Raw genomic sequence first — 53,555 nt, 5'->3', positions numbered from 1 at the left:
CGCTGAAGCGCTGAGTGCAGGAGAATTTTCCCACGCTGTCAGTGACGTACATGAGGTGAGCCGAGTTCATTGTCGGCTCATCTGGATGCCGTCACAGTCAGATACTGAGGAGCGCAAGCATGCCTGCGCTTCTCAGTGTCTGCGGGATGACAGGCTGGATGGCAGCATTCTGCAGGTCCAGCCTGTCATCTCGATGTAGCAGAGCTGAAGCTGTCCTGGGAACCATGGAAAGGAAAGGATGAGGTTGCTTTATTATTTTTCTTTTATTGCAGGAGATCGTTGGCTTCAGCTGGAATGGGCGTGATGGTAAGTATGGTTTAATTTAGAACAATAAAGAATTGTGTCTTTATTTCAATTAAAGGACTTTATTCTGGGTGTTTGTGTTTTTTTTTTAACTTTGACTATGGGGTTAGTAATGGGGGTGTCTTATAGACGCCTCTCCATTACTAACCTGGGCTTGATGTCAGCTGGCATTATAAGCTGACATCAACCCCAACCCTATTACCCCCTGCCACCGCACCAGGGCAGCATGGAAGAGCGAGGCTAAGTGCCAGAATTGGCGCATCCTATGGATGCGCCATTTCTGGGGCGGCTGACGGCTGGTGTTTCTAGTCTGGGAGGGGGCCAATATTCATGGCTCCCTTCCTGGGCAATTAATATCAGCCTCCAGCTGTCTGCCTAGCCTTTGCTAGCTATTGAATTAGGGGGGACCAAACGTCATTTTTTTGGGGGGGGTCCTCCATTTTAATAGCTAGTAAAGGCTAGGTATTCAGCTGGGGGCTGATATTAGTAGCCTGGGAAGCTCCGTGGGTATTACCCCCTTCCCAGGCTTCAAACATCTGCCCCAGCCGTCTGCTTAACCTCCGCTAGAGACTAAAATTACGGGGAACCCCACGCCAATTTTTTTTAATAATAAATCCTTTATTTTAATACTAAATGACAAGTACAGTAACCAACAATATCACTGTACTTATTATATATGTGACTGACATGTTTCTATCTATCTAATCTATGTGTGAAGCTCTATTCTGTCTGTTATAAATTGTCGGGTACAGATGCTGAATTGCCGGCCGGCTTTTTTAAAGAGACGGTGCATGAAAACACTATTATTTTTTTTAATAAATCCTTTGCAGTAAATGACAAGTACAGTAAGCAACACTGTCACAGTACTTCATATATATGTGACTGACATGTTTCTATCTATCTAATCTATGTGTGAAGCTCTATTCTGTCTGTTATAAATTGTCGGGTACCGCTGCTGAATTGCCGGCCGGCTTTTTTAAAGAGACGGTGCACGAAAACACTATTATATTTTTTAATAAATCCTTTACACTAAATGACAAGTACAGTAAGCAACACTGTCACTGTACTTCATATATATGTGACTGACATGTTTCTATCTATCTAATCTATGTGTGATGCTCTATTCCTTCATGTCTAAATTGTCGGGTACCGGTGTATGCCGCTGCTGAATTGCCGGCCGGCTTTTTTAAAGAAAGCGTCTTCTGAGCAGTTTGTCAGCTTTTGGACACCTTTGAAGGTGTTTTCCATGTGTTCCTATGTGTTTTTGTTTGCCTGCCATTGGTTTTAACGGTGTTCGACGGTGTTCTAAGGTGTTCGACGAACAGTTCCTCGAACATCCCAGTGTTCGACGAACCGAACCGAACCCGAACACTACGGGGGTGGCTCAACACTACTCTTAATGTGATCCCAAGCAGACTTGATTATCTTGAGAATAGGGCTCAGTGGAGGGCATATTATCACTTCAAGGACTTTTGCACATTTGATTCACATTGCATGAATTCTATGGAAATCAATTTTCCTGGCCAAATTGAAGCGAACTGCCCAGTTAGAATTTCGACACATTTGCAGAGCAATAATTGTGCGCTCAAACATTTTCAGAGTATTTTTACTAATGAATGGAGATGATAAATATCTTCAGGACCTTCATAAATGTATGGACTATCCTGTGAATATGCCGTGAATTCATCAAATTAGAATACACTTTTAAAGTTGTGTGTTGACTGCGTCTGATATTGCAACCAATAATTGGTGGCGTATAAAAATTGTAGCATTTTTTTCTCATAGTTTCTGAAATTTCCTCCCACGTTTCTTCAAAATGTGATTGTGAGGGCATGTGAGTGACCTGAGTTATGAAGAGTTTAGGAGAAAAAATTGATGGTGCTAGTGTGATAAACGTGACTGTTTTTTTATCAATTCTGTAACATATGATAAGTAAACATTTTGGTGTAGCAGTCATTGGAAAATCAGATCAGACAGAGCTTACATTTCTAGAAACACTACAAGTCAGGTAAAAACAAGCTGAACATGCAGAAGTCTGAGTGAAATTTAGTAGAATGCAGATACGCAAGTGGAAGATTTGAAAAATGTCTTTAAATCATTGGTGCTGGCAAAATTGGGGCTAAGGAAACAATACTATTTTTTAAGGTGGTTTGAGTAACAATTTTTTCAAGGTTGCACTTTGCCTTGATAGTTTCGGAAAGAAAGAAGTGGCAAGGAACATAAGAGTGGTCATCCCAAGTAATTAGGCCAAGGGGCCAGCATCAGATCAGGAATCAAAACATAGTCCATCAACGTAACAATGGTTACGCTATGGTAAGATAGTGGAACAGAAATTGCTACCTTGAGTGATGTTGTCTGCTGACTCTAAAATATCAGGGATTGTCTAAGAGTTGGACGGTCTGCCAGTTTTCAGATTGAAGACTTGTGGTTGCCCTTCTTTGGATTTAGTCTTGAAAATATGTTGACCTTTGACAATGAGTTTCTCTTTTTCCTCTTCCCTTCAAGTGTTTCACTGATAGACACAGAATAGGATGTTCAGCCAAATGAAAGATTTGGCCTGGCAGGTCCTATAGCTGTGTCTTCCTATAGTTTGATCTCCTACTTGGTGCTTTAGTATTGCTACTGTTGATGATTTGACATTTTAGATGAACTTATAGTTTTTTGAGTACTTCACAGGTTGTTTTTTTTTCATTATAACTTGAAGAGTGAGTTCTTGGAGATGATGGACATTGACCTTGAAGAAGAATGTCCAAAAACTTTTCTCCCCATCCACAGGCACTTACGTCCAGGGTCAACAGCACTTCTGGATCAGGATTCCAAAAAACACCTCTGCTTAGGTTAATTGGTTTTATCCAGCAATTTAAGGATTATTTCACTAGATATGGAATAATAATTTGTTCCAGGTTGAAGAACTTGAGTTTTAAAGGATTCAAGTAGAAAGGATACCAAGTTACTGATGGAATACAGAATGTAGGAGGATGAACATGGATTTTCTGGTGGAACGAACATCTTTTCTCCCTACTAGAGATTCGTTTCTCTCTTTTCTGTGGGAAGGAAGCAGATATTTTTAAGTTTAGGATCAATCTTATATTTTGAGGAAACGATTCACTCCTTCTAATATCTTTTTTTGAGGAAAAAGGAACAATTTGCTGTTAGAACAAAAGTACATCTCGATAAGGAATGATTGCATTAACCGGAAGTTTCAAAAACACCACTACTTCCACCATAAACTTTGTGAACAGTATTGGTGGTGATGGTATCTCAAATGGCAAGTGTATGCATACTAATGAATTGTCTGCCCATCTTGAAGAATGGCAAATACCAAGAATTTTTGAGTGAAATTTTTCTAATGTGTACAGGAACCCTTAAGCACTAACAGGTGACATCTGGGAAGGGAGCAATTACTTTTTTTTCATATCATTGTAATAATTTCAACTGTCATAAATACAGATTTAACCATTTCAATATTCTGAGGGTAAAACAAAAATTCTGCCAAAAACAATATGGGTGTTTTGGTGATTTACGTTATGGTCACTGTTGTGGGCAAAAGTCTCCTGTTAAATAACCAAATTAGGAAATCAAGATTTTCCATAGGAAATGAGGTTTAAGATGTGCCCTGAATATTCTGCATAATGGCTTTTCCAGTTTGTTTGGTATATTGTGTTGGTTTTAGTTTTGTGTTGCTTTCAAAGGTTCAGCTTTTCAAGTTTGTGGTGTCAGAGACAAAACAAAACGGGATGCCATTGTCCAAAACAGAAACTTTCAGATTTTATAGTTTTGGGTAGTTTTAGGCATGGAAGAATACTAAGCTGAGAGGAACATTGGAGAAACTAGTGACATTATCTTAGTGAATAAAAAATTGCATAATAAAAAATATAACTTTCAACTGTGAAAAACATTATAAAAATGTTATATTGAAAATAAATTAATGAGGTTGTCCAAAACCTAACGGAATTTAATATGATAATCTAATATAAAAAATTTACTTTTCTGAAAAACTTCAGTTAAAAAGTTTCTACTATGTTTTTTTTTTCCCATCTGATGACGTTTTGTTTGATTCTCCCATCATGCACTGGGGAATGTCAAACGAGATGTCATCAGGGGGTTGGCCTTGCAGTCACTGCTGCAGCTGCTGTCCCCACAACAAATGCAGCCTTAGTAATGTCAAAGTAAGTGTGCTCAAAAAACATGGCAATGGGTATCCAAACTGCTTGTTTAATAACGTGGCTCTAGCAGATATTTTTGCTTTTTAATGCCTTTACCCCCGAAGTTGGTTTGCACGTTAATGACCGGGCCAATTTTTACAATTCTGACCACTGTCACTTTATGAGGTAATAACTCTGGAACGCTTCAAAGGATCCCATTGATTCTGAGTTTGTTTTTTCGTGACATATTGTACTTCATGATAGTGGTAAAAAATGTTCGATATGACTTGCGTTTATTTGTGAAAAAATCAGAAATTTGGCAAAAAAAATTAGCAGTTTTCAAAATTTTAATTTTTATGCCCTTAAATCAGAGAGATATGTCACAAAAATAGTTAATACATAACATTTCCCACATGTCTACTTTACAACAGCACAATTTTGGAACCAAATTTTTTTGCTTAGGAAGTTATAAGGCTTAAAAGTTGACCAGCAATTTCTCATTTTTCCAACAAAATTTACAGAACCATTTTTTAGGGACCACATCGCATTTGAAGTGACTTTGAGGGACCTTCATGATAGAAAATACCCAAATGTGACACTATTCTAAAAACTGCATCCCTCAAGGTGCTCAAAACCACATTCAAGAAGTTTATTAACCCTTCAGGTGCTTCACAGGAATTTTTGGAATGTGGAAGAAAAAAATGAACATTTATTTTTTTTCACAAAAATGTTATTTTAGACCAAATTTTTTTTATTTTTGCAATGGTAACAGGAAAAAATGGACCCCAAAATTTGTTGTGCAATTTCTCCTGAGTAAGCCGATACCCCATATGTGGGAGAAAACCACTGTTTGGGGGCACGGCAGGGTTCGCAAGGGAAGGAGCGCCATTTGACTTTTTGAATGTAAAATTTGCTTGAATAATTAGCGGATGCCATGTTGCGTTTGGGGAGCCTCTGATGTGCCTGAACAGTGACACTGTATTGGAAACTAGACCCCTCAGGGAACTTATCTAGATGTATAGTGAGCACCTTGAACCCCAGGTGCTTCACAGAAGTTTATAACATTCAGCAGTAAAAATAAAATTTTCATATTTTTCCCCAAAAAATGTTTTTGCATTTTCATAATGGCAATGTGGCGCCCCTGAGGGTTCGATCGCCACAGGGGTACTGCATCTCTTTAATGAGGTGTGGTATCTCTCCTTCGAGGTAAGGATGGTGTAACTGTCAGGACCCCACCTCTGCAACCAACACTACACCTCTCCCACCTGAGGGGGGCTTATAGGCACCAGGGTGCTGCCCCAGCCAGGATAAGAGGAGATGGGGGGGAACCAAAAGATACGGGGAACCTGGTAGTAGGTGAGGAATTTAATATGATAATCTAATTAATATAAAAAATTTGCTTTTCTGAAAAGCTTCAGTTAAAAAGTTTCTACTATGTTTTTTTTTCTTTTTCCCATCTGATGATGTTTTGTTTGATTCTCCCATCATGCACTGGGGAATGTCAAACGAGATGTCATCAGGGGGTTGGCCTTGCAGTCACTGCTGCAGCTGCTGTCCCCACAACAAATGCAGCCTTAGTAATGTCAAAGTAAGTGTGCTCAAAAAACATGGCAATGGGTATCCAAACTGCTTGTTTAATAACGTGGCTCTAGCAGATATTTTTGCTTTTTAATCCCTTTACCCCCGAAGTTGGTTTGCACGTTAATGACAGGGCCAATTTTTACAATTCTGACCACTGTCACTTTATGAGGTAATAACTCTGGAACGCTTCAAAGGATCCCATTGATTCTGAGATTGTTTTTTCGTGACATATTGTACTTCATGATAGTGGTAAAAAATGTTCGATATGACTTGCGTTTATTTGTGAAATAATCAGAAATTTGGCAAAAAAATTTAGCAGTTTTCAAAATTTTAATTTTTATGCCCTTAAATCAGAGAGATATGTCACAAAAATAGTTAATACATAACATTTCCCACATGTCTACTTTACAACAGCACAATTTTGGAACCAAATTTTTTTGCTTAGGAAGTTATAAGGCTTAAAAGTTGACCAGCAATTTCTCATTTTTCCAACAAAATTTACAGAACCATTTTTTAGGGACCACATTGCATTTGAAGTGACTTTGAGGGACCTTCATGATAGAAAATACCCAAATGTGACAATATTCTTAAAACTGCATCCCTCAAGGTGCTCAAAACCACATTCAAGAAGTTTATTAACCCTTCAGGTGCTTCACAGGAATTTTTGGAATGTGGAAGAAAAAAATGAACATTTATTTTTTTTCACAAAAATGTTATTTTAGACCAAATTTTTTTTATTTTTGCAATGGTAACAGGAAAAAATGGACCCCAAAATTTGTTGTGCAATTTTTCCTGAGTAAGCCGATACCCCATATGTGGGAGAAAACCACTGTTTGGGGGCACGGCAGGGTTCGCAAGGGAAGGAGCGCCATTTGACTTTTTGAATGTAAAATTTGCTTGAATAATTAGCGGATGCCATGTTGCGTTTGGGGAGCCTCTGATGTGCCTGAACAGTGACACTGTATTGGAAACTAGACCCCTCAGGGAACTTATCTAGATGTATAGTGAGCACCTTGAACCCCAGGTGCTTCACAGAAGTTTATAACATTCAGCAGTAAAAATAAAATTTTCATATTTTTCCCCAAAAAATGTTTTTGCATTTTCATAATGGCAATGTGGCGCCCCTGAGGGTTCGATCGCCACAGGGGTACTGCATCTCTTTAATGAGGTGTGGTATCTCTCCTTCGAGGTAAGGATGGTGTAACTGTCAGGACCCCACCTCTGCAACCAACACTACACCTCTCCCACCTAAGGGGGGCTTATAGGCACCAGGGTGCTGCCCCAGCCGGGATAAGAGGAGATGGGGGGGAACCAAAAGATACGGGGAACCTGGTAGTAGGTGAGGGTGGAGGATGCACATTTAGGTTACACAACAAAAATTCATATTTAATAAACAGCCATCTTGGGATTATGGTCTTTGATTGTGATCTTCATCACTGAACGTGGCTTTCTGTGTGAACCTGCAGTTGTTGGGGACACGGTCCTCGTGCTCTGGCTTTGAGGCGAGTAGCGGGCTATAGTTAATGGCTGTCTCTACCCGGTCAAGGTCCCTACCCAAGATGGCCTGGAGTGGAGCGGAGGAGTAAAGCTCCGCAGGCAAAAGGATCCCAGGGGGATGCAGACGGAGCGGTATACGCCACCTGTTCTCACTATTCTGGCCTAGCCAGAGGGACTCCTGCTGCAAAAGGGGTACCGGCCACCGATATCTGACTCTGTCACTTTAAGTCTTAGTCGGAGAAGCCCGGAGGCTCAGTGGATCCCACCGGGTAACGGACGGAGCGGAGTTGCCACCTGTACCCTTGTTCTGTGCATAGTCCAGAGGGAGACCCAGCCTTAGTACACGTACCACACACGGACAGGAGAGGACCTAGTGGGAAAAGTCTAGGAACACTCTGGTGCGGCGTCCTGACCAAAGCACCTGAACTACTCGGAGGTTGTCGACCCCTGGTCCTGGTGGCCGCAGCGCTCCGTGAGGAGCAGGGAGAAGCCTTGCGGCTGTACATTCTACCGTGAGTAAAGCTTGGAAGAATAGCCCTATGGCCTCCGGTTTCTTATTGCAACGCGGCACCGCACGACACCGCACCACAGCTCCCACTACAATTCCCATCTTCCTGTCTCCTCTGCCCTGAGGCCCTGTTCCGCCTGTGGGGAGTAGTACCATCTGCTGCTGCTACTACATCCCGCCTCAGAGGACTGAACGCAGCATTGGTGGAGGATCACCAGAAACCACAGATGGCGTAGTCTTTAACACCACTCGAATCACTGTCACCATCCCTCCTAGCCCTTAACTTTTTAATGTGACAACCCTGGGCAAGGACCGGGCCTAGCCCGCGACTACATCCACCCTGCACAGTGGCCCGGCTTCCGAGTACCCCAACTCTCAGAGTGGGCTAGAGAGTGGGGGAGGGGAAAGAGAGGCGTCCCCTAGTCCCACCGACTCGGACGCATTATTATCATCCATCTCTCTCTCTCCTCCACCCGGGCGTCACACAACTTGGCGTAGTCGGCAGGATTGCGTGGCCGCAGCAACGGAAGAGGATTGCCCATTGCTACCGGGTACTGCGCGCCTTTATACCTCAGACTGTCGTTTTCCACTTAAATGTCCGGAGGGGGGCCTGTCAGCCTACTGCCCTGGAGGCACCCCGAAAAGAGGAGGGAACGAGGAAAACCACTAGGTGCGGCCATAACAGTCCAAGACTCACCATACTCAGGAGCAGTCATTGACGCTGCTGAGGTAAGTCTACCGGAGCCTTCCGAACCCGGCCCAGGTCCTACTCCCGTCGGAGAGGAGGGAGGCATGATCCTGACCCCGGGGGAAGCAGAATTCCTTCGTAGGGAAACCCCGGAGCTTGCCCGATGGGTAGCTGAGGCCCAGCATGCGGCGTCCGCCGCGTGGCGGAGAGAGATGCTGCAGAGGATCCGGGCCCGCCGCCAAGGAGCAGCAACTCAGGCGGAAGAAGCAACGGAAGTTGCGTGCAGCCCAGGATCAGGTAAGAGTGATACCCCCGTCCCGGCTGCTGAGCCCACCGTGCCCCTCCTGGATCTGATGACGGAGTACCTGCTACCTGGCGTGGTAACTTGGGAGCAAGTCTTTGCCCCGGAGCTGGAAGCCTCCACCATCGCCGGAGGTCTGCATTGCCTCCCATCTCCCGTCTTGGAGGAACCTGTGCCTGCTATGGAATCCACCGACCCCAACCCGGACTGGTCCGCACTCCCCGAGGACCTGCAGCAACCCCTGCTGTCACCGCTACCCGCACCTCCAGTCACCTTGCCGGCGGCTGAGGAGTTGACCTGGGACAACCGGGGGGGGGACCTGATGGGCTTCCCCCGGGAGACACGGGCTGAAGCGCGGAGGAGGAGCGAACTGTGTAGGCAGCAAATCCTCCAGCTTGACCGGGAGCAACGGCAGAGGAAGGTTCGCTGAGAGCGCCATTAAGTGCGCACCAAGGCCGCAAAATCCAAGGCCCGCCATTAGGAGGCAGCCTGTCCAAGCCCCCGGGAGGAAGGGTAGATTGTCCGCTTCCACCAGGAGGCGGGATCGGGCTTCATTAGGAGTTCCCAGTTTGAGCACGACGTCTTTGTCAGCCGGCGGGACGTCGAGCCGCGACTAAGGAAGGGACACCCTGGCGGGAATTTCTTCCCAGGTGACTTTGTTTCGTACACCCGCCACCACGGGGTGCGGGGGTGGTACGCCCTGGATGTGCACAAAGTGTCCAGGAGTGACGCCCCCTTGCGCTCGACAGTGGAGGACCGGTCAGCCTCCATTGGGAGGAATGAACCTTTTCCCCGGTGGGGATCTATGGAGTAAGGGCCCCGGCGGCTGTAACCTTTTCAGTTAAACTGTTTATGTTTTGATAATGTTTTTCTCCCGGTTTAAAGGGACAATTGTCCCTGCGGACTAGCAGTAGACAGACTCTTTTACTTCTTGTAAATAGTTTGCATCTATTTAGGTGCTCCCTATTGGTTTTATACGAAACCGCTTTACTTCTACCTCAGACCTCAGAAGAAAAACCTGTCTGGCGTGGCTCTCCTGGATGTCCAACTCGGGATCTTCATGCAATGCAGCCACCCCAGGGCCTACGTTGAGGGTTTGGGACAGGTCCCTCTTGCTTCTGAAACTGACTCTTTCATACTGCACTTTAATTAGTCTGTCTATATGCATTATGTCTCTGTGATGTTTTTATACTTGTGTATATTTTTGTACTATTTAAAGTTTGCTTCGTTTAACAAAAAGTGCCTCGCATAATGGGAAGATTGTTGAATTGTTATGCCAAAAATATAAAAAGTCTGTACCAGGTTTTGCTCTCATTGCAGCCCGCTGACGTGCTGTGTTTCTCCAGGAGGGAATGTGGCGCCCCTGAGTGTTCGATCGCCACAGGGGTACTGCATCTCTTTAATGAGGTGTGGTATCTCTTCTTCAAGGTAAGGATGGTGTAATGGTCAGGACCCCACCTCTGCATCCAACACTACACCTCTCCCACCTGAGGGGGGCTTATAGGCACCAGGGTACTGCCCCAGCCGGGATAAGAGGAGATGGGGGGAACCAAAAGATAGGGGGACCTGGTAGTAGGTGAGGGTGGAGGACGCACATTTAGGTTACACAACAAAAATTCATATTTAATAAACAGCCATCTTGGGCTTATGGTCTTTAATTGTGATCTTCATCACTGAACGTGGCTTTCTGTGTGAACCTGCTGTTGATGGGGACACGGTCCTAGTGCTCTGGCCTTGAGGCGATGAGCGGGCTAGAGTTAACGGCTGTCTCTACCCAGTCAAGGTCCCTACCCAAGAAGGCCTGGAGCGGAGCGGAGAAGTAAAGCTCCGCAGGGAAAAGGATCCCAGGGGGATGCAGACGGAGCAGTATACACCACCTGTTCTCACTATTCTGGCCTAGCCAGAGGGACTCCTGCTGCAAAAGGGGTACCGGCCACCGTTATCTGACTCTGTCACTTTAAGTCTTAGTCGGAGAAGCCCGGAGGCTCAGTGGATCCCACCGGGTAACGGACGGAGCGGAGTTGCCACCTGTACCCTTGTTCTGTGCATAGTCCAGAGGGAGACCCGGCCTTAGTACACATACCACACACGGACAGGAGAGGACCTAGTGGGAAAAGTCTAGGAACACTCTGGTGCGGGGTCCTGACCAAAGCACCTGAACTACTCGGAGGTTGTCGACCCCCGATCCTGGTGGCCGCAGCGTGCCGTGAGCAGCAGGGAGAAGCCTTGCGGCTGTACATTCTACCGTGAGTAAAGCTTGGAAGAATAGCCCTATGGCCTCCGGTTTCTTATTGCAACGCGGCACCGCACGACACCGCACCACAGCTCCCACTACAATTCCCATCCTCCTGTCTCCTCTGCCCTGAGGCCCTGCTCTGCCTGTGGGGAGTAGTACCATCTGCTGCTGCCACGGGCGTCACAGTAACAAGAGAAATTGCACAATGCAGTTTGTTGTGCAATTTCTCCTGAGTATGCCAAAACCCCATATGTGGGGAAAAAACACAGTTTGGGCGCACGGCAATGTTCAGAATGGAAGGAGCACTGTGCGACTTTTTGAATGCAAAATTGGTTGGAATCGAGAGCCGACGCCATGTTGTGTTTGGAGAGCCCCTGATGCACCGAAACAGTGGAACCCCCCCCCAAGTGACCCCATTTTGGAAACTAGACCCCTCAACGATTTTATCAAAGGGAATGTGAACATTTTGAACCCAGAGGTACGACACAGAATTTGATAACAATAGGTCGTCATTTTGAATAAGTTATCATTAGTTTTGAGCGCAAGTGCTCGCTACTTGAGTTTGCGGCGGGTACTCGGGTATTCACCAAGTATCGCAGGTGATCGAGTGACATGCTCGAGTCCCCGCCCTGCATGTTTCACAGTTGGTAGAAACCCAAAATAACATGCACGGATTGCCCGTGCATGGCAGGCAATCCCCGCATGCTTTCTGGCTGTATAACAGCCACAAAGCATATGGGGCGGAGACTCGAGCATGTCACTCGAGCACCCCTGATACTCGGTGCATAACCGAGCACCCGATGCAAACTCAAGTAGCGAGCACTTGCGCTCAACACTAGTTGCCATATTGTCGTCATTTGCTGACAATTTTTTTTTTCCTTTGAAAAAATCCCAACATCAACACAACCCTAACCCCAACCCTAATACAACCCACTCTAGCACAATCCTAACCCCAACTGTAATACAAACATAGCCCTAGCACAACCCTAACCCTAGCACAACCCTAACCCTAGCACAACCCTAACCCTATCACATCCCTAACCCTAGCACAACCCTAACCCTAGCACAATCCAAACCCTAGCACAACCCTTACCCTAACACAACTCTAACACAACCCTAACCCAACCCTAACACTAGCAGAACCCTAACCCTAGCACAACCCTAAACCTAGAGTTTATTTTTTACGTCGTTCCTCGTGCGTTATAAGTGATTAGACGACTTTATTCCTCGGGTCGGTGCGATTACAGTGATACCAGATTTATATCGGGTTTTTCTGTTTGGCTGCTGTCACACACTAAAAGACACCTTTTTTGCAAAAAAAAATTTTTTCGCAGCACTATATTTTGAGAGCTATCATTTTTCCATATTTCTGCCGACAGAGTCATATGAGGGCTTATTTTTTGTGGGACGAGTTGACATTTTTAAAAAACAGAAATTTACCATGTGGTAAAGGTGATAAGGCAGCTTTATTCTTTGTGTCAGTATGATTACAGCGATCCCACATTCATATATTTTTTTTAATGTTTTGTCACTTTTGCACAATAAAATTTTATAGAAAGTTGAATTATTTTTGGATCGATTAATTCTGAGATGTATACGTTTTTTATTTTTCTACTGATGGAGCTGTATGGCAGCTTTTTTTTTTTACGGGACAAGATGACGTTTTCAGTTATACCATTTTTATTTATATTTGACTTAAAACAAAAAAAAAAAAAAAAACTTGTTCTACCAAAAACCAAAATGGGTAATGTATGATGTTCTCTTGTTAAATGCACAACTTTTTAAATCAAGATTTTCCAGGTGAAAGTTGAGAATGTGCAGTGAATATTCCACACAGTCGTTTTTCCAGTCTGCATTGTGTGTTGTGTTTGCTTAAGTTTCATCCCATTATGAAAGGCTCATTGTCTTTCATTCAACTTTCAAGTTTATTTTTTCGGACACAAAACAAGACTAGACGGGCTGTTATTATCCACAAGAAAAATGTTTTCATTTAGATGTTCTTGGGAGTTTTAGACACTCAGCATTGAACTTTTGGAGAACTAAAGACAATGTAAAAAAATGCTCAATAAATTAGATGGGAGTTAAAAACCATTTTAACAACAGTCTCTGCTTTCCTTTTTTCCTGCGCTTCTGGTGGCAGCTTGACTTCGGCGCACGTTCTGACATATCATACATCAAGGCTAAGCCGCCGCCGAAAGCACTTGGGTAGTGTGAAGACAAAACTTCCAGAGTGGGTGCCTTAAGAAGGTAGCTGGGGGCTGGCACTGAGCTGTGCCGATAGGGACTGGTGAAGGGCTAGTTCAGTATGATTTTTTTGTTGTTTTTATTGACTTCCTGACACATTGGCTCATTATGCTTTGGCAACAGGAGACCTCAGCGCATAATAAATTGCTTTTTTAATGGCAGTAGGGGCTCACTCAAATATGGCCAAAAAGCACTGGAGTCAGAAATGGACACTGCACTTTCTGCGTATAAAAGGTATGAGTCCTGATCCTTGCAGATCAGAGTTTCTTCTGCAATGGTCTCCATTGTTGGAGCCAGTGGCGTAACCTGAAAGTCATGTGCCCCAATGGAAAAACACCAACGGGGCCTCCAGCTATTGCAAGCCTTTAATAGTAATGGTCTTTTCATGTGGCCCGAAGGGACATTTTTAGACCCTCTAGGTTCCAGGGCCTGGGTGCAATTGCAACCCCTGCACCTATTCTAGTTGTGCACCAGGTTGGAGCTGTTTCCTCACTCCTGATCTCATGGTTACACCTGCTATGCCGGCACCCTCCTGCCTGCAGAAAAAGTATAATCCTCGAAATGCAACTTGAGCTGCTTCACAATGAGTCAATTTGGCAAGTGTCCTCAATTTTTTTGTTATTAAATTATTTGTTGAATAAATTTCAAACATGTCACAAGAGGTGAGAGAATTTATTCTTGTAAAATTTAATTGTACTCAAATTTTGTGAAAATATGCATGCCGGAGAATACAGATTTTTTGCAATTATCTACATGTGAATTCAGCAAAATGTTGTCCAGTTGCGGTCACCATTTTACTGAACAGTAGAGGGCTGACAAAAAGTTGGAAAGAAAAAGGCAGCTGAGGGTCTGTTGAAGACCACCGTGCTTGTCATTACAGAACGCCCTTGAAACCCAACCTGTGGTATCGCTGTAAATGGCACAAGCGATCCGACAATCACAGGTGTAAGTCCCCTTAAGGGCTCTAACAAGTACAGTGAAAAGTAAAAAAATACATTTTAAAAAATCTAAAAAAAAAAGTTCAAATCAACAACTTTTACCCAATAAAATAAAGATAATAAAACATTTAAAAAAGAAATACACATACAGTACAGACCAAAAGTTTGGACACACCTTCTCATTTAAAGATTTTTCTGTATGTTCTTGACTATGAAAATTGTACATTCACACTGAAGGCATCAAAACTATGAATAGACACATGTGGAATTATATACGTAACAAAAAAAGTGTGAAACACCTGAAAATATGTCTTATATTCTAGGTTCTTCAAAGTAGCCACCTTTTGCTTTGATGACTGCATTGCACACTCTTGGCATTATCTTGATGAGCTTCAAGAGGTAGTCACCGGAAAAGGTTTTCACTTCACAGGTGTGCCCTGTCAGGTTTAATAAGTGGGATTTCTTGTTTTATAAATGGGGTTGGGACCATCAGTTGTGTTGTGCAGAAGTCAGGTGGATACACAGCTGATAGTCCTACTGAATAGACTGTTAGAATTTGTATTATTGCAAGAAAAAAGCAGCTAAGTAAAGAAAAACGAGTGGCCATCATTACTTTAAGAAATGAAGGTCAGTCAGTCCGAAAAATTGGGCAAACTTTGAAAGTGTCCCCAAGTGCAGTTGCAAAAACCATCAAGCGCTACAAAGAAACTGGCTCACATGAGGACCGCCCCAGGAAAGGAAGACCAAGAGTCACCTCTGCTTCTGAGGATAAGTTTATCCGAGTCACCAGCCTCAGAAATCACAGGTTAACAGCAGCTCAGATTAGAGACCAGGTCAATGCCACACAGAGTTCTAGCAGCAGACACATCTCTACAACAACTGTTAAGAGGAGACTTTGTGCAGCAGGCCTTTATGGTAAAATAGCTGCTAGGAAACCACTGCTAAGGACAGGCAACAAGCAGAAGAGACTTGTTTGGGCTAAAGAACACAAGGAATGGACATTAGACCAGTAGAAATCTGTGCTTTGGTCTGATGAGTCCAAATTTGAGATCTTTGGTTCCAACCACCGTGTCTTTGTGCGACGCAGAAAAGGTGAACGGATGGACTCTACATGCCTGGTTCCCACCGTGAATCATGGAGGAGGAGGTGTGATGGTGTGGGGGTGCTTTGCTGGTGACACTGTTGGGGATTTATTCAAGACTGAAGGCATACTGAACCAGTGTGGCTACCACAGCATCTTGCAGCGGCATGCTATTCCATCCGGTTTGCGTTTAGTTGGACCATCATTTATTTTTCAACACGACAATGACCCCAAACACACCTCCAGGCTGTGTAAGGGCTATTTGACCAAGTAGGAGAGTGATGGGGTGCTACGCCAGATGACCGGGCCTCCACAGTCACCAGACCTGAACCCAATCGAGATGGTTTGGGGTGAGCTGGACCGCACAGTGAAGGCAAAAGGGCCAACAAGTGCTAAGAATCTCTGGGAACTCCTTCAAGATTGTTGGAAGACCATTTCCAGTGACTACCTCTTGAAGCTCATCAAGAGAATGCCAAGAATGTGCAAAGGAGTCATCAAAGCAAAAGGTGGCTACTTTGAAGAACCTAGGAAATAAGACATATTTTCAGTTGTTTCACACTTTTTTATTAAGTATATAATTCTACATGTGTTAATTCATAGTTTTGATGCCTTCAGTGTGAATGTACAATTTTCATAGTTATGAAAATACAGAAAAATCTTTAAATGAGAAGGTGTGTCCAAACTTTTGGTCTGTACTGTATGTGGTATCGCCACATCCAAAAAAGTCCGATCTATCAAAATATAAAAATAATTAACCCGATTGGTAAACACTGTAAACAGAAAAAATTAAAGAACGCCAAAATTCAGTTTTTTATGAAGCTGCAATATTCGAAAAAAATGCTGTAACAGGCGATCAAAATGTCAAATCTATCCCAAAATGGTATCAATAAAAACTTAATCTCACCCTGCAAAAAAATAAGCCATCACATTGCTCCATTGACTGAGAAATAAAAACTTTATGGGTCTCGGAAAATGACGACACAACACCCCAACCCCCCCCCCCCCATATTTTTTTCTGCATACTTTTTTTTTTTACCACTAAAATATTGAAAAACCTGGGCATGTTTGGTATCACTGTAATTGTACCTATGAGTAGAATCATATATCTTGATCATTTTTAACAGACAATGTACGTCGTTAAAACTATTTCCTGAAAACTATGTCAGAATTGTGTTTTTTTCACAATTTCACAGCACTTACATTTTTTTCCCGTTTTCCAGTACATTATGTGGTAAAATCAATGTGTTATTCAAAATTACAACTCGTCCTGCAAAAGACAAGCCGTCATATGGCTATGTGGACGGGAAAATAAAAAAGTTATGGGTCTGGGAAGATGGGGAGGAAAAAACTAAAACTGGCCACATCCAGAAGGGGTTAAACCTATATTATATACATTGTATATTTTAATTTGTAATTATCAAACTCTTTTTAGATTAGTTATTTTTTAGATATAATAAAAATAAAATAACATTTAGAAACAAAATGAAACCTTAAATTCACTGAGATATCAAAGCCTACAGAAGTGAGAAACTAAAATGTTAATGTCCTAATTGTGTGATAAATAAGAGCGATAATGAAGTTTCTGCCACCGGATTTGCAAGTTTTTGACTCCACCTTCTACTTTGGGCTATAAAAAGGGACGGAAGTGATGAGAAGTTCATTGTACTCGGCTCAGTTGTAGGTGATCTGGACTTTGGCTTCTTTGAGTTAGAATTGCAAGAAGAATTGTCTTTCTTACTAAACTCTCTATTAAGTAATGCATGTTACACGTTTTACAAATTGTCTAATTTCTAAAAAATCTGATGTGCCTTATATTTTGAGAATTTTTATCATTATTCAAATTAACTTGCATTTTTACCTTTTTTAGGAATAGAACCATGGCGGCCATAAACATATTCATGTGTCTCTTTTTAGTAAGCAATTATTGCCTCCTAACTGTATCACAGGTGAGTACCTTGATTTTTTTGAAATATCATAGGAAATTGAAAGCAATTTTATTTTAATTTTTTTTTAAAGATTTAATGAATTGTAATTTTTAAGAAATATAGAATTTAAGAAAATTAAATCCTTTAGATTTAGTAAATAAAAATGCTATAACTCTTTAATTGAAAAGTTTTATTATAGCAAATTAGTTAAAAAACTGGTTTATAAATGGGACAAAGGAAAATACATCAGTAGTATGAATATACATGTATATATGAAGAGGCAATGCTTAAAGAGGTATTTTCATAGGATAGGGAACAGCTCTTCAATCGTTGGGCTCCGACCGACATGGCCGTTATGATCCTGAGAACTGGGTCGCTGAAGAGCCCCGTATTATTGGGCAGCAATAGTCAATCATGAGCACTGTTGCTCCTCTCACTTTCATTGGATGCTGATGATTCATGGTGGTATCAAATGTCCTGTAATAGGTGAAATGTTAGGGCACTAGAGTAGTGCAAATAGACTAAAAGAACGCAATCACCTCAAAAAGATTTGCGGGAATCCACTAAAACCAAGTCTTATCCTGTTGGGTGAATTCAAAAACATACATTTTTTAATTATATGTTTTATATACAGTAAGTGATGCTTCTAAAATGTTTTAAATAATAATAATGTTTTTTTTGCTTTCAGGCTCAGTCTCCAGTGGCTCAAGGTAAGATAGTCAAAATCTACAAATTTTTTAAATTTAGTTTTCAAGTGTAGAGATTGTAAAAATATATATAGAGTATATAGAATATAATGAATTGACATCAGTTATTGTATTTTCATAAGTTGATAATTTGTCTCTTTTTTAACACATTGTATTTCATTTCTTACTTTCGGTAGGATATGACTGCTCTAATATATGGGAAAGGAATCATACCGCTACCAGTGGAATATACATGATCAAACCGAGAAATGCCCAATTTGGTTTTCAGGTGAGACGGTAAAAATAATCCTGGCTGTTTTTTCAAGGTTAAAATGAGAAGGACTTTTACTCTTAAAATTTCAGCGCCTATATCCAATGATATTTTTATTTTCATTATTATTTTAATTTAAATTTTTTCTAAAAATTTTTTTTTTAAGGGATGAGCCCAAAATGACATTATTTTCATTTAAAATCTACTACAGACCTTTGGATCCCGCCCCAATTGCTATGAGCAAAGGTGTCCAAAATGACCATTTTGGTCTGGACGACAGGAGTAGTTTTCATCGTCTTTCTACATAGAGATGAAATAGAGCATTTTTAAGAGGATCTGTCACCATGTCAAAAGTAGGCAGCTTTTGTGCTTTTGTTCTTTTTTTAATCCCTCTGCCCCCATACTATTCATGATTTTTTTTATATTTAATCCACATTATTGATCAAGAGATAAGAGCAAATTTCTTTAGTGCACCTCCATCTCCAAGACTTGTCTCATGCTGCACCAGTTCTCTGGAATGCACTACCCCAGATGATCTGACTGATTCCTAGCCCCCACGTTTTTAAGCGTGCTTTAAAAACCCATCTCTTTAGACAAATCTATCACCTGAACTCTGTAACCCAACTCTCCCCCCTTCCCTCCTTCTAAATATTATTCAGAATCTGCTCCCTCCTATTCATCTGTCTCCACACCCTCCATGCACATGATAACTGCACTTGATTATTGCACTTGAACATACGGGCTGATGACCGGATCATGCAGCTTTATATGAACATCCCTATTCATTATAATGGCTGGACCTGAAATAACAAGCACTTCTCACCTATTGTGTCCCACTATTTCCTTGTAGATTGTAAGCAGCGAGCAGGTGTGGGCATGGATCCCCTGGGGCGTCTATTTATGAAGCTTTGTCCCCTTGGTAAAGACCCTAAAAATTACCACTAAATAAAAAGACCAAATCTCTGGATATGTTTGGCAGATTTTTTTTTAAACAAAAAGCTGAATACTCGGCGTAAAATTGGAATAAAATAGGAGAAAAATTTGGCCCTTTTGACCTGGTGACAGATCCTCTGTAAACAGCTTCTTGTACTCATTCAGCATAATGGCCTGGTTTTCTATGGAGTGGAGTGCATGCTCCTCCGGCTCTTAGTCTAAGAACATGGTTGGGGGACAAATTTGGAAATTTTCCATCCTAGAGTTAGACCCCACCTTGGAGTATGGTAAAATGGTGACCGTCAATGGGCCACAAACTTAGAAATCTTCAGTAAACGTACAATTTTCTATGTATCGTTAAGGTAGAAATAATTTGAAATGTCATTTTTGATTCATTATTCTAAGATTTACATTTATGATCTTTATTCTCCCCGTTTAGGTTTACTGTGAAATGTCTGGAAGTGGCGGCTGGACTCTTATCCAAAACCACAATGGAGAAGATCATTTAGACTTTTATGCAACATGGATAGAGTATGAGAACGGATTCGGAAGACTTCAAGGTAAAGTGGGCATCAGAATGGAGGAAAACGTTAACAACTATATGGGAATCACTTAAAGGGTTTTCATGGAGAGACAAAAGGGTTTCATGAATTTTGTATTTAGGATTATTTATGGGAATAAAATTTATTTTTTTATAAGTGGAAAAAGTTGATCTTTTACTAGAAACAGCCCTTTAGTGGAGATTTTCTGCTGTTGCCGGTTACTTATTGTATCACTACTGTTTACAATTTCTTTCCTCTATGTAATTGACTTTTTTTCTTCTTAAAGGTGAACATTGGCTTGGACTCAAGAACATGTATGCCCTGACCCATCAGACACAAAGACCCTGCAAACTGCACATCAGCCTGGGGGACTTTGATGGGAATGAAGCCTACGCAGAATACAGATCCTTTAGCATAGGAGAGGCTAACAAATTCTATGAATTGTCAGCAGCAAATTATTCGGGTACAGCAGGTGAGCGGATCCAGAACAAATCCATAAAAAGTGTCAAAACCATAAAAAAATTGTTAAAGAAAGACGTAGAACATTTTCTCTATTTTCCATTGTAGGAGATGCTTTCCTTGGATTTCCAGACATTCCCGGGAGCAACCAGCATGGCAGCTATTTCAGCACTTGGGATAATTACCATGACAAGTGTCACCCATTATGTGGTAGCAGTGACATAAAGTATAGGAGCTGCAGTGACCAATATGGTGCAGGCTGGTGGTTTAACGCCTGCGGATTGGCAAATCTGAACGGCGTTTGGCACGCGGCACCAGATTACCAACACTGGAGCACTTCTGTGTCGTGGCCATCGTGGAGATTTACAGATTCCTTGAAATTCAGTAAAATGTTTCTGATTCACTATTAGAGGAATTGTAATATTTAGCTGAATAGAATAATTTATTTGAGTCCTTAAAATCATTTCTACTGTAAATGTTCTCGTATTATTGCATTACTTTTTACTTGTAATATTTCTGCCTAATGTATTAAAGCTATCTAGAATATATTCTAGTAATGTGTCTTATTATAGTAGAAATGTGGGGTACACGCAAACACTGACAAGCCATGAGGTCTTATTAATGAAAACTAACAGTAAAATAGCCCTTGTTACCTAAAGCAACCAATCAGATGCCAGCTTTTATTTTGCAAGAGCAATTTAGGGAATACAAATTGTGCTCTGATTGGTTACTAGAAGATACTTTGGTATATAAGGCCCAAAGTATTCTCCTTTAGAACTGTTCATTTCCCTCCTTTTTGGCTGGCACAGAATCGGATAAGTATTCTGCTTTGAGCCTCCATCTTAAATTAGCCAGACATGAAACTAAGTGCATAGGCTTGCAGCCCGTGAATCTCCTAAATGTAAAGCTTATGTAAAAGGGTAATGGATGTACCTATAACATGACCATATGCGGCACATAATAATATGTTGTACATGGCCTCTAGAGTTCTCCCTTCTTCTGCGGTTTCAACTGTCCTATCGGTTCATGTTGGTTGTCGATCACCAGGACACCACATGTATAATGACAGGTAAGGTTATGTTTACATCAAGCCTACTGTCAGTGGCTTTGTGTGACGTTATGTTTGAAGTTATAGAAAATGGGATTTGGGCGAATACACTCATGAGGCCATTGACTGTAATGATGCAGACAGAGTCACTGTGCGCTCTGCTTGACATAATTTGTGGTCATATATACCTATTGAAGGCCACCTCCAAGATGTGGTCAACTGAGTCTTGGAGCCTTTTTCAGACAGGCGCATACATCCAAAAATTATGTCCAACACTGTGACTCTGTCTGCATCATTATAGTCAATGGCACCATCAGTGCACATGCCCGAGTCTCCTTATTCAGACATAAAGCCCTGATGGATCCACTGACCCTAGGCTGAAATGCGATATGAACATAACCTAACATTTACATTTATGTTAAAGCATCCTTAAGAAGAACCTTGGTAGCATCTGGGCATAGCTGCCTCAGCACTTATTCTCGGTCACTTGTACACACGGTTTTGGAAGTAACTCTGCAGGGAGGTTGTTCCAAACATCATGGAGAACCAGCCATAAATCTTCTGTGTATGAGGCTTGTGCAGATCCTTCTGTCTCTTAATGTGATCCCAAGCAGACTTGATTATCTTGAGAATAGGGCTCAGTGGAGGACATATTATCACTTCAAGGACTTTTGCACATTTGATTCACATTGCATGAATTCTATGGAAATCAATTTTCCTGGCCAAATTGAAGCGAACTGCCCAGTTAGAATTTTGACACTTTTGCAGAGCAATAATTGCGCGCTCAAACATTTTCAGAGTATTTTTACTAATGAATGGAGATGATAAATACATTCAGGACCTTCATAAATGTATGGACTATCCTGTGAATATGCCATGAATTCATGAAATTAAAATACACTTTTAAAGTTGTGTGTTGAATGCGTCTGATATTGCAACCAATAATTGGTGGCGTATAAAAATTGTAGCATCTTTTTCACATAGTTTCTGAAATTTCCTCCAACGTTTCTTCAAAATGTGATTGTGAGGGCATGTGAGTGACCTGAGTGATGAAGACTTTAGGAGAAAAAATTGATGGTGCTAGTGTGATAAACTTGACTGTTTTTTTATCAATTCTGCAACATATGATAAGTAAACATTTTGGTGTAGCAGTCATTGGAAAATCAGATCAGACAGAGCTTACATTTCTAGAAACACTACAAGTCAAGTAAAAACAAGCTGAACATGCAGAAGTCTGAGTGAAATTTAGTAGAATGCAGATATGCAAGTGGAAGATTTGAAAAATGTCTTTAAATCATTGGTGCTGGCAAAATTGGAGGCTTAGGAAACAATACTAATTTTTAAGGTGGTTTGAGTAACAATTTTTTCAAGGTTGCACATCCCCTTGATAGTTTCAGAAAGAAAGAAGTGGCAAGGAACATAAGAGTGGTCATCCCAAGTAATTAGGCCAAGGGGCCAGGAACAGATCAGGAATCAAAACATAGTCCATCAACGTAACAATGGTTGCGCTATGGTAAGATAGTGGAACAGAAATTGCTACCTTGAGTGATGTTGTCTGCTGACTCTAAAATATCAGGGATTGTCTAAGAGTTGGAAGGTCTACCAGTTTTCAGATTGAAGACTTGTGGTTGCCCTTCTTTGGATTTTGTCTAGAAAATATGTTGATCTTTGACAATGAGTTTCTCTATTTCCTCTTCCCTTCAAGTGATTCACTGATAGACACAGAATAGGATGTTCAGCCAAATAAAACATTTGGCCTGGCAGGTCCTATAGCTGTGTCTTCCTATGGTTTGATCTCCTACTTGGTGCTTAGACATGCTACTGTTGCTGATTTGACATTTTAGATGAACTTATAGTTTTTTGAGTACTTCACTGGTTGTTTTTTTTCATTATAACTTGAAGAGTGAGTTCTTGCAGATAATGGACATTGACCTTGAAGAAGAATGTCCAAAAACTTTTCTCCCCATCCACAGGCACTTACGTCCAGGGTCAACAGCACTTCTGGATCAGGATTCCAAAAACACCTCTGCTTAGGTTAATTGGTTTTATTCAGTAATTTAAGGATTCGTTCACTAGATATGGAATAATAATTTGTTCCAAGTTGATGAACTTGAGTTTTAAAGAATTCAAGTAGAAAGGATTCCAAGTTACTGATGGAATACAGAATGTAGGAGGATGAACATGGATTTTCTGGTGGAAAGAACATCTTTTCTCCCTACTAGAGATTCGTTTCTCTCTTTTCTGTGGGAAGGAAGCAGATATTTTTAAGTTTAGGATCAATCTTATATTTTGAGGAAATGATTCAGTCCTTCTAATATCTTTTTTTTTAGGGAAATGGAAAAATTTGCTGTTAGAACAAAAGTAAATCTCGATAAGGAATGATTGCATTAACCGGAAGTTTCAAAGACACCACTACTTCCACCATAAACTTTGTGAACAGTATTGGTGGTGATGGTATCTCAAATGGCAAGTGTATGCATACTAATGAATTGTCTGCCCATCTTGAAGAATGGCAAATACCAAGAATTTTTGAGTGAAATTTTTCTAATGTGTACGGGAACCCTTAAGCACTAACAGGTGACATCTGGGAAGGGAGCAATTACTTTTTTTTCATATCATTGTAATAATTTCAACTGTCATAAATATAGATTTAACCATTTCAATATTCTGAGGGTAAAACAAAAATTCTGCCAAAAACAATATGGGTGTTTTGGTGATTTACGTTATGGTCACTGTTGTGGGCAAAAGTCTCCTGTTAAATAACCAAATTAGGAAATCAAGATTTTCCATAGGAAATGAGGTTTAAGATGTGCCCTGAATATTCTGCATAATGGCTTTTCCAGTTTGTTTGGTATATTGTGTTGGTTTTAGTTTTGTGTTGCTTTCAAAGGTTCAGCTTTTCCAGTTTGTGGTGTCAGAGACAAAACAAAACGGGATGCCATTGTCCAAAACAGAAACTTTCAGATTTTATAGTTTTGGGTAGTTTTAGGCATGGAAGAATACTAAGCTGAGAGGAACATTGGAGAAACTAGTGACATTATCTTAGTGAATAAAAAATTGCATAATAAAAAATATAACTTTCAACTGTGAAAAACATTATAAAAATGTTACATTGAAAATAAATTAATGAGGTTGTCCAAAACCTAACGGAATTTAATATGATAATCTAATTAATATAAAAAATTTGCTTTTCTGAAAAGCTTCAGTTAAAAAGTTTCTACTATGTTTTTTTTTCTTTTTCCCATCTGATGATGTTTTGTTTGATTCTCCCATCATGCACTGGGGACTGTCAAACGAGATGTCATCAGGGGGTTGGCCTTGCAGTCACTGCTGCAGCTGCTGTCCCCACAACAAATGCAGCCTTAGTAATGTCAAAGTAAGTGTGCTCAAAAAACATGGCAATGGGTATCCAAACTGCTTGTTTAATAACGTGTCTCTAGCAGATATTTTTGCTTTTTAATCCCTTTACCCCCGAAGTTGGTTTGCACGTTAATGACAGGGCCAATTTTTACAATTCTGACCACTGTCACTTTATGAGGTAATAACTCTGGAACGCTTCAAAGGATCCCATTGATTCTGAGATTGTTTTTTCGTGACATATTGTACTTCATGATAGTGGTAAAAAATGTTCGCTATGACTTGCGTTTATTTGTGAAAAAATCAGAAATTTGGCAAAAAAATTTAGCAGTTTTCAAAATTTTAATTTTTATGCCCTTAAATCAGAGAGATATGTCACAAAAATAGTTAATACATAACATTTCCCACATGTCTACTTTACAACAGCACAATTTTGGAACCAAATTTTTTTGCTTAGGAAGTTATAAGGCTTAAAAGTTGACCAGCAATTTCTCATTTTTCCAACAAAATTTACAGAACCATTTTTTAGGGACCACATCGCATTTGAAGTGACTTTGAGGGACCTTCATGATAGAAAATACCCAAATGTGACACTATTCTAAAAACTGCATCCCTCACGGTGCTCAAAACCACATTCAAGAAGTTTATTAACCCTTCAGGTGCTTCACAGGAATTTTTGGAATGTGGAAGAAAAAAATGAACATTTATTTTTTTTCACAAAAATGTTATTTTAGACCAAATTTTTTTTATTTTTGCAATGGTAACAGGAAAAAATGGACCCCAAATTTGTTGTGCAATTTCTCCTGAGTAAGCCGATACCCCATATGTGGGAGAAAACCACTGTTTGGGGGCACGGCAGGGTTCGCAAGGGAAGGAGCGCCATTTGACTTTTTGAATGTAAAATTTGCTTGAATAATTAGCGGATGCCATGTTGCGTTTGGGGAGCCTCTGATGTGCCTGAACAGTGACACTGTATTGGAAACTAGACCCCTCAGGGAACTTATCTAGATGTATAGTGAGCACCTTGAACCCCAGGTGCTTCACAGAAGTTTATAACATTCAGCAGTAAAAATAAAATTTTCATATTTTTCCCCAAAAAATGTTTTTGCATTTTCATAATGGCAATGTGGCGCCCCTGAGGGTTCGATCGCCACAGGGGTACTGCATCTCTTTAATGAGGTGTGGTATCTCTCCTTCGAGGTAAGGATGGTGTAACTGTCAGGACCCCACCTCTGCAATCAACACTACACCTCTCCCACCTGAGGGGGGCTTATAGGCACCAGGGTGCTGCCCCAGCCGGGATAAGAGGAGATGGGGGGGAACCAAAAGATACGGGGAACCTGGTAGTAGGTGAGGGTGGAGGATGCACATTTAGGTTACATAACAAAAATTCATATTTAATAAACAGCCATCTTGGGATTATGGTCTTTGATTGTGATCTTCATCACTGAACGTGGCTTTCTGTGTGAACCTGCAGTTGTTGGGGACACGGTCCTCGTGCTCTGGCTTTGAGGCGAGTAGCGGGCTATAGTTAATGGCTGTCTCTACCCGGTCAAGGTCCCTACCCAAGATGGCCTGGAGTGGAGCGGAGGAGTAAAGCTCCGCAGGCAAAAGGATCCCAGGGGGATGCAGACGGAGCAGTATACGCCACCTGTTCTCACTATTCTGGCCTAGCCAGAGGGACTCCTGCTGCAAAAGGGGTACCGGCCACCGATATCTGACTCTGTCACTTTAAGTCTTAGTCGGAGAAGCCCGGAGGCTCAGTGGATCCCACCGGGTAACGGACGGAGCGGAGTTGCCACCTGTACCCTTGTTCTGTGCATAGTCCAGAGGGAGACCCAGCCTTTGTACACGTACCACACACGGACAGGAGAGGACCTAGTGGGAAAAGTCTAGGAACACTCTGGTGCGGGGTCCTGACCAAAGCACCTGAACTACTCGGAGGTTGTCGACCCCTGGTCCTGGTGGCCGCAGCGCGCCGTGAGGAGCAGGGAGAAGCCTTGCGGCTGTACATTCTACCGTGAGTAAAGCTTGGAAGAATAGCCCTATGGCCTCCGGTTTCTTATTGCAACGCGGCACCGCACGACACCGCACCACAGCTCCCACTACAATTCCCATCTTCCTGTCTCCTCTGCCCTGAGGCCCTGTTCCGCCTGTGGGGAGTAGTACCATCTGCTGCTGCTACTACATCCCGCCTCAGAGGACTGAACGCAGCATTGGTGGAGGATCACCAGAAACCACAGATGGCGTAGTCTTTAACACCACTCGAATCACTGTCACCGTCCCTCCTAGCCCTTAACTTTTTAATGTGACAACCCTGGGCAAGGACCGGGCCTAGCCCGCGACTACATCCACCCTGCACAGTGGCCCGGCTTCCGAGTACCCCAACTCTCAGGGTGGGCTAGCGAGTGGGGGAGGGGAAGGAGAGGCGTCCCCTAGTCCCACCGACTCGGATGCATTATTATCATCCATCTCTCTCTCTCCTCCACCCGGGCGTCACACAACTTGGCGTAGTCGGCAGGATTGCGTGCCCGCAGCAACGGAAGAGGATTGCCCATTGCTACCGGGTACTGCGCGCCTTTATACCTCAGACTGTCGTTTTCCACTTAAATGTCCGGAGTGGGGCCTGTCAGCCTACCGCCCTGGAGCCACCCCGAAAAGAGGAGGGAACGAGGAAAACCACTAGGTGCGGCCATAACAGTCCAAGACTCACCATACTCAGGAGCAGTCATTGACGCTGCTGAGGTAAGTCTACCGGAGCCTTCCGAACCCGGCCCAGGTCCTACTCCCGTCGGAGAGGAGGGAGGCATGATCCTGACCCCGGGGGAAGCAGAATTCCTTCGTAGGGAAACCCCGGAGCTTGCCCGATGGGTAGCTGAGGCCCAGCATGCGGCGTCTGCCGCGTGGCGGAGAGAGATGCTGCAGAGGATCCGGGCCCGCCGCCAAGGAGCAGCAACTCAGGCGGAAGAAGCAACGGAAGATGCGTGCAGCCCAGGATCAGGTAAGAGTGATACCCCCGTCCCGGCTGCTGAGCCCACCGTGCCCCTCCTGGATCTGATGACGGAGTACCTGCTACCTGGCGTGGTAACTTGGGAGCAAGTCTTTGCCCCAGAGCTGGAAGCCTCCGCCATCGCCGGAGGTCTGCATTGCCTCCCGTCTCCCGTCTTGGAGGAACCTGTGCCTGCTATGGAATCCACCGACCCCAACCCGGACTGGTCCGCACTCCCCGAGGACCTGCAGCAACCCCTGCTGTCACCGCTACCCGCACCTCCAGTCACCTTGCCGGCGGCTGAGGAGTTGACCTGGGACAACCAGGGGGGGGACCTGATGGGCTTCCCCCGGGAGACACGGGCTGAAGCACGGAGGAGGAGCGAACTGTGTAGGCAGCAAATCCTCCAGCTTGACCGGGAGCAACGGCAGAGGAAGGTTCGCTGAGAGCGCCATTAAGTGCGCACCAAGGCCGCAAAATCCAAGGCCCGCCAGGAGGAGGCAGCCTGTCCAAGCCCCCCGGAGGAAGGGTAGATTGTCCGCTTCCACCAGGAGGCGGGATGGGGCTACATTAGGAGTTCCCAGTTTGAGCACGACGTCTTTGTCAGCCGGCGGGACGTCGAGCCGCGACTAAAGAAGGGACACCCTGGCGGGAATTTCTTCCCAGGTGACTTTGTTTCGTACACCCGCCACCACGGGGTGCGGGGGTGGTACGCCCTGGATGTGCACAAAGTGTCCAGGAGTGACGCCACCTTGTGCTCGACAGTGGAGGACCGGTCAGCCTCCATTGGGAGGAATGAACCTTTTCCCCGGTGGGGACCTATGGAGTAAGGGCCCCGGCGGCTGTAACCTTTTCAGTTAAACTGTTTATGTTTTGATAATGTTTTTCTCCCGGTTTAAAGGGACAATTGTCCCTGCGGACTGGCAGTAGACAGACTCTTTTACTTCTTGTAAATAGTTTGCATCTATTTAGGTGCTCCCTATTGGTTTTATACGAAACCGCTTTACTTCTACCTCAGACCTCAGAAGAAAAACCTGTCTGGCGTGGCTCTCCTGGATGTCCAACTCGGGATCTTCATGCCCTGCAGCCACCCCAGGGCCTACGTTGAGGGTTTGGGACAGGTCCCTCTTGCTTCTGAAACTGACTCTTTCATACTGCACTTTAATTAGTCTGTCTATATGCATTATGTCTCTGTGATGTTTTTATACTTGTGTATATTTTTGTACTATTTAAAGTTTGCATCGTTTAAGAAAAAGTGCCTCGCATAATGGGAAGATTGTTGAATTGTTACGCCAAAAATATAAAAAGTCTGTACCAGGTTTTGCTCTCATTGCAGCCCGCGGACGTGCTGTGTTTCTCCAGGGGGGAATGTGGCGCCCCTGAGGGTTCGATCGCCACAGGGGTACTGCATCTCTTTAATGAGGTGTGGTATCTCTTCTTCAAGGTAAGGATGGTGTAACGGTCAGGACCCCACCTCTGCATCCAACACTACACCTCTCCCACCTGAGGGGGGCTTATAGGCACCAGGGTACTGCCCCAGCCGGGATAAGAGGAGATGGGGGGAACCAAAAGATAGGGGGACCTGGTAGTAGGTGAGGGTGGAGGACGCACATTTAGGTTACACAACAAAAATTCATATTTAATAAACAGCCATCTTGGGCTTATGGTCTTTAATTGTGATCTTCATCACTGAACGTGGCTTTCTGTGTGAACCTGCTGTTGATGGGGACACGGTCCTAGTGCTCTGGCCTTGAGGCGATGAGCGGGCTAGAGTTAACGGCTGTCTCTACCCAGTCAAGGTCCCTACCCAAGAAGGCCTGGAGCGGAGCGGAGAAGTAAAGCTCCGCAGGCAAAAGGATCCCAGGGGGATGCAGACGGAGCGGTATACACCACCTGTCCTCACTATTCTGGCCTAGCCAGAGGGACTCCTGCTGCAAAAGGGGTACCGGCCACCGTTATCTGACTCTGTCACTTTAAGTCTTAGTCGGAGAAGCCCGGAGGCTCAGTGGATCCCACCGGGTAACGGACGGAGCGGAGTTGCCACCTGTACCCTTGTTCTGTGCATAGTCCAGAGGGAGACCTGGCCTTAGTACACGTACCACACACGGACAGGAGAGGACCTAGTGGGAAAAGTCTAGGAACACTCTGGTGCGGGGTCCTGACCAAAGCACCTGAACTACTCGGAGGTTGTCGACCCCCGATCCTGGTGGCCGCAGCGTGCCGTGAGCAGCAGGGAGAAGCCTTGCAGCTGTACATTCTACCGTGAGTAAAGCTTGGAAGAATAGCCCTATGGCCTCCGGTTTCTTATTGCAATGCGGCACCGCACGACACCGCACCACAGCTCCCACTACAATTCCCATCCTCCTGTCTCCTCTGCCCTGAGGCCCTGCTCTGCCTGTGGGGCGTAGTACCATCTGCTGCTGCCACGGGCGTCACAGTAACAAGAGAAATTGCACAATGCAGTTTGTTGTGCAATTTCTCCTGAGTATGCCAAAACCCCATATGTGGGGAAAAAACACAGTTTGGGCGCATGGCAATGTTCAGAATGGAAGGAGCACTGTGCGACTTTTTGAATGCAAAATTGGTTGGAATCGAGAGCCGACGCCATGTTGTGTTTGGAGAGCCCCTGATGCACCGAAACAGTGGAACCCCCCCCCCCCAAGTGACCCCATTTTGGAAACTAGACCCCTCAAGGATTTTATCAAAGGGTATGGTGAACATTTTGAACCCAGAGGTACGACACAGAATTTGCAATAGGTCGTCATTTTGAATAAGTTATCATTAGTTTTGAGCGCAAGTGCTCGCTACTTGAGTTTGCGGCGGGTACTCGGGTATTCACCAAGTATCGCAGGTGATCGAGTGACATGCTCGAGTCCCCGCCCTGCATGTTTCACAGTTGGTAGACACCCAAAATAACATGGCAGGCAATCCCCGCATGCTTTTTGGCTGTATAACAGCCACAAAGCATATGGGGCGGAGACTCGAGCATGTCACTCGAGCACCCCTGATACTCGGTGCATAACCGAGCACCCGATGCAAACTCAAGTAGCGAGCACTTGCGCTCAACACTAGTTGCCATATTGTCGTCATTTGCTGACAATTTTTTTTTTCCTTTGAAAAAATCCCAACATCAACACAACCCTAACCCCAACCCTAATACAACCCACTCTAGCACAATCCTAACCCCAACTGTAATACAAACATAGCCCTAGCACAACCCTAACCCTAGCACAACCCTAACCCTATCACATCCCTAACCCTAGCACAACCCTAACCCTAGCACAATCCAAACCCTAGCACAACCCTTACCCTAACACAACTCTAACACAACCCTAACCCAACCCTAACACTAGCAGAACCCTAACCCTAGCACAACCCTAAACCTAGAGTTTATTTTTTACGTCGTTCCTCGTGCGTTATAAGTGATTAGACGACTTTATTCCTCGGGTCGGTGCGATTACAGTGATACCAGATTTATATCGGGTTTTTCTGTTTGGCTGCTGTCACACACTAAAAGACACCTTTTTTGCAAAAAAAAAAATTTTCGCATCACTATATTTTGAGAGCTATCATTTTTCCATATTTCTGCCGACAGAGTCATATGAGGGCTTATTTTTTGTGGGACGAGTTGACATTTTTAAAAAACAGAAATTTGCCATGTGGCTTTATTCTTTGTGTCAGTATGATTACAGCGATACCACATTCATATATATTTTTTTAATGTTTTTTCACTTTTACACAATAAAATTTTATAGAAAGTAGAATTATTATTGGATCGCTTAATTCTGAGATGTATGTGTTTTTTATTTTTCTACTGATGGAGCTGTATGGCAGCTTTTTTTTTTGCGGGACAAGATGACGTTTTCAGTTATACCATTTTTATTTATATTTGACTTAAAACAAAACAAAAAAAAAAACTTGTTCTACCAAAAACCAAAATGGGTATATGGATTGTATAGTTTGATAAGTAATGTATGATGTTCTCTTGTTAAATGCACAACTTTTTAAATCAAGATTTTCCAGGTGAAAGTTGAGAATGTGCAGTGAATATTCCACACAGTTGTTTTTCCAGTCTGCATTGTGTGTTGTGTTTGCTTTAGTTTCATCCCATTATGAAAGGCTCATTGTCTTTCATTCAACTTTCAAGTTTATTTTTTCGGACACAAAACAAGACTAGACGGGCTGTTATTATCCACAAGAAAAATGTTTTCATTTAGATGTTCTTGGGAGTTTTAGACACTCAACATTGAACTTTTGGAGAACTAAAGACAATGTAAAAAAATGCTAAATAAATTAGATGGGAGTTAAAAACCATTTTAACAACAGTCTCTGCTTTCCTTTTTTCCTGCGCTTCTGGTGGCAGCTTGACTTCAGCGCACGTTCTGACATATCATACATCAAGGCTAAGCCGCTGCCGAAAGCACTTGGGTAGTGTGAAGACAAAACTTCCAGAGTGGGTGCCTTAAGAAGGTAGCTGGGGGCTGGCACTGAGCTGTGCCGATAGGGACTGGTGAAGGGCTAGTTCAGTATGATTTTTTTGTTGTTTTTATTGACTTCCTGACACATTGGCTCATTATGCTTTGGCAACAGGAGACCTCAGCGCATAATAAATTGCTTTTTTAATGGCAGTAGGGGCTCACTCAAATATGGCCAAAAAGCACTGGAGTCAGAAATGGACACTGCACTTTCTGCGTATAAAAGGTATGAGTCCTGATCCTTGCAGATCAGAGTTTCTTCTGCAATGGTCTCCATTGTTGGAGCCAGTGGCGTAACCTGAAAGTCATGTGCCCCAATGGAAAAACACCAACGGGGCCTCCAGCTATTGCAAGCCTTTAATAGTAATGGTCTTTTCATGTGGCCCGAAGGGACATTTTTATACCCTCTAGGTTCCAGGGCCTGGGTGCAATTGCAACCCCTGCACCTATTCAAGTTGTGCACCAGGTTGGAGCTGTTTCCTCACTCCTGATCTCATGGTTACACCTGCTATGCCGGCACCCTCCTGCCTGCAGAAAAAGTATAATCCTCGAAATGCAACTTGAGCTGCTTCACAATGAGTCAATTTGGCAAGTGTCCTCAATTTTTTTGTTATTAAATTATTTGTTGAATAAATTTCAAACATGTCACAAGAGGTGAGAGAATTTATTCTTGTAAAATTTAATTGTACTCAAATTTTGTGAAAATATGCATGCCGGAGAATACAGATATTTTGCAATTATCTACATGTGAATTCAGCAAAATGTTGTCCAGTTGCGGTCACCATTTTACTGAACAGTAGAGGGCTGACAAAAAGTTGGAAAGAAAAAGGCAGCTGAGGGTCTGTTGAAGACCACCGTGCTTGTCATTACAGAACGCCCTTGAAACCCAACCTGAGGTATCGCTGTAAATGGCACAAGCGATCCGACAATCGCAGGTGTAAGTCCCCTTAAGGGCTCTAACAAGTACAGTGAAAAGTAAAAAAATACATTTTAAAAAATCTAAAAAAAAAAGTTCAAATCAACAACTTTTACCCAATAAAATAAAGATAATAAAACATTTAAAAAAGAAATACACATACAGTACAGACCAAAAGTTTGGACACACCTTCTCATTTAAAGATTTTTCTGTATTTTCTTGACTATGAAAATTGTACATTCACACTGAAGGCATCAAAACTATGAATAAACACATGTGGAATTATATACGTAACAAAAAAGTTGTGAAACAACTGAAAATATGTCTTATATTCTAGGTTCTTCAAAGTAGCCACCTTTTGCTTTCATGACTGCATTGCACACTCTCGGCATTATCTTGATGAGCTTCAAGAGGTAGTCACCGGAAAAGGTTTTCACTTCACAGGTGTGCCCTGTCAGGTTTAATAAATGGGATTTCTTGTTTTATAAATGGGGTTGGGACCATCAGTTGTGTTGTGCAGAAGTCTGGTGGATACACAGCTGATAGTCCTACTGAATAGACTGTTAGAATTTGTATTATAGCAAGAAAAAAGCAGCTAAGTAAAGAAAAACGAGTGGCCATCATTACTTTAAGAAATGAAGGTCAGTCAGTCCGAAAAATTGGGCAAACTTTGAAAGTGTCCCCAAGTGCAGTTGCAAAAACCATCAAGCGCTACAAAGAAACTGGCTCACATGAGGACCGCCCCAGGAAAGGAAGACCAAGAGTCACCTCTGCTTCTGAGGATAAGTTTATCCGAGTCACCAGCCTCAGAAATCACAGGTTAACAGCAGCTCAGATTAGAGGCCAGGTCAATGCCACACAGAGTTCTAGCAGCAGACACATCTCTACAACAACTGTTAAGAGGAGACTTTGTGCAGCAGGCCTTTATGGTAAAATAGCTGCTAGGAAACCACTGCTAAGGACAGGCAACAAGCAGAAGAGACTTGTTTGGGCTAAAGAACACAAGGAATGGACATTAGACCAGTAGAAATCTGTGCTTTGGTCTGATGAGTCCAAATTTGAGATCTTTGGTTCCAACCACCGTGTCTTTGTGCGACGCAGAAAAGGTGAACGGATGGACTCTACATGCCTGGTTCCCACCGTGAAGCATGGAGGAGGAGGTGTGATGGTGTGGGGGTGCTTTGCTGGTGACACTGTTGGGGATTTATTCAAGACTGAAGGCATACTGAACCAGTATGGCTACCACAGCATCTTGCAGCAGCATGCTATTCCATCCGGTTTGCGTTTAGTTGGACCATCATTTATTTTTCAACAGGACAATGACCCCAAACACACCTCCAGGCTGTGTAAGGGCTATTTGACCAAGTAGGAGAGTGATGGGGTGCTACGCCAGATGACCGGGCCTCCACAGTCACCAGACCTGAACCCAATCGAGATGGTTTGGGGTGAGCTGGACCGCACAGTGAAGGCAAAAGGGCCAACAAGTGCTAAGCATCTCTGGGAACTCCTTCAAGATTGTTGGAAAACCATTTCCAGTGACTACCTCTTGAAGCTCATCAAGAGAATGGCAAGAATGTGCAAAGCAGTCATCAAAGCAAAAGGTGGCTACTTTGAAGAACCTAGGATATAAGACATATTTTCAGTTGTTTCACACTTTTTTATTAAGTATATAATTCCAGATGTGTTAATTCATAGTTTTGATGCCTTCAGTGTGAATGTACGATTTTCATAGTTATGAAAATACAGAAAAATCTTTAAATAAGAAGGTGTGTCCAAACTTTTGGTCTGTACTGTATGTGGTATCGCCACATCCAAAAAAGTCCGATCTATCAAAATATAAAAATAATTAACCCGATTGGTAAACACTGTAAACAGAAAAAATTAAAGAACGCCAAAATTAAGTTTTTTATGAAGCTGCAATATTCGAAAAAATGCTGTAACAGGCGATCAAAATGTCAAATCTATCCCAAAATGGTATCAATAAAAACTTAATCTCACCCTGCAAAAAAATAAGCCATCACATTGCTCCATTGACTGAGAAATAAAAACTTTATGGGTCTCGGAAAATGACGACACAACACCCCAACCCCCCCCCCCCATATTTTTTTCTGCATACTTCTTTTTTTTTTTTTTACCACTAAAATATTGAAAAACCTGGGCATGTTTGGTATCACTGTAATTGTACCTATGAGTAGAATCATATATCTTGATCATTTTTAACAGACAATGTACGTCGTTAAAACTATTTCCTGAAAACTATGTCAGAATTGTGTTTTTTTCACAATTTCACAGCACTTACATTTTTTTCCCGTTTTCCAGTACATTATGTGGTAAAATCAATGTGTTATTCAAAATTACAACTCGTCCTGCAAAAGACAAGCCGTCATATGGCTATGTGGACGGGAAAATTAAAAAGTTATGGGTCTGGGAAGATGGGGAGGAAAAAACTAAAACTGGCCACATCCAGAAGGGGTTAAACCTATATTATATACATTGTATATTTTAATTTGTAATTATCAAACTCTTTTTAGATTAGTTATTTTTTAGATATAATAAAAATAAAATAACATTTAGAAACAAAATGAAACCTTAAATTCACTGAGATATCAAAGCCTACAGAAGTGAGAAACTAAAATGTTAATGTCCTAATTGTGTGATAAATAAGAGCGATAATGAAGTTTCTGCCACCGGATTGGCAAGTTTTTGACTCCACCTTCTACTTTGGGCTATAAAAAGGGACGGAAGTGATGAGAAGTTCATTGTACTCGGCTCAGTCGTAGGTGATCTGGACTTTGGCTTCTTTGAGTTAGAATTGCAAGTAGAATTGTCTTTCTTACTAAACTCTCTATTAAGTAATGCATGTTACACTTTTTACAAATTGTCTAATTTCTAAAAAATCTGATGTGCCTTATATTTTGAGAATTTTTATCATTATTCAAATTAACTTGCATTTTTACCTTTTTTAGGAATAGAACCATGGCGGCCATAAACATATTCATGTGTCTCTTTTTAGTAAGCAATTATTGCCTCCTAACTGTATCACAGGTGAGTACCTTGATTTTTTTGAAATATCATAGGAAATTGAAAGCAATTTTATTTTAATTTTTTTTTAAAGATTTAATGAATTGTAATTTTTAAGAAATATAGAATTTAAGAAAATTAAATCCTTTAGATTTAGTAAATAAAAATGCTATAACTCTTTAATTGAAAAGTTTTATTATAGCAAATTAGTTAAAAAACTGGTTTATAAATGGGACAAAGGAAAATACATCAGTAGTATGAATATACATGTATATATGAAGAGGCAATGCTTAAAGAGGTATTTTCATAGGATAGGGAACAGCTCTTCAATCGTTGGGCTCCGACCGACATGGCCGTTATGATCCTGAGAACTGGGTCGCTGAAGAGCCCCGTATTATTGGGCAGCAATAGTCAATCATGAGCACTGTTGCTCTTCTCACTTTCATTGGATGCTGATGATTCATGGTGGTATCAAATGTCCTGTAATAGGTGAAATGTTAGGGCACTAGAGTAGTGCAAATAGACTAAAAGAACGCAATCACCTCAAAAAGATTTGCGGGAATCCACTAAAACCAAGTCTTATCCTGTTGGGTGAATTCAAAAACATACATTTTTTAATTATATTTTTTATATACAGTAAGTGATGCTTCTAAAATGTTTTAAATAATAATAATGTTTTTTTTGCTTTCAGCCTCAGTCTCCAGTGGCTCAAGGTAAGATAGTCAAAATCTACAAATTTTTTAAATTTAGTTTTCAAGTGTAGAGATTGTAAAAATATATATATACAGTATATAGAATATAATGAATTGACATCAGTTATTGTATTTTCATAAGTTGATAATTTGTCTCTTTTTTAACACATTGTATTTCATTTCTTACTTTCGGTAGGATATGACTGCTCTAATATATGGGAAAGGAATCATACCGCTACCAGTGGAATATACATGATCAAACCGAGAAATGCCCAATTTGGTTTTCAGGTGAGACGGTAAAAATAATCCTGGCTGTTTTTTCAAGGTTAAAATGAGAAGGACTTTTACTCTTAAAATTTCAGCGCCTATATCCAATGATATTTTTATTTTCATTATTATTTTAATTTAAATTTTTTCTAAAAATTTTTTTTTTAAGGGATGAGCCCAAAATGACATTATTTTCATTTACAATCTACTACAGACCTTTGGATCCCGCCCCAATTGCTATGAGCAAAGGTGTCCAAAATGACCATTTTGGTCTGGACGACAGGAGTAGTTTTCATCGTCTTTCTACATAGAGATGAAATAGAGCATTTTTAAGAGGATCTGTCACCATGTCAAAAGTAGGCATCTTTTGTGCTTTTGTTCTTTTTTTAATCCCTCTGCCCCCATACTATTCATGATTTTTTTTAGATTTAATCCACATTATTGATCAAGAGATAAGAGCAAATTTCTTTAGTGCACCTCCATCTCCAAGACTTGTCTCATGCTGCACCAGTTCTCTGGAATGCACTACCCCAGATGATCTGACTGATTCCTAGCCCCCACGTTTTTAAGCGTGCTTTAAAAACCCATCTCTTTAGACAAATCTATCACCTGAACTCTGTAACCCAACTCTCCCCCCTTCCCTCCTTCTAAATATTATTCAGAATCTGCTCCCTCCTATTCATCTGTCTCCACACCCTCCATGCACATGATAACTGCACTTGATTATTGCACTTGAACATACGGGCTGATGACCGGATCATGCAGCTTTATATGAACATCCCTATTCATTATAATGGCTGGACCTGAAATAACAAGCACTTCTCACCTATTGTGTCCCACTATTTCCTTGTAGATTGTAAGCAGCGAGCAGGTGTGGGCATGGATCCCCTGGGGCGTCTATTTATGAAGCTTTGTCCCCTTGGTAAAGACCCTAAAAATTACCACTAAATAAAAAGACCAAATCTCTGGATATGTTTGGCAGATTTTTTTTTAAACAAAAAGCTGAATACTCGGCGTAAAATTGGAATAAAATAGGAGAAAAATTTGGCCCTTTTGACCTGGTGACAGATCCTCTGTAAACAGCTTCTTGTACTCATTCAGCATAATGGCCTGGTTTTCTATGGAGTGGAGTGCATGCTCCTCCGGCTCTTAGTCTAAGAACATGGTTGGGGGACAAATTTGGAAATTTTCCATCCTAGAGTTAGACCCCACCTTGGAGTATGGTAAAATGGTGACCGTCAATGGGCCACAAACTTAGAAATCTTCAGTAAACGTACAATTTTCTATGTATCGTTAAGGTAGAAATAATTTGAAATGTCATTTTTGATTCATTATTCTAAGATTTACATTTATGATCTTTATTCTCCCCGTTTAGGTTTACTGTGAAATGTCTGGAAGTGGCGGCTGGACTCTTATCCAAAACCACAATGGAGAAGATCATTTAGACTTTTATGCAACATGGATAGAGTATGAGAACGGATTCGGAAGACTTCAAGGTAAAGTGGGCATCAGAATGGAGGAAAACGTTAACAACTATATGGGAATCACTTAAAGGGTTTTCATGCAGAGACAAAAGGGTTTCATCAATTTTGTATTTAGGATTATTTATGGGCATAAAATTTATTTTTTTATAAGTGGAAAAAGTTGATCTTTTACTAGAAACAGCCCTTTAGTGGAGATTTTCTGCTGTTGCCAGTTACTTATTGTATCACTACTGTTTACAATTTCTTTCCTCTATGTAATTGACTTTTTTTCTTCTTAAAGGTGAACATTGGCTTGGACTCAAGAACATGTATGCCCTGACCCACCAGACACAAAGACGCTGCAAACTGCACATCAGTCTGGGGGACTTTGATGGGAATGAAGCCTACGCAGAATACAGATCCTTTAGCATAGGAGAGGCTAACAAATTCTATAAATTGTCAGCAGCAAATTATTCGGGTACAGCAGGTGAGCGGATTCAGAACAAATCCATAAAAAGTGCAAAACCATAAAAAAAATTGTTAAAGAAAGACGTAGAACATTTTCTCTATTTTCCATTGTAGGTGATGCTTTCCTTGGATTTCCAGACATTCCCGGGAGCAACCAGCATGGCAGCTATTTCAGCACTTGGGATAATTACCATGACAAGTGTCACCCATTATGTGGTAGTAGTGACATAAAGTATAGGAGCTGCAGTGACCAATATGGTGCAGGCTGGTGGTTTAACGCCTGCGGATTGGCAAATCTGAACGGCGTTTGGCACGCGGCACCAGATTACCAACACTGGAGCACTTCTGTGTCGTGGCCATCGTGGAGATTTACAGATTCCTTGAAATTCAGTAAAATGTTTCTGATTCACTATTAGAGGAATTGTAATATTTAGCTGAATAGAATAATTTATTTGAGTCCTTAAAATTGTTTCTACTGTAAATGTTCTCTTATTATTGCATTACTTTTTACTTGTAATGTTTCTGCCTAATGTATTAAAGCAATCTAGAATATATTCTAGTAATGTGTCTTATTATAGTAGAAATGTGGGGTACACGCAAACACTGACAAGCCATGAGGTCTTATTAATGAAAACTAACAGTAAAATAGCCCTTGTTACCTAAAGCAACCAATCAGATGCCAGCTTTTATTTTGCAAGAGCAATTTAGGGAATACAAATTGTGCTCTGATTGGTTACTAGAAGATACTTTGGTATATAAGGCCCAAAGTATTCTCCTTTAGAACTGTTCATTTCCCTCCTTTTTGGCTGGCACAGAATCGGACAAGTATTCTGCTTTGAGCCTCCATCTTAAATTAGCCAGACATGAAACTAAGTGCATAGGCTTGCAGCCCGTGAATCTCCTAAATGTAAAGCTTATGTAAAAGGGTAATGGATGTACCTATAACATGACCATATGCGGCACATAATAATATGTTGTACATGGCCTCTAGAGTTCTCCCTTCTTCTGCGGTTTCAACTGTCCTATCGGTTCATGTTGGTTGTCGATCACCAGGCCACCACATGTATAATGACAGGTAAGGTTATGTTCACATCAAGCCTACTGTCAGTGGCTTTGTGTGACGTTATGTTTGAAGCTATAGAAAATGGGATTTGGGCGAATACACTCATGAGGCCATTGACTGTAATGATGCAGACGGAGTCACTGTGCGATCTGCTTGACATAATTTGTGGTCATATATACCTATTGAAGGCCACCTCCAAGATGTGGTCAACTGAGTCTTGGAGCCTTTTTCAGACAGGCGCATACATCCAAAAATTATGTCCAACACTGTGACTCTGTCTGCATCATTATAGTCAATGGCACCATCAGTGCACATGCCCGAGTCTCCTTATTCAGACATAAAGCCCTGATGGATCCACTGACCCTAGGCTGAAATGCGATATGAACATAACCTAACATTTACATTTATGTTAAAGCATCCTTAAGAAGAACCTTGGTAGCATCTGGGCATAGCTGCCTCAGCACTTATTCTCGGTCACTTGTACACACGGTTTTGGAAGTAACTCTGCAGGGAGGTTGTTCCAAACATCATGGAGAACCAGCCATAGATCTTCTGTGTATGAGGCTTGTGCAGATCCTTCTGTCTCTTAATGTGATCCCAAGCAGACTTGATTATCTTGAGAATAGGGCTCAGTGGAGGACATATTATCACTTCAAGGACTTTTGCACATTTGATTCACATTGCATGAATTCTATGGAAATCAATTTTCCTGGCCAAATTGAAGCGAACTGCCCAGTTAGAATTTTGACACTTTTGCAGAGCAATAATTGTGCGCTCTAACATTTTCAGAGTATTTTTACTAATGAATGGAGATGATAAATATCTTCAGGACCTTCATAAATGTATGGACTATCCTGTGAATATGCCATGAATTCATGAAATTAAAATACACTTTTAAAGTTGTGTGTTGAATGCGTCTGATATTGCAACCAACAATTGGTGGCGTATAAAAATTGTAGCATCTTTTTCACATAGTTTCTGAAATTTCCTCCCACGTTTCTTCAAAATGTGATTGTGAGGGCATGTGAGTGACCTGAGTGATGAAGACTTTAGGAGAAAAAATTGATGGTGCTAGTGTGATAAACTTGACTGTTTTTTTATCAATTCTGTAACATATGATAAGTAAACATTTTGGTGTAGCAGTCATTGGAAAATCAGATCAGACAGAGCTTACATTTCTAGAAACACTACAAGTCAAGTAAAAACAAGCTGAACATGCAGAAGTCTGAGTGAAATTTAGTAGAATGCAGATATGCAAGTGGAAGATTTGAAAAATGTCTTTAAATCATTGGTGCTGGCAAAATTGGAGGCTTAGGAAACAATACAAATTTTTAAGGTGGTTTGAGTAACAATTTTTTCAAGGTTGCACATCCCCTTGATAGTTTCAGAAAGAAAGAAGTGGCAAGGAACAGAAGAGTGGTCATCCCAAGTAATTAGGCCAAGGGGCCAGGAACATATCAGGAATCAAAACATAGTCCATCAACGTAACAATGGTTGCGCTATGGTAAGATAGTGGAACAGAAATTGCTACCTTGAGTGATGTTGTCTGCTGACTCTAAAATATCAGGGATTGTCTAAGAGTTGGAAGGTCTGCCAGTTTTCAGATTGAAGACTTGTGGTTGCCCTTCTTTGGATTTTGTCTTGAAAATATGTTGATCTTTGACAATGAGTTTCTCTATTTCCTCTTCCCTTCAAGTGATTCACTGATAGACATATAATAGGATGTTCAGCCAAATTAAAGATTTGGCCTGGCAGGTCCTATAGCTGTGTCTTCCTATGGTTTGATCTCCTACTTGGTGCTTTAGAATTGCTACTGTTGCTGATTTGACATTTTAGATGAACTTATAGTTTTTTGAGTACTTCACAGGTTGTTTTTTTTTTCATTATAACTTGAAGAGTGAGTTCTTGGAGATAATGGACATTGACCTTGAAGAAGAATGTCCAAAAACTTTTCTCCCCATCCACAGGCACTTACGTCCAGGGTCAACAGCACTTCTGGATCAGGATTCCAAAAAACACCTCTGCTTAGGTTAATTGGTTTTATCCAGCAATTTAAGGATTCGTTCACTAGATATGGAATAATAATTTGTTCCAGGTTGAAGAACTTGAGTTTTAAAGGATTCAAGTAGAAAGGATACCAAGTTACTGATGGAATACAGAATGTAGGAGGATGAACATGGATTTTCTGGTGGAACGAACATCTTTTCTCCCTACTAGAGATTCGTTTCTCTCTTTTCTGTGGGAAGAAAGCAGATATTTTTAAGTTTAGGATCAATCTTATATTTTGAGGAAACGATTCAGTCCTTCTAATATCTTTTTTTGAGGAAAAAGGAACAATTTGCTGTTAGAACAAAATAAATTTACCATGTGGTAAAGGTGATAAGGCAGCTCTATTCTTTGTGTCAGTATGATTACAGCGATACCACATTCATATAAAAATTTTTTATGTCTTGTCACTTTTACCCAATAAAAACTATTTTATAGAAAAGAGAATTATTTTTGGATCGCTTAATTCTGAGATGTATACGTTTTTTATTTTTCTACTGATGGAGCTGTATGGTAGCTTTTTTTTTGCGGGACAAGATGACATTTTCAGTTAAACCATTTTTATTTATATTTGACTTTTTGATTGTGTTTTTACTTCTTTTTTGGCAATATGATGAAAAACATAGGTTTTTTTGCCATGCTTTTTATTGTATTTTTTTAAGGAGTTCAATGTAGGGGTTAAATAGTGTGACAGTTTTGTAGCTTGGGTCATTATGGACACGGTGATACCAAATATGTGTATTTTTTTTTTACTTTTACGTAGACATACCTATTTATTGGTTTAACTTTTTATTTTTTATTTTATGATTTGTTTTAAAATATTTTTACAATTTTTTAAACTTTTTCTTTATTTTGTCCCTCTATGGGACTTCAACTTTTGCTGCTCTAATCGCTGGTATAATATATAATTATACCTGTCAGTGCTGCACTGACAGAAGCCTCTAAGACCATGCTCCTGTAGCTGGCGGACTCAGAGGTCGTCATGATGACCTCGGGTTGCCATGTCAACTATCGGGCCCTCGCGATGACGTCGTGGGGCACAGATCGATTTGGAGACGGAGTCTTCTCCCAGCCTTCTAAATGCTGCGATCGCTATCAATCTCAGCATTTAGGGGGTTAAATGGCCCATACACCGCTTCAGGCCTTGACAGCCGGAGCTCGGCTATAACTTATGCCGAGCTCCTAGTGGTGATCGTGGGTGCAATTTACGTCATGGTGATCATGCAGGCACAGGAGCAGCAGCACATGATCACCATGACGTAAATATACATAATTTTGTGGGAAATCCCTTCCTGACCATGATGTAACCTTACTAGTGAAGAGCGAGCACTAAACTGCTCGGGTGCTCAATGCTCGGGTCGAGCACATTGGAATCCTCGGGTGCTCGACCCGAGCAATGAGCCCAATGTAAGTCTATGGGAAACTCTAGCATTATTCAGGCGGCTCCCCCCGGCGGTCTGCAGAGGGCCTAAAAATTGCCCAAATCGATGGGAACAGGGAACAGTGCTCAAATGACATGGGAACAGCATTAGGAAGACCCATGGAAGCATCTCTGACTCCCAGGTCACTGCTGTCAACAACGTTGTCAGAGGTATTACACCACTTTTACGGACTCACAATAAAACATACAAAAATGAAACCAAAATGGATTTTCCTGGGAAATATGTTAAGGAACATCCTTTCCAGCATAATGACTTGTATATAAAGCAAAATAAATAACCAAAAACAAAAATACTCCTCCACAACTTGGGCTATGTTCACACGTAGCGTTTTTGATGCGTTTTTGCACTTTTGCATTGCTTTCAACAAAGACAAATGCATTCACTAGGAAATGTCATTTTAACATTTTACAACCTTATTTGGCCATGTGATGTGTGACACATCATCAGACACATGCATACAGTGCTGAAAATACATGGGAACAGCATGGGGAAGACCTCTGGAAGCATCTCTGACTCCCAGGTCACTGCCTAAAAGTGTGGCCATCATTAGTGATCCTTGGCGCATGCGAAGATGCCTCCCTCCATGAACCTGTCATTGCAGACTTGCAGCAATCACCGTCCACGTCCTTGTCCCACTGCAGCGTTCAGTTGTCCTACCCCATTCCTTGGAATGCAAGCGCAAGTATGCAGGCAGCCACCCACCCACAGGCTGCAATACTAAACTGCCAAATTTTTGACAGCTGCTTGCGCTTGAAATGTGGCCTTTTAGGCTTGTGGAGGCGGAAGCTTTTCACAACCTCATGCCGGGGGCGGCCGGGTGTCCAAACTCGGTCCCCAACCGCCACTATATTTCCCGGTATCGCCTCCGCCTTCTACAAGCACGGTTCCCACAACATTACCCGTGCCCTCCCCAGTGCACTTACAGGGAAGGACCGCCTACCCACTTCACTGACACACTGAAAGAAATTTTTAATGGAGGCCAGAAATGGCAGTATTTTCTGAAAACGTATATGTGATCCGTGTGACGGAGAAAACACAGTTTTAAATAGATGGATTTTTAGCACTGTAATATGAAAAGGACCTGGCTGTATTCTGCGGTGCCAACAAGCAAATGGCGCAGAAAAACCGTGTTCTCTGGATTGCTTTTTAAGCAAATAATGAGGATTAAGATGCAAAAAAATTATTCCTGGCCCCTGAGACCTGGGCCTATTTCCAGAAATATCTAACAGCAGCAGCAGCCGACAGAACTGGAATGGAGCCTCTTGTTCTATGTGCACTGCAGTCTGCTATATACACTGTCTGCCTATATACACTGCCTGCCTGATATCTCTGCAGATGGATTAGTTAGTCCTCAAAAGGACTGTTTGTTAAGATGGATATGTGTAATGTACGGTTTTTCTCCCTACACTACCTAATACACAAGCAAATCTCTTCCTGACACAGCAGCAGCTCTCCCTACACTGTTTGATCCGGAGTGACTGTGACGAGCATGGCGGCGCCAGGTCTGATATACACCTGATGACGCTGTGTGGCCAGCCAATCACTTTAATGCCCACAACCAACATGGCTACGGCATTACAGTGCATGGCAGGCAATCCCTGCATGTTTATTGGCTCTCTAAAGAGCGCCAAACATGCAGGGAGGGGACCAGAGTTCCCGCCCGAGCAACATGGAAATACTCGCCGATCTCGTCGAGCACCATGAGGCTCGGGCGAATACCGAGTAGTGGCGAGCACGTTCGCTCATCACTAGAGGTTGTGAAAAGCTTACGCCTTCACGAGCTTAAAAGGCCATATTTCAAGTGCAAAGAGCTGCCCAGAAATCTGGCAGTTTAGTGTTGCGGCCTTTGGCTGCATACTTGCACTTGCATTCCAAGTAACAGAAAGCTAAGCAGATGGTGGCCTCTATCATCATCATGGCCTCACCTCTGTTAGAACCCTCCTGTTTGTTTTTTCCATCTTGTGTTTTGCTGTCACGTGACCATCTGCCTTTATATTTCAGCTCCGCCCTTGTGGCTGTGCTGGACTTCAGTGTTTGACTTTTTCTCTAGCCGGGTGCTTCGGTGCCTTTCTCTGTCAGTTCGCTTGGTCCTTCTGGGACCTCTAGTACATTTTGTCAGTTTGTCTTTTTGTGTTCTGCAACAACTTCTGTTTAGGAGGTGTCCCATTTTTGTCCCAGTCCTTAGTTCTTTTAGGGACCCCTCAGTTAATTCTATAGGTCTTCGTTCAGACTAGCCGAGGACTAAGGCGGGTCTGTTCACTAGGAACAGGCAGCCCGCTACATCGTAGGGCTTCAGCTTAGTCTTACTGTAGGGACAGCTTTCCCCTATCTTTCCTTAGTACATGTTGCAGATCATAACAACCTCGGCACTATGAACTCTCCTGAAAGAGAAGCCAGGGCCCACCGGAGGAGTCTCCGGTTCTCTGGTGAGCCCGTCCAACCCTGCTGGAAAGCAGCCCTGGCTAAGAAAAGTGTGGGGGAAGGTTCCCGGACATTCTATGGCTGCTTTTTTAATGTGGATCGGCTATGCTTACGCATGTTATTTCTCAAAACGCATTACAGATCAGGCCATTGTCCAACTCTGTATTCAAGAAACTAAATGCACAAAGAAAGATGTGGGTATGTCAAAGCACCACCGACAAGGGCGAGTTGATGTTGGACAGGCTGCCATTGCTTCTGCAACAAGCTGCATTACAGGACTTCCTGTGAGAAATGACACCCAGAGTAGATACGGTTTCCCTCTATGCCAGTCCTTTCACCGAGCTAAATACAACTGTCAACAAAAAAAGTTGTGGACTGGCTCCGTACCGTCCCTGGCCACATTCACCTGTCCACGTTGTAAGGCGGCGGTGTTCACACCATGCAGTAACTGAGGCAGTGACCCAAAACAAGTCCAACATAAACAGCTTTTATTCAGCAACTCACGGGTAAACAGAAAGTCCTCCGGTTCGCAGCCGGGTTAACATGAGTCCATAAACAACGGTTGCCGGGAACAACGGCCACGCCAGGCCGCTCAGAGCCTGACAGGTGCAGAGCCTTCCTAGGCAGTGGTTCAGCCACACACAGTCCTGCTGAGCTAGCCTGCTGTGCTCCTAGCAGGTTGCAACATAGAACAACACTAATAGTTAGTGCAGGAGTTTTAAAGGACCTGAGGCAAGAGCCACTGGAAAACCCGGGTTGGAGGGAGGAGGCCACCCCACTGCCTCCTGTGACCTCCTCCAAGAAATGAAGGCCCTGCCGGGTTTACTTAATCTGCCTTAGCCAGGTAGTCTGACCAGGTCATTGCTCACCTTCATTCCTGCATTGCAGCCGCAGCTGTGTGTGACTGCAATGCACTCCAATGGATTTAATAGGTCTCTGTACACATTCTGGGGGATATATAACGTCCCTCGTATACGATCCCGGTCACTGCCTCACATATCCCCCCCCTCTGTTCAAACTTGTGGGGTTGAACATTTGCCACCATACAGGGTGCCCAGGACAGGGCATCCGCGTTTGCTTGCAACTTCCCAGGGCGATGTTCTACAGAGAAACTGAAATTTTGCAGAGACAGGAACCACTTGGTGACTCGCGCATTCCTCTCCTTGGCATTCCTCATCCATACCAAGGGTGAGTGGTCCATCACCAAGCGGAACTGACGCCAGAGTAAATAATAAAGTAGTGATTCCAAGGCCCACTTAATAGCCAAACACTCCTTCTCTACCACGCTATAGTTTTTCTCTGCCGGGACAAGTTTTCTACTCAAGTAGGTGACCGGGTGCTCTTCACCATTCACTTTTTGTGACAATACCGCCCCTAGGCCTACCTCCAAGGCATCTGTCTGTACAATGAAGGTTTCACTGAAGTTGGGGCTGATGAGGTCCGGCTGTCCACACAGGGCCTACTTCATGGACTGAAAAGCTTCTTCTGCCTGAGGGTTCCACCGAACCATTACCGATTTTTTTTCCCTTCAAGAGATCGGTCAGGGCCGCCGTTCGCCCAGCAAAATTAGGTATAAACCGGCGGTAATACCCAAGGATGCTAAGGAACGCCCTCACCTGTTTTGTACTTGACGGTTTAGGCCAGTTTTTTATAGCCTCAACTTTATTGATTTGGGGCTTGATAGCTCCTCGGCCTATCACATACCCCAAATATCGGGCTTCCTCTAGCCCTATCGCACATTTTTGGGGGTTTGCCGTTAACCCTGCGGCTCTGAGAGAATCCAGCACTGCTTGTACCTGTGATAGTTGCGTATGCCAGTTGGTGCTAAAGATGATAATATCATCTAGATATGCGGACGCGTACTCCTGATGAGGCTTGAGCACTTTGTCCATCAAACTCTGAAATGTAGCCAGGGCCCCATGTAACGCAAAAGGTAAGACCACATAGTGGTATAGACCCTCTGGAGTTACGAAGGCGGTCTTTTCCTTCGCCGAATCTGTGAGAGGTACCTGCCAGTAACCCTTGGTGAGATCGAGCGGGGTAAAGTACTGGGCCTGCCCCAGTCTCTCAATCAGCTCGTCCACCCGGGGCATTGGATAAAGGTGGAACTTTGACACTTTATTCAATTTCCGGAAATCGTTACAGAAGCGTAATGATCCGTCTGGTTTTGGAATCAGTACGATGGAGCTAGCCCACTCACTCCGTGATTCCTCTATAACGCCTAACTGAAGCATTTGTTTTACCTCAGCCGTGACGGCTTGCCTCCGGGCTTCGGGTACCCGGTACGGTCTTATTCGTACCCGTACCCCAGGTTCGGTGACAATGTCATGTTGGATAACCGTAGTCCTACCTGGTAGCTCTGAGAACACGTTGGTATTGTGCTGCACCAGCGAGCGAGCCTCCCGTCGCTGCTGTTTAGTGAGGGCATCACTTATCCTGACCTCCCCCTCGGATGCTTCCTTGGCTGAAGGTGGAGAATTCTCTGGTGTTATGCCCGGGGTGACGTCTGTAACTAAACACTCTCGATCTTTCCAAGGCTTTAGCAGGTTTACATGGTAAAGCTGCTCAGGTTTCCTCCTTCCGGGCTGATACACCCGATAATTTACCTCCCCCACTTTTTCTCAAATCTCATATGGTCCTTGCTTCTTGGCCATGAACTTGCTCTCGGCTGTGGGTACCAGTACTAACACCCGATCACCCTTGTTAAAAGTTCTGACTCTGGCTCTTTTATTATATGAGCGCCTCTGAGCTGCCTGGGCATCTAACAGATGCTCTTTCACGATGGGCATGACCGCCGCGATCCGGTCCTGCATACTAGCCACGTGTTCAATTATACTCCTATGCGGAGTTGGCTCTTGTTCCCATGTCTCTTTGGCTACGTCCAACAGACCCCTAGGGTGTCTGCCATACAATAACTCAAAGGGAGAGAACCCTGTGGAAGCCTGGGGTTCCTCACGGACGGCGAACATCAAATAGGGTAACAACATGTCCCAATCCCTTCCATCCTTAGAAACCACCTTTTTTAACATGGACTTGAGGGTTTTATTGAACCGTTCTACTAGCCCGTCGGTTTGAGGGTGGTACACTGAGGTGCGCAATTGTTTAATTTTCAGCAATTTGCATAGTTCCCTTGTCACTTTGGACATAAAGGGGGTCCCCTGATCCATCAGGATCTCCTTGGGTAGTCCAAGGCGACAGAACATGCCAAACAGCTCCCGTGCAATCAGTTTTGCCGAGGTGTGGCATAGTGGTATAGCTTCCGGGTACCGAGTGGCATAGTCGACGACTACCAGTATATGTTGGTGTCCACGGGCGGATTTTACAATAGGTCCAACCAAATCCATTGCATTCCGTTCAAAAGGCACCTCTATCACTGGCAGAGGTACCAATGGGCTACGGAAGCTTGCAGTGGGTGAGGTCAACTGACATTCGGGGCAGGATTCGCAATACTTTTTGACTTCCGCGTAAACCCCAGGCCAAAAGAACCGCTGTAAGATATGGTCTAACGTCTTTTTCACCCCTAAGTGTCCACCCAGCAGGTGTGAGTGTGCCATATCCAGAATCTCTCGACGGTACGACTGAGGTGCCACTAACTGTTCTACAACCTCGTCCCTGATCTTATCTGTCCTGTAGAGTAACTCACCGTTGATTACCATGCGTGGAAATACAGTATCTGCACCGGGCTGTTGAGCTACGCCATTTATCTCTAACACCCTTTCCCGCGCCTGAGTCAGGGTGGGATCCCGTAGCTGAGCTGTCCCAAACGTGCCCCGGGACACTTTCAGCTCGGGGATCGATGGGGTCTCCTCGACCTCTCCTGCCAACACCTCTAAGGGAAACCTATCGGGGTCACACTCTGTCCCTAGGTTGGACACCCCTACGGCAGGTTCGTCGGGTACAGCGTCGGTAATACATTTTACCGGGGCAGAGTGGATTTTATTTTTCCACAGAGTCCAGAACAGGGGCAAGTCTCTCCCCAACACAGTCCCATAGGGAAGAGTTTTTACCACTCCCACCACATGTTTTATGTCTCCACATGGCGTGGACAAGACTACCTCCTCAGTTGGGTACTCTCGGAGATCCCCATGGATACACACAACCCCGACGGGCAATCCACCGGGGTTGTCTCCTGCCACCAGCGACCCATGTACCAGAGTTACGAGGCTCCCTGAGTCCAGGAGAGCCTCCGTGGGGTACCCATTAACCAGTACCTGACATATTTGGAGTTCATTGTCCCGGGGTTCGGGGCTCGCTGTGCAGACCGTCTGGGCGTACATTGAGACACGGCGGCTATATCCGCAGTCCATGGGTTCCGTAGTCAGGGGACAATTAGCAATCACATGTCCCGGCCCCTGACACCGCCAGCACCTAAGGGTGGTGGTACTGTTAGGTCTTATGACAGTTTGGGAGGGAATCGGTCTCCTGCCACTCTCACTCCGGGGTTCCCCTTCAGCACGGGTGCGGTGCTGACTGTCCCCAGCAGAGGGACGCGACCCCTTTCCTGATTCCTGGGTTGGCAGGGATCGACGTGACAGCCGAGAGGGGGCGGAGTCTCGAATGAAATCCTGAGTGGCTGAGTAGCGCTCGACCAAACTGACCACCTGGTCGAGGGTGCCAGGGTCCCCTTGCCCCACCCAATGTTGGATAGCAACTGGCAGAGTCCTCACCAGCCGGTCAACCACCACCCTCTCCACTATCTGGGTTGGGGACAAAGTCTCAGGTTGGAGCCACCTCTTTACCAGCTGCAGGAGGTCATAAGCCTGATACCGGGCAGGTCGGGTCTCCACATAGGCCCACGAAAACACACGCTGAGCCCTCACGTATGTATTGACCCCCAGCCGGGCAAGGATCTCACCTTTAAGCCTCTGGTAGTCCCGGGCGTCCTCCTGACTGAGGTCGAAACAGGCCTTCTGGGAATCGCCAAACAAAAACGGAGCCACCACTTCCGCCCACTGGTCAGCTGGTAGGTTTTCCTGCTCGGCTGTGCGTTCGTAGATGGTAAGGAAGGCTTCCACGTCGTCCTCCGGTCCCATCTTCCTCAACGCTGATCGAACCTTGTCCCGGGTGTTTCGACGTTCCGAGGTTGATGCCGTCGGTGTCTCCCGCAGGGCAGCAATTTGTTGCATCATCAGTTCATTTGTTTTTTGCTGCTGCCGTTGGAGATCCTGGTGCTGCTCCTGCTGTTGCCATTGGAGACTCAGGTACTGCTCCTGCTGTTGCCGTTGGAGACTCTGGTGCTGCTCCTGCTGTTGCCGCTGAGACTGCATCTGTTGCTGCTGGGTGAGTACCAGCTGCTTAAACAGCTCCTTCATTTCGTCCATGGGGTGGAACTGGAAGGTGGCAGGCGGAATTGTGGTCATGCAGCTGCCGGTGGGATATGCCTCAGTCACACTGCCCGCATTCTCCACCAAGCTGTATGGCGGCGGTGTTCACACCATGCAGTAACTGAGGCAGTGACCCAAAACAAGTCCAACATAAACAGCTTTTATTCAGCAACTCACGGGTAAACAGAAAGTCCTCCGGTTCGCAGCCGGGTTAACATGAGTCCATAAACAATGGTTACCAGGAACAACGGCCGCGCCGGGCCGCTCAGAGCCTGACAGGTGCAGAGCCTTCCTAAGCAGTGGTTCAGCCACACACAGTCCTGCTGAGCTAACCTGCTGTGCTCCTAGCAGGTTGCAACATAGAACAACACTAATAGTTAGTGCAGGAGTTTTAAAGGACCTGTGGCAAGAGCCACTGGAAAACCTGGGTTGGAGGGAGGAGGCCGCCCCACTGCCTCCTGTGACCTCCTCCAAGAAATGAAGGCCCTGCCGGGTTTTACTTAATCTGCCTTAGCCAGGTAGTCTGACCAGGTCATTGCTCACCTTCATTCCTGCATTGCAGCCGCAGCTGTGTGTGTGACTGCAATGCACTCCAATGAATTTAATAGGTCTCTGTACACATTCTGGGGGATATATAACGTCCCTCGCATACGATCCCGGTCACTGCCTCACAACGTGTTTGTGGTTAGGCGGTCCTTCCCAGTAAGTGCACTGGGGAGGGCACGGGTAATGTTGCGACCTGTGGATGGGTGGCTGGTTGCACACTTGCACTTGCATTCCAAGTAACAGAAAACTAAGCAGATGGTGGCCTCTATCATCATCATGGCCTCACCTCGGCACTATGAACTCTCCTGAAGGAGAAGCCAGGGCCCGTCGGAGGAGTCTCCAGTTCTCTGGTGGGCCCGTCCAATCCTGCCAGAAAGCAGCCCTGGCTAAATAAAGTGTGGGGGAAGGTTCCCGGACACTCCATGGCTGCTTTTTGAATGTGGATCGGCTATGCTTACGCATGTTATTTCTCAAAACGCATTACAGATCAGGCCATTGTCCAACTCTGTATTCAAGAAATTAAATGCGCAAAGAAAGATGTGTGTGTCAAAGCACCACCGACAAGGGCGAGTTGATGTTGTACGGGCTGCCATTGCTTCTGCAACACGCTGCATTACAGGATTTCCTGTGAGAAATGACATGCAGGGTAGATAGGGTTTCCCTCTATGCCAGTCCTTTCACCGAGCTAAATACAACTGTCAGCAAAAAAAGTTGTGGACTGGCTCCGTACCGTCCCTGGCCACATTCACCTGTCCACGTGTTTGTGGTTAGGCGGTCCTTCCCAGTAAGTGCACTGGGGAGGGCACGGGTAATGTTGTGGGACCCGTGCTTGTAGAAGGCGGAGGCGATACCGGGAAATATAGTGGCGGCTGGGGACCGAGTGTGGACACCCGGCCGTCGCTGGCATGAGGTTGTGAAAAGCTTCCGCCTCCACAAGCTTAAAAGGTCATATTTCAAGTGCAAAAAGCTGCCCAGAAATCTGGCAGTTTAGTATTGCAGCCTGTGGGTGGGTGGGTGGCTGCCTGCATACTTGCGCTTGCATTCCAAGGAATGGGGTAGGGACAACTGAACGCTGCAGTGGGACAAGGACTTTGACGGTGATTGTTGCTAGTCTGCAACGACAGGTTCATGGCGGGAGGCATCTTTGCATTCGCCAAGGATCACTTATGATGGGCACACTTTTAGGCAGTGACCTGGGAATCAGCAATGCTTCCAGAGGTCTTCCCCATGCTGTTCACATGACTTTTCAGCACTCTATGCATGTGTCTGATAATGTGTCACACAACACATGGCCAGATAAGGTTGTAAAATGTTAAAATTGAAATTTCCTGGTGAATGCATTTGTCTTGGTTGAAAGCAATGCAAAAGTGCAAAAATGCACCAAAAACGCTACGTGTGAACGTAGCCCAAGTTGTGGAGGAGTATTTTTGTTTTTGGTTATTTATTTTGCCTGGAAAATCCATTTTGGTTTAATTTTTGTATGTTTTATTGTGAGTCCGTAAAAGTGGCGTAATACTCTGACAACGTTGTTGACAGCAGTGACCTGGGAGTCAAAAATGCTTCCAGGGGTCTTCCCCATGCTGTTCCCATGTTGTGGGTGAGAACACTTAGGGGCTTCAGTAGGGGTACAATTTCTGTCTTCATGCCCCAATACATGTCTCTCTCCTTGTCTTTAAAGA

General features: G+C 43.4%; 2 protein-coding genes across 2 annotated transcripts; both read left to right on the top strand.

Moving 5' to 3' along the window:
- Nucleotides 1-17,399: 17,399 nt before the first annotated feature.
- Nucleotides 17,400-20,748, top strand: LOC141155409 (fibrinogen-like protein 1). Its single transcript, XM_073642276.1, has 6 exons — nucleotides 17,400-17,468; nucleotides 18,136-18,157; nucleotides 18,331-18,422; nucleotides 19,777-19,897; nucleotides 20,166-20,351; nucleotides 20,447-20,748. Exons 1-6 carry the CDS (start codon nucleotides 17,400-17,402, stop codon nucleotides 20,746-20,748), a joined length of 792 nt encoding a protein of 263 aa, XP_073498377.1.
- A 6,803-nt stretch (nucleotides 20,749-27,551) lies between these two features.
- Nucleotides 27,552-39,450, top strand: LOC141155408 (fibrinogen-like protein 1). Its single transcript, XM_073642275.1, has 7 exons — nucleotides 27,552-27,882; nucleotides 36,137-36,168; nucleotides 36,836-36,857; nucleotides 37,033-37,124; nucleotides 38,479-38,599; nucleotides 38,868-39,053; nucleotides 39,149-39,450. The coding sequence occupies exons 1-7, from the start codon at nucleotides 27,552-27,554 to the stop codon at nucleotides 39,448-39,450; spliced, it is 1,086 nt and encodes a 361-aa protein (XP_073498376.1).
- Nucleotides 39,451-53,555: the final 14,105 nt, after the last annotated feature.

This window comes from Phyllobates terribilis, unplaced genomic scaffold, assembly GCF_046119375.1.
Source record: "Phyllobates terribilis strain yellow unplaced genomic scaffold, ASM4611937v1 Scaffold_7__3_contigs__length_470593459, whole genome shotgun sequence".
Lineage (NCBI taxonomy): Eukaryota > Metazoa > Chordata > Amphibia > Anura > Dendrobatidae > Phyllobates > Phyllobates terribilis.
Note: the sequence above shows the minus strand (reverse complement) of the source record. Positions and strands in the feature narration are given on the sequence as shown.

Bases quoted from the DNA above. Each gene is read 5' to 3' on its own strand.
- LOC141155409 (XM_073642276.1), top strand. From the start codon at position 17,400: ATGGCGGCCATAAACATATTCATGTGTCTCTTTTTAGTAAGCAATTAT. The intron at 17,469-18,135 runs GTGAGTACCTTG...TTTTGCTTTCAG, and splicing joins GCCTCCTAACTGTATCACAG to GCTCAGTCTCCAGTGGCTCA. The intron at 19,898-20,165 runs GTAAAGTGGGCA...TTCTTCTTAAAG, and splicing joins CGGATTCGGAAGACTTCAAG to GTGAACATTGGCTTGGACTC.
- LOC141155408 (XM_073642275.1), top strand. From the start codon at position 27,552: ATGATCCTGACCCCGGGGGAAGCAGAATTCCTTCGTAGGGAAACCCCG. The intron at 37,125-38,478 runs GTGAGACGGTAA...CTCCCCGTTTAG, and splicing joins ATGCCCAATTTGGTTTTCAG to GTTTACTGTGAAATGTCTGG. The intron at 39,054-39,148 runs GTGAGCGGATTC...TTTCCATTGTAG, and splicing joins AAATTATTCGGGTACAGCAG to GTGATGCTTTCCTTGGATTT.